The 69,595-nt window shown below is 47.1% G+C and overlaps 1 protein-coding gene across 1 annotated transcript; it reads left to right on the top strand.

Annotated features, from left to right (window-relative positions):
• The first annotated feature begins 10,797 nt into the window (after positions 1–10,797).
• SUPT7L (SPT7 like, STAGA complex subunit gamma) lies at positions 10,798–44,068 on the top strand. The gene is made up of 5 exons (XM_077282054.1): positions 10,798–10,942; positions 13,421–13,963; positions 24,750–25,074; positions 29,369–29,606; positions 43,633–44,068. The coding sequence occupies exons 2-5, from the start codon at positions 13,551–13,553 to the stop codon at positions 43,893–43,895; spliced, it is 1,239 nt and encodes a 412-aa protein (XP_077138169.1). The 5' UTR covers positions 10,798–10,942; positions 13,421–13,550; the 3' UTR covers positions 43,896–44,068.
• Positions 44,069–69,595: the final 25,527 nt, after the last annotated feature.

Here is a 69,595-nt window from a genome sequence, read left to right as displayed (position 1 = left end):
TACTGGAGTTTCCGTCTGGAAACACGAGAGTCCAAAATTTTCTCCACAACGTACTCCAACTCACCCTCAACCAACACCGGAGCAGGAGGCTCAACTGAAGGTACAACAGGTACCTCATACCTGCGCAATAACGACCGATGAAAAACGTTATGAATGGAAAAGGACGCAGGGAGGTCCAAACGGAAAGAAACAGGATTAAGAATCTCCAATATTCTATAAGGGCCGATGAACCGAGGTTTAAACTTAGGAGAAGAGACCCTCATAGGGACAAAACGAGAAGACAACCACACTAAATCTCCAACACAAAGCCGAGAACCAACACGACGATGACGGTTGGCAAAACGCTGAGTCTTCTCCTGGGACAACTTCAAATTGTCCATAACCTGCCCCCAGATGTGATGCAATCTCTCCACCACCGCATCCACTCCAGGACAATCCGAGGATTCCACCTGACCGGAGGAAAATCGAGGGTGAAACCCCGAATTACAGAAAAACGGGGACACCAAGGTGGAAGAACTGGCCCGATTATTGAGGGCGAACTCTGCCAATGGCAAAAAAGCAACCCAATCATCCTGGTCAGCAGAGACAAAACACCTCAGATATGTCTCAAGGGTCTGATTAGTCCGCTCGGTCTGGCCATTAGTCTGAGGGTGAAAAGCAGATGAAAAAGACAAATCTATGCCCATCCTAGCACAGAATGCCCGCCAAAATCTAGACACAAATTGGGTTCCTCTGTCAGAAACAATATTCTCAGGAATACCGTGCAATCGGACAACATTCTGAAAAAACAGAGGAACCAACTCAGAAGAAGAAGGCAACTTGGGCAGAGGAACCAAATGGACCATTTTAGAGAAACGGTCACAGACCACCCAGATGACAGACATCTTCTGGGAAACAGGCAGATCTGAAATAAAATCCATCGAGATGTGTGTCCAAGGCCTCTTAGGAATAGACAAGGGCAACAGCAGTCCGCTAGCCCGAGAACTACAAGACTTGGCCCGAGCACAAACGTCACATGACTGCACAAAGACTCGCACATCTCGTGACAGGGAAGGCCACCAGAAGGATCTTGCCACCAAATCCCTGGTACCAAAAATTCCGGGATGACCTGCCAATGCAGAAGAATGTACCTCAGAGATGACTCTGCTGGTCCAATCATCCGGAACAAACAGTCTATCAGGCGGACAACGATCCGGTCTATCCGCCTGAAACTCTTGCAAGGACCGCCGCAGATCAGGAGAAACGGCCGACAAAATTACTCCCTCCCTAAGGATACCTGTGGGTTCAGAATTACCAGGAGAGTCCGGGTCAAAACTCCTAGAAAGGGCATCTGCCTTAACATTCTTAGAACCCGGTAGATATGACACCACAAAATTAAAGCGAGAAAAAAATAAAGACCAGCGCGCCTGTCTAGGATTCAGGCGTCTGGCAGTCTCAAGATAAATCAAATTTTTGTGGTCAGTCAATACCACCACCTGATGCCTAGCCCCCTCGAGCCAATGGCGCCACTCCTCAAACGCCCACTTCATGGCCAAAAGCTCCCGATTCCCAACATCATAATTCCGCTCTGCGGGCGAAAATTTGCGAGAAAAGAAGGCACAAGGCCTAATGACGGAGCAGTCGGAACCTTTCTGCGACAACACTGCCCCAGCTCCGATCTCCGAAGCGTCAACCTCAACCTGAAAAGGCAGATTCACATCAGGCTGACGCAACACAGGGGCAGAGGCAAAACGGCGCTTAAGCTCCTGAAAGGCCTCTACAGCATGAGGGGACCAATTAGCAACATCAGCGCCTTGTCTGGTCAAATCAGTCAGTGGTTTAACGACATCCGAAAAACCAGCAATAAATCGGCGGTAAAAGTTGGCAAAGCCCAAAAATCTCTGAAGACCCTTAAGAGAGGAGGGCTGAGTCCAGTCACAAATAGCTTGCACCTTGACGGGATCCATCTCAATGGAAGAGGGAGAAAAAATATACCCCAAAAAGGAAATTTTCTGGACCCCAAAAACGCACTTAGACCCCTTCACACATAAAGAATTAGACCGCAGAACCTGAAAAACTCTCCTGACCTGCTGGACATGAGAGTCCCAGTCATCAGAAAAAATCAGAATATCATCCAGATATATTATCATAAATCTATCCAGAAAATCGCGGAAAATATCATGCATAAAAGACTGGAAAACTGAAGGGGCATTAGAAAGACCAAAAGGCATGACCAAATACTCAAAGTGGCCCTCGGGCGTATTAAATGCGGTCTTCCACTCATCCCCCTGCCTGATCCGCACCAAATTATACGCCCCACGAAGATCAATTTTAGAGAACCACTTAGCACCCTCTATACGAGCAAACAAATCAGTAAGCAATGGCAATGGGTATTGATACTTAACAGTGATCTTATTCAGAAGCCGATAATCAATACATGGTCTCAAAGAGCCGTCTTTTTTTGAGACAAAGAAAAACCCAGCTCCCAAGGGAGAAGAAGATGGACGAATATGTCCCTTTTCCAAAGACTCCTTTATATATTCCCGCATAGCAGCATGTTCCGGCACAGACAAATTAAACAAACGACCCTTTGGATATTTACAACCCGGTATCAAATCTATGGCACAATCGCACTCACGGTGCGGAGGTAACGACCCAAGCTTGGGTTCGTCAAAGACGTCTTGATAATCAGAGAGGAACTCAGGGACTTCAGAGGGAATGGACGACGAAATAGAAACCAAAGGTACGTCCCCATGAATACCCTTACATCCCCAGCTCAACACAGACATTGCTCTCCAGTCCAAGACTGGGTTGTGAGACTGCAACCATGGCAATCCCAGTACCAAATCGTCATGTAAATTATACAGCACCAGGAAACGAATAATCTCCTGGTGATCCGGATTGATACGCATGGTTACTTGTGTCCAGTATTGTGGTTTATTATTAGCCAATGGGGTGGAGTCAATCCCCTTCAGAGGAATAAGAGTCTCCAAAGGCTCTAAATCAAAACCACAACGATTGGCAAAGGACCAATCCATAAGACTCAGAGCGGCGCCAGAGTCAACATAGGCGTCCGTGGCAATGGATGACAAAGAACAAATCAGGGTTACAGACAAAATAAACTTAGACTGAATGGTGCCAATGGAAACAGACTTATCAAGCTTCTTTGTACGCCTAGAGCATGCTGATATAACATGAGTAGAATCCCCACAATAGAAACACAATCCATTCTTCCGTCTAAAATTCTGTCGCTCGCTCCTGGACAGAATTCTATCACACTGCATACTTTCTGGCGTCTTTTCCATAGACACCGCCAGATGGTGCACCGGTTTGCGCTCCCGCAGACGCCTATCAATCTGAATAGCCATTGTCATGGACTCATTCAGACCTGCAGGCAAAGGGAACCCCACCATAACATCCTTAACGGCATCAGAGAGACCTTCTCTGAAAGTTGCCGCCAAGGCGCACTCATTCCACTGAGTAAGCACAGACCATTTACGGAATTTTTGGCAGAAAACTTCAGCTTCGTCTTGCCCCTGAGATAGTGCCATCAAAGTTTTTTCTGCCTGAAGTTCCAAATGAGGTTCCTCATAAAGCAAGCCCAAGGCCAGAAAAAACGCATCCACATCGCGTAACGCAGGATCCCCTGCTGGCAATGAGAAGGCCCAATCTTGAGGGTCACCCCTGAGCAAGGAAATCACAATCCTAACCTGCTGAGCAGGGTCTCCAGCTGAACGAGACTTCAGGGACAAATAAAGCTTACAATTATTTCGGAAATTCTGGAAGCTAGCTCTATTCCCTGTGAAGAACTCCGGCAAAGGAATTCTCGGCTCAGATACCGGAGCATGTACCACAAAATCTTGTAAATTTTGTACTTTCGTGATGAGATTATTCAAACCCGCAGTTACACTCTGGAGATCCATTATTGTCAGGTGCACACAGAGCATACAGAGATTAGGAGGAAAGAGAGAGAAAAGACTGCAGCAAGGCAGACTGGAGGAAAAAAAAAAAAAAAAAATTCCAGCAGACTTCTTATAACTCTCCTTTCTCAACCTGGGTCTTTAACACTTTAGTGGCCGGTCAAACTGTCATGATCTCTGCAGGCAGAGATCATAGCAAGCCTATAGAGGGACAAGCTCTCGGAAGATGGAACTATACTGACCATGAACTAAGCCTGCCGCGCAACTAGAAATAGCCAGGTAGCATTTCCTATTTATCGCTAGATGCCCAGCTCTGGCCTAAGACCTAAATAGCTAGCAGAGGGAAATATAAGACCTGGCTCACCTCTAGAGAAATATTCCAAAGAAGACAGTAGCCCCCCACATATAATGACGGTGAGTTCAGATGAAACAACAAACGCAGCAGGAAAATAGTCTTAGCAAATTTGAGGTCCGCTTACTAGATAGCAGAAGACAGATAGTATACTTTCATGGTCAGCAGAAAAACACTAACAAAACACCATCCAGAGATTACCTTAAACTCTGGCATTAACTCATAACGCCAGAGTAGCAATCCCTGATCAACGAGAGCTTTCCAGACACAGTAACAAAACTTCAGCTGTGAACTGGAACAAATAGGCAAAACAAAACATGGACAAAAGTCCAACTTAACTAGTAGTTGTCTAGAAGCAGGAACAAGCACTGAGAGGCATCAGATAACATTGTTGACCGGCAAGAAACCACCAGAGAAATGAGCTTAAATAGCGACACCCACTACTGATGGAACCAGGTGAAACAGGAAAGAGGATGACAAGTCCAATTCCACAAGCGGCCACCGGGGGAGCCCAGAATCCAAATTCACAACAGTGTGCAGTATGTGGTGCAGCAGAGCTGTGTGTGCAGTGTGTGGTGCAGCAGAGCTCTGTGTGTAGTGTACAGTACAGCAGAGATGTGTGTAGTATGTAGTGCAGCAGAGCTGTGTGCAGTATGTGGTGCAGCAGAGCTGTGTGTGTGCAGTGTGTGGTGCAGTAGAGCTGTGTGTGCAGTATGTGGTGCAGCAGAGCTGTGCGTGCAGTATGTGGTGCAGCAGTGCTGTGTGTGTGCAGTGTGTGGTGCAGCAGAGCTGTGTGTGCAGTGTGTGGTGCAGCAGAGCTGTGTGTGTGCAGTGTGTGGTGCAGCAGAGCTATGTGTGTGCAGTGTGTGGTGCAGCAGAGCTGTGTGTGCAGTATGTGGTGCAACAGTGGTGTGTGTGCAGTGTGCGGTGCAGCAAAGCTGTGTGAGCAGTTTGCGGTGCAGCAGCGCTGTGTGTGCAATATGCGGTGCAGCAGAGCTGTGTGCGCAGTATGCGGTGCAACAGAGCTGTGTGTGCAATATGCGGTGCAGCAGAGCTGTGTGTGCAGTGTGTGGTGCAGCAGAGCTGTGTGTGTAGTATGTGGTGCAGACCTGTGTGTGTGTAGTGTGTGGTGCAGCAGAGGTGTGTGGTGCAGCAGAGCTGTGTGTGCAGTGTGTGGTGCAGCAGAGCTGTGTGTGCAGTGTGTGGTGCAGCAGAGCTGTGTGTGCAGTGTGTGGTGCAGCAGTGCTGTGTGTATAGTGTGTGGTGCAGCAGTGCTGTGTGCAGTGTGTGGTGCAGCAGAGCTGTGTGTGCAGTGCGTGGTGCAGCAGAGCTGTGTGCAGTGTGTGGTGCAGCAGAGCTGTGTGTGCAGTGTGTGGTGCAGCAGAGCTGTGTGTGCAGTGTGTGGTGCAGCAGAGCTGTGTGTGGTGCAGCAGTGCTGTGTGTAGTATGTGGTGCAGCAGAGCTGTGTGCAGTGTGTGGTGCAGCAGAGCTGTGTGTGCAGTGTGTGGTGCAGCAGAGCTGTGTGTGCAGTGTGTGGTGCAGCAGAGCTGTGTGTGCAGTATGTGGTGCAGCAGAGCTGTGTGTGCAGTGTGTGGTGCAGCAGAGCTGTGTGTGCAGTGTGTGGTGCAGCAGGCTGTGTGTGCAGTGTGTGGTGCAGCAGAGCTGTGTGTGCAGTATGTGGTGCAGCAGAGCTGTGTGTGCCGTATGCAGAGCTGTGTGTGCAGTGTGTGGTGCAGCAGAGCTGTGTGTGCAGTGTGTGGTGCAGCAGAGCTGTGTGTCCAGTGTGTGGTGCAGCAGAGCTGTGTGTCCAGTGTGTGGTGCAGCAGAGCTGTGTGTTCAGTGTGTGGTGCAGCAGAGCTGTGTGCAGTATGTGGTGCAGCAGAGCTGTGTGTGGTGCAGCAGAGCTGTGTGTGTAGTGTGTGGTGCAGCAGAGCTGTGTGAGTAGTGTGTGGTGCAGCAGAGCTGTGTGTGCAGTGTGTGGTGCAGTAGAGCTGTGTGGTGCAGTAGAGCTGTGTGTGTAGTGTGTGGTGCAGCAGAGCTGTGTGTGTAGTGTGTGGTGCAGCAGAGCTGTGTGTGTAGTGTGTGGTGCAGCAGAGCTGTGTGTGCAGTGTGTGGTGCAGCAGAGCTGTATGTGTAGTGTGTGGTGCAGCAGAGCTGTGCAGTGTGTGGTGCAGCAGAGCTGTGTGTGCAGTGTGTGGTGCAGCAGAGCTGTGTGTGCAGTGTGTGGTGCAGCAGAGCTGTGTGTGCAGTGTGTGGTGCAGCAGAGCTGTGTGTGCAGTGTGTGGTGCAGCAGAGCTGTATGTGCAGTGTGTGGTGCAGCAGAGCTGTGTTCAGTGCGTGGTGCAGCAGAGCTGTGTGCAGTGTGTGGTGCAGCAGAGCTGTGTGTGCAGTGTGTGGTGCAGCAGAGCTGTGTGTGCAGTGTGTGGTGCAGCAGAGCTGTGTGTTCAGTGTGTGGTGCAGCAGAGCTGTGTGTTCAGTGTGTGGTGCAGCAGAGCTGTGTGTTCAGTGTGTGGTGCAGCAGTGCTGTGTGCAGTGTGTGGTGCAGCAGAGCTGTGTGTTCAGTGTGTGGTGCAGCAGAGCTGTGTGTTCAGTGTGTGGTGCAGCAGAGCTGTGTGTGCAGTGTGTGGTGCAGCAGAGCTGTGTGTGCAGTGTGTGGTGCAGCAGAGCTGTGTGTGCAGTGTGTGGTGCAGCAGAGCTGTGTGTGCAGTGTGTGGTGCAGCAGAGCTGTGTGTGCAGTGTGTGGTGCAGCAGAGCTGTGTGTTCAGTGTGTGGTGCAGCAGAGCTGTGTGTGCAGTGTGTGGTGCAGCAGAGCTGTGTGTGCAGTGTGTGGTGCAGCAGAGCTGTGTGTGCAGTGTGTGGTGCAGCAGAGCTGTGTGTGGTGCAGCAGAGCTGTGTGTGGTGCAGCAGAGCTGTGTGTGCAGTGTGTGGTGCAGCAGAGCTGTGTGTGCAGTATGTGGTGCAGCAGAGCTGTGTGTGCAGTGTGTGGTGCAGCAGAGCTGTGTGTTCAGTGTGTGGTGCAGCAGAGCTGTGTGTGGTGCAGCAGAGCTGTGTGTGCAGTGTGTGGTGCAGCAGAGCTGTGTGTGCAGTATGTGGTGCAGCAGAGCTGTGTGTGCAGTGTGTGGTGCAGCAGAGCTGTGTGTGCAGTGTGTGGTGCAGCAGAGCTGTGTGTGCAGTGTGTGGTGCAGCAGAGCTGTGTGTGCAGTGTGTGGTGCAGCAGAGCTGTGTGTGCAGTGTGTGGTGCAGCAGAGCTGTGTGTGTAGTATGTGGTGCAGACCTGTGTGTGTGTAGTGTGTGGTGCAGCAGAGGTGTGTGGTGCAGCAGAGCTGTGTGTGCAGTGTGTGGTGCAGCAGAGCTGTGTGTGCAGTGTGTGGTGCAGCAGAGCTGTGTGTGCAGTGTGTGGTGCAGCAGTGCTGTGTGTATAGTGTGTGGTGCAGCAGTGCTGTGTGCAGTGTGTGGTGCAGCAGAGCTGTGTGTGCAGTGCGTGGTGCAGCAGAGCTGTGTGCAGTGTGTGGTGCAGCAGAGCTGTGTGTGCAGTGTGTGGTGCAGCAGAGCTGTGTGTGCAGTGTGTGGTGCAGCAGTGCTGTGTGTAGTATGTGGTGCAGCAGAGCTGTGTGCAGTGTGTGGTGCAGCAGAGCTGTGTGTGCAGTGTGTGGTGCAGCAGAGCTGTGTGTGCAGTGTGTGGTGCAGCAGAGCTGTGTGTGCAGTATGTGGTGCTGCAGAGCTGTGTGCAGTGTGTGGTGCAGCAGAGCTGTGTGTGCAGTATGTGGTGCAGCAGAGCTGTGTGTGCAGTGTGTGGTGCAGCAGAGCTGTGTGTGCAGTGTGTGGTGCAGCAGGCTGTGTGTGCAGTGTGTGGTGCAGCAGAGCTGTGTGTGCAGTATGTGGTGCAGCAGAGCTGTGTGTGCCGTATGCAGAGCTGTGTGTGCAGTGTGTGGTGCAGCAGAGCTGTGTGCAGTGTGTGGTGCAGCAGAGCTGTGTGTCCAGTGTGTGGTGCAGCAGAGCTGTGTGTCCAGTGTGTGGTGCAGCAGAGCTGTGTGTGCAGTGTGTGGTGCAGCAGAGCTGTGTGCAGTATGTGGTGCAGCAGAGCTGTGTGTGGTGCAGCAGAGCTGTGTGTGTAGTGTGTGGTGCAGCAGAGCTGTGTGTGTAGTGTGTGGTGCAGCAGAGCTGTGTGTGCAGTGTGTGGTGCAGTAGAGCTGTGTGGTGCAGTAGAGCTGTGTGTGTAGTGTGTGGTGCAGCAGAGCTGTGTGTGTAGTGTGTGGTGCAGCAGAGCTGTGTGTGTAGTGTGTGGTGCAGCAGAGCTGTGTGTGCAGTGTGTGGTGCAGCAGAGCTGTATGTAGTGTGTGGTGCAGCAGAGCTGTGTAGTGTGTGGTGCAGCAGAGCTGTGTGTGCAGTATGTGGTGCAGCAGAGCTGTGTGTGCAGTGTGTGGTGCAGCAGAGCTGTGTGTGCAGTGTGTGGTGCAGCAGAGCTGTGTGTGCAGTGTGTGGTGCAGCAGAGCTGTATGTGCAGTGTGTGGTGCAGCAGAGCTGTGTTCAGTGCGTGGTGCAGCAGAGCTGTGTGTGGTGCAGCAGAGCTGTGTGTGCAGTGTGTGGTGCAGCAGAGCTGTGTGTGCAGTGTGTGGTGCAGCAGAGCTGTGTGTTCAGTGTGTGGTGCAGCAGAGCTGTGTGATCAGTGTGTGGTGCAGCAGAGCTGTGTGTTCAGTGTGTGGTGCAGCAGAGCTGTGTGTTCAGTGTGTGGTGCAGCAGTGCTGTGTGCAGTGTGTGGTGCAGCAGAGCTGTGTGTTCAGTGTGTGGTGCAGCAGAGCTGTGTGTTCAGTGTGTGGTGCAGCAGAGCTGTGTGTTCAGTGTGTGGTGCAGCAGAGCTGTGTGTGCAGTGTGTGGTGCAGCAGAGCTGTGTGTGCAGTGTGTGGTGCAGCAGAGCTGTGTGTGCAGTGTGTGGTGCAGCAGAGCTGTGTGTTCAGTGTGTGGTGCAGCAGAGCTGTGTGTGGTGCAGCAGAGCTGTGTGTGCAGTGTGTGGTGCAGCAGAGCTGTGTGTGCAGTATGTGGTGCAGCAGAGCTGTGTGTGCAGTGTGTGGTGCAGCAGAGCTGTGTGTTCAGTGTGTGGTGCAGCAGAGCTGTGTGTGGTGCAGCAGAGCTGTGTGTGCAGTGTGTGGTGCAGCAGAGCTGTGTGTGCAGTATGTGGTGCAGCAGAGCTGTGTGTGCAGTGTGTGGTGCAGCAGAGCTGTGTGTGCAGTGTGTGGTGCAGCAGAGCTGTGTGTGCAGTGTGTGGTGCAGCAGAGCTGTGTGTGCAGTGTGTGGTGCAGCAGAGCTGTGTGTGCAGTGTGTGGTGCAGCAGAGCTGTGTGTTCAGTGTGTGGTGCAGCAGAGCTGTGTGTGCAGTGTGTGGTGCAGCAGAGCTGTGTGTGCAGTGTGTGGTGCAGCAGAGCTGTGTGCAGTGTGTGGTGCAGCAGAGCTGTGTGTGCAGTGTGTGGTGCAGCAGAGCTGTGTGTGCAGTGTGTGGTGCAGCAGAGCTGTGTGTGCAGTGTGTGGTGCAGCAGGGCTGTGTGTGCAGTGTGTGGTGCAGCAGAGCTGTTTGTGGTGCAGCAGAGCTGTGTGTGCAGTGTGTGGTGCAGCAGAGCTGTGTGTGCAGTGTGTGGTGCAGCAGAGCTGTTTGTGGTGCAGCAGAGCTGTGTGTGCAGTGTGTGGTGCAGCAGAGCAGTGTGTGGTGCAGCAGAGCTGTGTGTGCAGTGTGTGGTGCAGCAGAGCTGTGTGTGCAGTGTGTGGTGCAGCAGAGCTGTGTGTGCAGTATGTGGTGCAGCAGAGCTGTGTGTGCAGTGTGTGGTACAGTAGAGCTGTGTGTGCAGTGTGTGGTGCAGCAGAGCTGTGTGTGCAGTGTGTGGTGCAGCAGAGCTGTGTGTGCAGTGTGTGGTGCAGCAGAGCTGTGTGTGCAGTGTGTGGTGCAGCAGAGCTGTGTGTGGTGCAGCAGAGCTGTGTGTGCAGTGTGTGGTGCTGCAGAGCTGTGTGTGCAGTGTGTGGTGCAGCAGAGGTGTGTGTGCAGTGTGTGGTGCAGCAGAGCTGTGTGTGCAGTGTGTGGTGCAGCAGAGCTGTGTGTGCAGTGTGTGGTGCAGCAGAGCTGTGTGTGGTGCAGTAGAGCTGTGTGTGCAGTGTGTGGTGCAGCAGAGCTGTGTGTGCAGTGTGTGGTGCAGCAGAGCTGTGTGTGCAGTGTGTGGTGCAGCAGAGCTGTGTGTGCAGTGTGTGGTGCAGCAGAGCTGTGTGTGGTGCAGCAGAGCTGTGTGTGCAGTGTGTGGTGCTGCAGAGCTGTGTGTGCAGTGTGTGGTGCAGCAGAGGTGTGTGTGTGTTTAGTGCAGACCCTTTTTCTCTCGTGGGCTACGTTCACATTTGCGTTGTGCGCCGCAGTGTCGGCGCCGCAACGCACAACGCAAACAAAAACGCAGCAAAACGCTTGTTGAAACCTACTGTAGAGTCTGACGCAAAATCCATAACTCGTGACTGATCACATGATAATGACATCATGAAAGGTCCTTTTGCTATTTTTCCCGGTCTGACTCCTCCCACACACGTGACTGATCACATGGTGGTGACATCACGGCAGGTCCTTCAGCCTTGTAGAGCTTCTATCTTCCCGTAGTCCGTGCAGACTCCGCCCTTTCCTCTGACGTCACACACTACAAGTAACCCCTCCACGCCTGGAGCCGCTGGTGAGTAGCCGGGGCTGTGTAGTCTCTCCTTCCTGTGCTGCGATGCTTTGTTTAGTGAGGATTAGATTAGCGCTTTGTGCAAGAACTACAAGTGCCAGCAGAACATCGCCTGTAGTCAATATTCACACCTGGTGTAGAGAGACGCAGACACATGTCCCCACAGTACAGCTCCCCACACACAGTATGATGTCCCCACAGTACAGCCCCCCACACACAGTATGAAGTCCCCACAGTACAGCCCCCCCCCACACAGTATGAAGTCCCCACAGTACAGCCCCCACACACAGTATGAAGTCCCCACAGTACAGCCCCCCACACACAGTATGAAGTCCCCACAGTACAGCCCCCCACACACAGTATGAAGTCCCCACAGTACAGCCCCCACACACAGTATGAAGTCCCCACAGTACAGCCCCCCACACACAGTATGAAGTCCCCACAGTACAGCCCCCCACACACAGTATGAAGTCCCCACAGTACAGCCCCCCACACACAGTATGATGTCCCCACAGTACAGCCCCCCACACACAGTATGATGTCCCCACAGTACAGCCCCCCACACACAGTATGAAGTCCCCACAGTACATTCCCCCCACACACAGTATGATGTCCCCACAGTACAGCTCCCCACACACACAGTATGATGTCCCCACAGTACAGCCCCCCACACACAGTATGATGTCCCCACAGTACATTCCCCCCACACACAGTATGATGTCCCCACAGTACAGCTCCCCACACACAGTATGAAGTCCCCACAGTACAGCCCCCCACACACAGTATGAAGTCCCCACAGTACAGCCCCCCACACACAGTATGATGTCCCCACAGTACAGCCCCCCACACACAGTATGATGTCCCCACAGTACAGCCCCCCACACACAGTATGAAGTCCCCACAGTACATTCCCCCCACACACAGTATGATGTCCCCACAGTACAGCTCCCCACACACACAGTATGATGTCCCCACAGTACAGCCCCCCACACACAGTATGATGTCCCCACAGTACATTCCCCCCACACACAGTATGATGTCCCCACAGTACAGCTCCCCACACACAGTATGATGTCCCCACAGTACAATCCCCCCACACACAGTATGATGTCCCCACAGTACAGCCCCCCACACACAGTATGAAGTCCCCACAGTACAGCCCCCCCCACACAGTATGATGTCCCCACAGTACAGCTCCCCACACACAGTATGAAGTCCCCACAGTACAGCCCCCCACACACAGTATGAAGTCCCCACAGTACATTCCCCCCACACACAGTATGATGTCCCCACAGTACAGCCCCCCACACACAGTATGAAGTCCCCACAGTACATTCCCCCCACACACAGTATGATGTCCCCACAGTACAGCTCCCCACACACACAGTATGATGTCCCCACAGTACAGCCCCCCACACACAGTATGATGTCCCCACAGTACATTCCCCCCACACACAGTATGATGTCCCCACAGTACAGCTCCCCACACACAGTATGATGTCCCCACAGTACAATCCCCCCACACACTGTATGATGTCCCCACAGTACAGCCCCCCACACACAGTATGAAGTCCCCACAGTACAGCCCCCCACACACAGTATGATGTCCCCACAGTACAGCTCCCCACACACAGTATGATGTCCCCACAGTACAGCCCCCCACACACAGTATGAAGTCCCCACAGTACAGCCCCCCACACACATTATGATGTCCCCACAGTACAGCCCCCCACACACAGTATGATGTCCCCACAGTACAGCCCCCCACACACAGTATGAAGTCCCCACAGTACAGCCCCCCACACACATTATGATGTCCCCACAGTACATCCCCCCACACACAGTATGATGTCCCCCACACTACATTCCCCCCACACACAGTATGATGTCCCCCACAGTACATTCCCCCCACACACAGTATGATGTCCCCCACAGTACATTCCCCCCACACACAGTATGATGTCCCCCACAGTACAGCCCCCCACACACAGTATGATGTCCCCACAGTACATCCCCCCCCCACACACAGTATGATGTCCCCCACAGTACATTCCCCCACACACAGTATAATGCCCCCACAATACATCCCCCCCACACACAGTATAATGCCCCCACAATACATCCCCCCCACACACAGTATAATGCCCCCACAATACATCCCCCCCACACACTGTATGATGTCCCCACAGTACATCCCCCACACACAGTATAATGCCCCCACAATACATCCCCCACACACACAGTATGTCCCCACAGTACATTCCCCCACACACAGGTCACGATGCCCCCATGGTACGTATCCCCCAGCTCCCCACTAGCTGAAGTTAAAGTGAGAGTCTGCAGAGGGTAAACCGCACGGCATAAGTCCTATAATGACCAGGGACAGTATTATTCCTCTTCTGTGCACAGGACGGAATATTCTGACATTACAGCTTCACTTTACTTTATGATCTGATGTTTTATCACGTTGTCTCGTTGCAGACGGTGGGCACTCACAGATGGAGGCCGGTGGTCCGTCACTAGGACATGTCTCCCGCTAACCAGAGTGACAGTTTGCACTTTGTAGCTTCCGTCTTACTTTAGGTTTCTGAATATCAGACATTTTCTCAATATGATGCGATACTGGGGCGAGATCCCGGTGCCCGCCGGGCAGGCCAGCCGCAATTCCTTTGATCTCCTGCAGAGGGAGTTTCGCACTGTGGAGATGCAGGAGCCCCCGCTGCACCAGCCATCTGCCAATAGGCCCAGGGTGACCACCATGCTGGACATCCCCTCCGAGCCGTGCAGCCTCACCATACACACCATCCAGCTGATCCAGCACAACCGCAAGCTGCGCAGTCTCATTGCTGCCGGCCAGACTCCGAGCCAGCAACCGGTGGAAGGTATAAAGGTGGAGGAGAGCGAGCCCCTTCCTCAGCGGCCATCCTCTCCACCCCTCCCAGAAGATCTGCTGCCGCAGGATTGCAAGACGCCCAGACTGCCATTCCAGATCCGGCACAGCGACCCCGAGAGCGACTTCTACCGGTACGGCCCCTCTAGGAGTGTGTGCTTGTGTGCGGTAATAAGGAAGCGCATACTGGACGGTAACTGCCTCTGCTGTGGCCCCTCTAGGAGTGTGTGCTTGTGTGCGGTAATAAGGAAGCGCATGCTGGACGGTAACTGCCTCTGCTGTGGCCCCTCTAGGAGTGTGTGCTTGTGTACGGTAATAAGGAAGTGCATACTGGGCGGTAACTGCCTCTGCTGTGGCCCCTCTAGGAGTGTGTGCTTGTGTGCTGTAATAAGGAAGCGCATACTGGGCGGTAACTGCCTCTGCTGTGGCCCCTCTAGGAGTGTATGCTTGTGTGCGGTAATAAGGAAGCACATACTGGACGGTAACTGCCTCTGCTGTGGCCCCTCTAGGAGTGTGTGCTTGTGTGCGGTAATACGGAAGCACATGCTGGACGGTGACTGCCTCTGCTGTGGCCCCTCTAGGAGTGTGTGCTTGTGTGCTGTAATAAGGAAGCACATACTGGGCGGTAACTGCCTCTGCTGTGGCCCCTCTAGGAGTGTGTGCTTGTGTGCAGTAATAAGGAAGCGCATATTGGACGGTAACTGCCTCTGCTGTGGCCCCTCTAGGAGTGTGTGCTTGTGTGCGGTAATATACAAGTGCATACTGGTCGGTAACTGCCTCTGCTGTGGCCCCTCTAGGAGTGTGTGCTTGTGTGCGGTAATAAAGAAGTGCATATTGGACGGTAACTGCCTCTGCTGTGGCCCCTCTAGGAGTGTGTGCGGTAATAAAGAAGTGCATACTGGACGGTAACTGCCTCTGCTGTGGCCCCTCTAGGAGTGTGTGCTTGTGTGCGGTAATAAAGAAGTGCATACTGGACGGTAACTGCCTCTGCTGTGGCCCCTCTAGGAATGTGTGCTTGTGTGCGGTAATAAAGAAGTGCATACTGGACGGTAACTGCCTCTGCTGTGGCCCCTCTAGGAGTGTGTGCTTGTGTGCGGTAATAAGGAAGCGCATACTGGACGGTAACTGCCTCTGCTGTGGCCCCTCTAGGAATGTGTGCTTGTGTGCTGTAATAAGGAAGCGCATACTGGACGGTAACTGCCTCTGCTGTGGCCCCTCTAGGAGTGTGTGCTTGTGTGTGGTAATAAGGAAGTGCATACTGGGCGGTAACTGCCTCTGCTGTGGCCCCTCTAGGAGTGTGTGCTTGTGTGCGGTAATAAGGAAGCGCATACTGGACGGTAACTGCCTCTGCTGTGGCCCCTCTAGGAATGTGTGCTTGTGTGCGGTAATATGGAAGTGCATACTGGGCGGTAACTGCCTCTGCTGTGGCCCCTCTAGTAGTGTGTGCTTGTGTGTGGTAATAAGGAAGCGCATACCGGACGGTGACTGCCTCTGCTGTGGCCCCTCTAGAAGTGTGTGCTTGTGTTCGGTAATAAGGAAGCGCATACTGGACGGTAACTGCCTCTGCTGTGGCCCCTCTAGGAATGTGTGCTTGTGTGCTGTAATAAGGAAGCGCATACTGGGCGGTGACTGCCTCTGCTGTGGCCCCTCTAGGAGTGTGTGCTTGTGTGCGGTAATAAGGAAGTGCATGCTGGACGGTAACTGCCTCTGCTGTGGCCCCTCTAGGAATGTGTGCTTGTGTGCTGTAATAAGGAAGCGCATACTGGGCGGTGACTGCCTCTGCTGTGGCCCCTCTAGGAGTGTGTGCTTGTGTGCGGTAATAAGGAAGCGCATACTGGACGGTAACTGCCTCTGCTGTGGCCCCTCTAGGAGTGTGTGCTTGTGTGTGGTAATAAGGAAGCGCATACCGGACGGTGACTGCCTCTGCTGTGGCCCCTCTAGGAGTGTGTGCTTGTGTGCTGTAATAAGGAATCGCATACTGGACGGTAACTGCCTCTGCTGTGGCCCCTCTAGGAGTGTGTGCTTGTGTGCGGTAATAAGGAAGCGCATGCTGGACGGTAACTGCCTCTGCTGTGGCCCCTCTAGGAGTGTGTGCTTGTGTGCGGTAATAAGGAAGTGCATGCTGGACGGTAACTGCCTCTGCTGTGGCCCCTCTAGGAGTGTGTGCTTGTGTGCGGTAATAAGGAAGTGCATACTGGGCGGTAACTGCCTCTGCTGTGGCCCCTCTAGGAGTGTGTGCTTGTGTGCGGTAATAAGGAAGCGCATACCGGACGGTAACTGCCTCTGCTGTGGCCCCTCTAGGAGTGTGTGCTTGTGTGCGGTAATAAGGAAGCGCATACTGGACGGTAACTGCCTCTGTTGTGGCCCCTCTAGGAATGTGTGCTGTAATAAGGAAGCACATACTGGACGGTAACTGCCTCTGCTGTGGCCCCTCTAGGAGTGTGTGCTTGTGTGTGGTAATAAGGAAGTGCATACTGGGCGGTAACTGCCTCTGCTGTGGCCCCTCTAGGAGTGTGTGCTTGTGTGCGGTAATAAGGAAGCGCATACTGGACGGTAACTGCCTCTGCTGTGGCCCCTCTAGGAGTGTGTGCTTGTGTGCGGTAATATAGAAGTGCAAACTGGGCGGTAACTGCCTCTGCTGTGGCCCCTCTAGTAGTGTGTGCTTGTGTGTGGTAATAAGGAAGCGCATACCGGACGGTGACTGCCTCTGCTGTGGCCCCTCTAGTAGTGTGTGCTTGTGTGTGGTAATAAGGAAGTGCATACTGGACGGTAACTGCCTCTGCTGTGGCCCCTCTAGAAGTGTGTGCTTGTGTTCGGTAATAAGGAAGCGCATACTGGACGGTAACTGCCTCTGCTGTGGCCCCTCTAGGAGTGTGTGCTTGTGTGCTGTAATAAGGAAGTGCATGCTGGACGGTAACTGCCTCTGCTGTGGCCCCTCTAGGAATGTGTGCTTGTGTGCTGTAATAAGGAAGTGCATACTGGGCGGTAACTGCCTCTGCTGTGGCCCCTCTAGGAGTGTGTGCTTGTGTGTGGTAATAAGGAAGTGCATACTGGGCGGTAACTGCCTCTGCTGTGGCCCCTCTAGGAGTGTGTGCTTGTGTGCGGTAATAAGTAAGCGCATACTGGACGGTAACTGCCTCTGCTGTGGCCCCTCTAGGAGTGTGTGCTTGTGTGCTGTAATAAGGAATCGCATACTGGACGGTAACTGCCTCTGCTGTGGCCCCTCTAGGAGTGTGTGCTTGTGTGCGGTAATAAGGAAGCGCATGCTGGACGGTAACTGCCTCTGCTGTGGCCCCTCTAGGAGTGTGTGCTTGTGTGCGGTAATAAGGAAGTGCATACTGGACGGTAACTGCCTCTGCTGTGGCCCCTCTAGGAGTGTGTGCTTGTGTGCGGTAATAAGGAAGTGCATACTGGGCGGTAACTGCCTCTGCTGTGGCCCCTCTCGGAGTGTGTGCTTGTGTGCGGTAATAAGGAAGCGCATACCGGACGGTAACTGCCTCTGCTGTGGCCCCTCTAGGAGTGTGTGCTTGTGTGCGGTAATAAGGAAGCACATACTGGACGGTAACTGCCTCTGCTGTGGCCCCTCTAGGAGTGTGTGCTTGTGTGCGGTAATATAGAAGTGCATACTGGGCGGTAACTGCCTCTGCTGTGGCCCCTCTAGGAGTGTGTGCTTGTGTGCGGTAATAAGGAAGCGCATACTGGATGGTAACTGCCTCTGCTGTGGCCCCTCTAGGAATGTGTGCTTGTGTGCGGTAATATAGAAGTGCATACTGGGCGGTAACTGCCTCTGCTGTGGCCCCTCTAGGAGTGTGTGCTTGTGTGCTGTAATAAGGAAGTGCATGCTGGACGGTAACTGCCTCTGCTGTGGCCCCTCTAGGAGTGTGTGCTTGTGTGCGGTAATAAGGAAGCGCATACTGGACGGTAACTGCCTCTGCTGTGGCCCCTCTAGGAGTGTGTGCTTGTGTGCTGTAATAAGGAAGTGCATGCTGGACGGTAACTGCCTCTGCTGTGGCCCCTCTAGGAATGTGTGCTTGTGTGCTGTAATAAGGAAGTGCATGCTGGACGGTAACTGCCTCTGCTGTGGCCCCTCTAGGAGTGTGTGCTTGTGTGCGGTAATAAGGAAGCGCATACTGGACGGTAACTGCCTCTGCTGTGGCCCCTCTAGGAGTGTGTGCTTGTGTGTTGTAATAAGGAAGCACATACTGGGCGGTAACTGCCTCTGCTGTGGCCCCTCTAGGAGTGTGTGCTTGTGTGCGGTAATAAGGAAGCGCATACTGGACGGTAACTGCCTCTGCTGTGGCCCCTCTAGGAATGTGTGCTTGTGTGCGGTAATATAGAAGTGCATACTGGGCGGTAACTGCCTCTGCTGTGGCCCCTCTAGTAGTGTGTGCTTGTGTGTGGTAATAAGTAAGCGCATACCGGACGGTGACTGCCTCTGCTGTGGCCCCTCTAGAAGTGTGTGCTTGTGTGTGGTTGTCACGAATCACACCGTGACTGTCAAGATCCCTTAGCCGCTGCCCACAATATGTCACGGATTGGGGTGACTTTAGACCAGCAGACTGCTATCACATGTGCAGGGGGCTTATCCTAGTTATCCCCCCACTGCCACAATGTGATGAGAAGAACACACACAAGTTTATTTACCTCTTAGGTTACAGCAGGGGCTTATTTTAGGTATCCCACTGCTCTCCAATATACCATGAACTGCAGGGATTTGTGTATCCCGCTTACAGTTCCCCTTAACACTTGCAGCTCTCTGGCGCCCCCCTTACTCTCAGGTCAGATTAGGTACTGCACCTAGGGTAATTAGTCGCCAGAATGGCTGCCTGCTATGTACTGGCTATTGGGCAGACTGCAGTGACGCGATAACTACTCCCGCTCAGGCAGGAACAATAATTATCAAGCCGCAGTCGCTACAATCACCCAAGAGTCTGCACACGGTATCGCCGCCACCAGCTCCGATTAAACGGTCCGGAGCAACCCAAAACAGTAGCGTAATTCCCTTCAGAGACAGGGTACGGTTTAGGGCAGGAAGAACGAACTAGTATTAAAGATTATACCCCATAAATGATTTTTAGGCAGTGTTTATAAAAATATTTTACAAAGATGTTACAAATGAGACAATTGCAAATATGTACAAGGTAATTATGAAAATAAAAGGATTAAATGAAGAAAAGATAACACTCACATTTCTCAGATCATTGCATGGCAGGCAACCATACGTCCCAGCTCATTGGGCGTGCTCAGGTCTGTCCAGGAAGAACTCAAAATCTCCTCTCTTGGATGCCTGCCAGCACTTAAAACTTACAGTCTGTGACCTCACAGAAAGGGCTTGGTTTTCCAACTCCTCCTACCTCTTCGGTTTCACTAACTGGGCATTAAATATATCTGATGCCCGTAACTTCGCTCCAGAACCTGTCATAGTCATATCAAACCCAGCATTCATCTCAGATTACCGTGAGCTTTCTAAGGAGATCAAATATGTCCTATTTGGGATGTATATTCACCGAGTAATCCCTATTTCTTTACCTGATGGAGTTAAGAGCTGAGGCTTAGAGTGATGGGTAGGTCTACCGAGTGAGATTCCAAATATGTATTTTCGTGTCCATAACTTAAACGGTTTGCATAATATCTTACCAAAATGGAACAAAGGACTCCCATGCGTTCTAGAAGTTTCTCTATCAGTTCCTGCTAGTACAAATTTCCCTTGCAGCTATGCCAGTCGTAAATACCTTTCGTCAATAAAACTCCCCCACAAGGCAAGCTCTTCTACACAGTTAGAAACACAGGGAAGGAAAGAGAACCAGAGAGAGGGGGGTTTAGCCCCCGCATGCTAGCAAGAAAACTAACTTATGATATTTCATACCATATCGTGACAGTGGTAATAAGGAAGTGCATACTGGGCGGTAACTGCCTCTGCTGTGGCCCCTCTAGGAGTGTGTGGTTGTGTGCTGTAATAAGGAAGTGCATACTGGACGGTAACTGCCTCTGCTGTGACCCCTCTAGGAATGTGTGCTTGTGTGCTGTAATAAGGAAGCGCATACTGGACGGTAACTGCCTCTGCTGTGGCCCCTCTAGGAGTGTGTGCTTGTGTGCAGTAATAAGGAATCGCATACTGGACGGTAACTGCCTCTGCTGTGGCCCCTCTAGGAGTGTGTGCTTGTGTGCTGTAATAAGGAATCGCATACTGGACGGTAACTGCCTCTGCTGTGGCCCCTCTAGGAGTGTGTGCGGTAATAAAGAAGTGCATACTGGACGGTAACTGCCTCTGCTGTGGCCCCTCTAGGAATGTGTGCTTGTGTGCTGTAATAAGGAAGCGCATACTGGGCGGTGACTGCCTCTGCTGTGGCCCCTCTAGGAGTGTGTGCTTGTGTGCGGTAATAAGGAAGTGCATGCTGGACGGTAACTGCCTCTGCTGTGGCCCCTCTAGGAATGTGTGCTTGTGTGCTGTAATAAGGAAGCGCATACTGGGCGGTGACTGCCTCTGCTGTGGCCCCTCTAGGAGTGTGTGCTTGTGTGCGGTAATAAGGAAGCGCATACTGGACGGTAACTGCCTCTGCTGTGGCCCCTCTAGGAGTGTGTGCTTGTGTGTGGTAATAAGGAAGCGCATACCGGACGGTGACTGCCTCTGCTGTGGCCCCTCTAGGAGTGTGTGCTTGTGTGCTGTAATAAGGAATCGCATACTGGACGGTAACTGCCTCTGCTGTCGCCCCTCTAGGAGTGTGTGCTTGTGTGCGGTAATAAGGAAGCGCATGCTGGACGGTAACTGCCTCTGCTGTGGCCCCTCTAGGAGTGTGTGCTTGTGTGCGGTAATAAGGAAGCGCATGCTGGACGGTAACTGCCTCTGCTGTGGCCCCTCTAGGAGTGTGTGCTTGTGTGCGGTAATAAGGAAGTGTATACTGGGCGGTAACTGCCTCTGCTGTGGCCCCTCTAGGAGTGTGTGCTTGTGTGCGGTAATAAGGAAGCGCATACCGGACGGTAACTGCCTCTGCTGTGGCCCCTCTAGGAGTGTGTGCTTGTGTGCGGTAATAAGGAAGCGCATACTGGACGGTAACTGCCTCTGTTGTGGCCCCTCTAGGAATGTGTGCTTGTGTGCTGTAATAAGGAAGCACATACTGGACGGTAACTGCCTCTGCTGTGGCCCCTCTAGGAGTGTGTGCTTGTGTGTGGTAATAAGGAAGTGCATACTGGGCGGTAACTGCCTCTGCTGTGGCCCCTCTAGGAGTGTGTGCTTGTGTGCGGTAATAAGGAAGCGCATACTGGACGGTAACTGCCTCTGCTGTGGCCCCTCCAGGAATGTGTGCTTGTGTGCGGTAATATAGAAGTGCATACTGGGCGGTAACTGCCTCTGCTGTGGCCCCTCTAGTAGTGTGTGCTTGTGTGTGGTAATAAGGAAGCGCATACCGGACGGTGACTGCCTCTGCTGTGGCCCCTCTAGTAGTGTGTGCTTGTGTGTGGTAATAAGGAAGTGCATACTGGACGGTAACTGCCTCTGCTGTGGCCCCTCTAGAAGTGTGTGCTTGTGTTCGGTAATAAGGAAGCGCATACTGGACGGTAACTGCCTCTGCTGTGGCCCCTCTAGGAGTGTGTGCTTGTGTGCTGTAATAAGGAAGTGCATGCTGGACGGTAACTGCCTCTGCTGTGGCCCCTCTAGGAATGTGTGCTTGTGTGCTGTAATAAGGAAGTGCATACTGGGCGGTAACTGCCTCTGCTGTGGCCCCTCTAGGAGTGTGTGCTTGTGTGTGGTAATAAGGAAGTGCATACTGGGCGGTAACTGCCTCTGCTGTGGCCCCTCTAGGAGTGTGTGCTTGTGTGCGGTAATAAGGAAGTGTATACTGGGCGGTAACTGCCTCTGCTGTGGCCCCTCTAGGAGTGTGTGCTTGTGTGCGGTAATAAGGAAGCGCATACCGGACGGTAACTGCCTCTGCTGTGGCCCCTCTAGGAGTGTGTGCTTGTGTGCGGTAATAAGGAAGCGCATACTGGACGGTAACTGCCTCTGTTGTGGCCCCTCTAGGAATGTGTGCTTGTGTGCGGTAATAAGGAAGCACATACTGGACGGTAACTGCCTCTGCTGTGGCCCCTCTAGGAGTGTGTGCTTGTGTGTGGTAATAAGGAAGTGCATACTGGGCGGTAACTGCCTCTGCTGTGGCCCCTCTAGGAGTGTGTGCTTGTGTGCGGTAATAAGGAAGCGCATACTGGACGGTAACTGCCTCTGCTGTGGCCCCTCCAGGAATGTGTGCTTGTGTGCGGTAATATAGAAGTGCATACTGGGCGGTAACTGCCTCTGCTGTGGCCCCTCTAGTAGTGTGTGCTTGTGTGTGGTAATAAGGAAGCGCATACCGGACGGTGACTGCCTCTGCTGTGGCCCCTCTAGTAGTGTGTGCTTGTGTGTGGTAATAAGGAAGTGCATACTGGACGGTAACTGCCTCTGCTGTGGCCCCTCTAGAAGTGTGTGCTTGTGTTCGGTAATAAGGAAGCGCATACTGGACGGTAACTGCCTCTGCTGTGGCCCCTCTAGGAGTGTGTGCTTGTGTGCTGTAATAAGGAAGTGCATGCTGGACGGTAACTGCCTCTGCTGTGGCCCCTCTAGGAATGTGTGCTTGTGTGCTGTAATAAGGAAGTGCATACTGGGCGGTAACTGCCTCTGCTGTGGCCCCTCTAGGAGTGTGTGCTTGTGTGTGGTAATAAGGAAGTGCATACTGGGCGGTAACTGCCTCTGCTGTGGCCCCTCTAGGAGTGTGTGCTTGTGTGCTGTAATAAGGAATCGCATACTGGACGGTAACTGCCTCTGCTGTGGCCCCTCTAGGAGTGTGTGCTTGTGTGCGGTAATAAGGAAGTGCATACTGGACGGTAACTGCCTCTGCTGTGGCCCCTCTAGGAGTGTGTGCTTGTGTGCGGTAATAAGGAAGTGCATACTGGGCGGTAACTGCCTCTGCTGTGGCCCCTCTAGGAGTGTGTGCTTGTGTGCGGTAATAAGGAAGCGCATACCGGACGGTAACTGCCTCTGCTGTGGCCCCTCTAGGAGTGTGTGCTTGTGTGCGGTAATAAGGAAGCACATACTGGACGGTAACTGCCTCTGCTGTGGCCCCTCTAAAAGTGTGTGCTTGTGTGCGGTAATAAGGAAGCGCATACTGGACGGTAACTGCCTCTGCTGTGGCCCCTCTAGGAGTGTGTGCTTGTGTGCGGTAATAAGGAAGTGCATACTGGGCGGTAACTGCCTCTGCTGTGGCCCCTCTAGGAGTGTGTGCTTGTGTGGGTAATAAGGAAGCGCATACCGGACGGTAACTGCCTCTGCTGTGGCCCCTCTAGGAGTGTGTGCTTGTGTGGGTAATAAGGAAGCGCATACCGGACGGTAACTGCCTCTGCTGTGGCCCCTATAGGAGTGTGTGCTTGTGTGCGGTAATAAGGAAGCACATACTGGACGGTAACTGCCTCTGCTGTGGCCCCTCTAGGAGTGTGTGCTTGTGTGCGGTAATAAGGAAGCACATACTGGACAGTAACTGCCTCTGCTGTGGCCCCTCTAGGAGTGTGTGCTTGTGTGCGGTAATAAGGAAGCGCATACTGGACGGTAACTGCCTCTGCTGTGGCCCCTCTAGAAGTGTGTGCTTGTGTGCGGTAATAAAGAAGCGCATACTGGACGGTAACTGCCTCTGCTGTGGCCCCTCTAGAAGTGTGTGCTTGTGTGCGGTAATAAAGAAGTGCATACTGGACGGTAACTGCCTCTGCTGTGGCCCCTCTAGGAGTGTGTGCTTGTGTGCGGTAATAAGTAAGCGCATACTGGACGGTAACTGCCTCTGCTGTGGCCCCTCTAGGAGTGTGTGCTTGTGTGCGGTAATAAAGAAGTGCATACTGGGCGGTAACTGCCTCTGCTGTGGCCCCTCTAGAAGTGTGTGCTTGTGTGCGGTAATAAAGAAGTGCATACTGGGCGGTAACTGCCTCTGCTGTGGCCCCTATAGGAGTGTGTGCTTGTGTGCGGTAATAAGTAAGCGCATACTGGACGGTAACTGCCTCTGCTGTGGCCCCTCTAGAAGTGTGTGCTTGTGTGCGGTAATAAAGAAGCGCATACTGGACGGTAACTGCCTCTGCTGTGGCCCCTCTAGAAGTGTGTGCTTGTGTGCGGTAATAAGGAAGCGCATACTGGACGGTAACTGCCTCTGCTGTGGCCCCTCTAGGAGTGTGTGCTTGTGTGCGGTAATAAGGAAGCGCATACTGGACGGTAACTGCCTCTGCTGTGGCCCCTCTAGGAGTGTGTGCTTGTGTGCGGTAATAAGGAAGTGCATACTGGGCGGTAACTGCCTCTGCTGTGGCCCCTGTAGCTGTAGGGTGGGATGTTGCCAACCTGTGCTGTGCACTCTCTACCTGCCCTCCATGTGTAGTGCGGGGGTCTGTCACTCACCTGCCTGGTGGGCCCATCGGATGAACTTGCCTTCTGTACAGACTCTGCCTGTAAATTACCCAGCTGCAGGCACCGGGGGGCGCTATATACATAGTGAAAGAGGGAAGGGGTCAATGTAAATGTCAGGAGCAGTTTTGAAGCTTTGTTATACTTTTTTTTGTATTTCTGCTGTTGGTGAATGGGGAAAAAAATGATGTAGGTCTAACACTGCTCACAGCTGAGGGTTTGTTACCTTTTTATCCAGGGGTGACCATGCTCTGTGAGATGCGCAGATCTCTCATTACAGGAGGTCAGCCGCCACTTCATACAGTTTAGCTCACAGAGGATTGTCTAGCAGAAACTCTAGAGGTAGATGCGGCCCCCCATCCCAGGCGCCTGAGGAGGCCGATGTCCTTTCGACCGGTCCTGCATTAAGGTGCAGGAGCTTCAGGTTATGTCTCTGCTGTCTAGGCTGTGACCATTGTAGCAAACCCTCAGCTGTGAGAAACACGTTGTAATTCTATTTCTCTTATTCTTGATGTCAGTGGGAAAGGAGAGCCGGTGACAGAACTGAGCTACCACTCGTGCCGCCAGCTCGCGTACCAGTCTGTGGCCACCATCTTCGCCCACGCCGGCTTCGATTCCGCTAACGAAAGCGTCTTGGAGACCCTGACGGACGTCGCCCACGAGTACTTCCTGAAATTCACCAAGATGCTGAGGTTCAATGTGGACCGGGAGGCCAAGCTGGGCCAGACGCCCTTCTCGGACGTGATGGAGCAGACTTTTCACGAGATGGGGATCGGCAGCGTCCTGTCTCTGCAGAAGTTCTGGCAGCATCGGATTAAGGATTATCACACGTACATGCTTCAGGTGAGCGCAGGCTTCATAGAACCGCTGCGGACATTAGAGGAGAACCGTTCTAATTCATGGTTCTGGGTTATGATTGGGAAACAGCAGGTGACATCGGGAAGAAAAGTCACAGCCTGTTAACCGTCATCTTTTATCCAGTGACCACAGGGACTTTTCTTCGTGTTATCATCTCTTACCAATCACAAACTGTAGCGACCACTGTTCCTTGTGCAGTGTTCAGTGATTGTTGGATGGTGGGGGTGCGATACAGGAACTTTTCTTCATAGCATCACCCCTCAAAACAGACAGTCCATATCTGAAAAAAAAACGGGCTACATGTCCACAAGTAATAATTCAAATATAGAATTACTTTACTGTATATAAACCCATTATCTACCAATGTCCTTTTTTTGGGACGCCTAATCTTTAGCTCCTAGCAACTAAGATTTTATAATTAGGTCCAATTTTTTGTGTTGTGTTTGTAAAATGAATGTTTTCAAAATAGGAAATCATGTCATTGTCATTTTTAATTGAATATTGGGAAGCCCTTTTCTGAAAAATCCGTACTTGAAAAAATTTTGCAAATTCAGTTTCTGATTCATTAGGACCCAAATCATTAAAAATCTGTCATAAAAAAAGAAGAAAAAAAATGAAAATTGCTAATTTGTCAAGTAATGGGTTAACAGTCTCAGCTTGTTCGTGTCACTACCTGTATAGCCTTCAGTTGATTCCCGGGAACACGAGCGCTTCATGCTATAACACTTTTCCAATTGCAGCTTGTATCTGTCATTCATTGGAACTTTTCTTCTTATCACCTTTAAGGGTTATTCTCGCCTGTCGCATTACGGGTGGGGGATTCCGAGTGGTAGAACAAACTCATTGTTGAGTGATGGTTTTGGTTCAGTAGCTTTGTCTCACTGCCGAGTACTGCTTGCTACTGTGACTCGTTAATGGTCTGTCACTACTTGTCCTGAAGTCTGTCGTCACCATTTTTATATAGAGGTAACAAGTGCATGGCTCCGGACAGTGTGAGCAGTGATTAGAAGAACAGGTTTGGTAACTGCCAATGGTGGCGGCCAAGGGATGACTGTGATTTTGCAAGACTGCTAACAGGTCAGGAGCGGAGAGGGACTAAGAAGTAGGTGAGCAGCTAATTGTTCTATGGAAAAGTCTGGAGAGAGGTGGCTGGTATCTCAGGAGTTAACTCCTTATTCTGGAATGTAACTACTATGCACACTTGGTCAGGCTTAGGTGATCCGTCTATTGGGAGAGAAGCTGTAGACTATGTAAGATAAAAGCTCTCAAAGCAAGAGAATAAAAGCCGATAGAAAACATAAAATTAAGTTGGCTTTTTCTAACTAAAGCAACTTAATAACATGAGAATACCCCTTTAACAGCATGAATCCATCGCTGTCATTTTACCTGTCCAGCCTTCAGTTGACCCCCAGGGTATACACTGTGTTCCAAATTATTATGCAAATAATATTTCCTCCTATTTTCTCTAAATTACCTATCTGAATTGCAGTCATTGTTATTTTCCAGTCATCTACTATTCTAGTATAATTGCAATGTTTTGGAAAAAACTGCCTATGAAAACAGGATCTTTTTAAAAAAAATAAACACTGAAAATGCATGTTCCAAATTATTATGCACAGCAGAGTTTTCAACCTCTTTTTTTTTTTATTTTGAACAAAAATATGGTGAATTGTGAAGTTCTAAGCATTATCAGCTTATTACAGAATGAAATCAAACAGTTTTCAAGTGAAAACTTTATTCTAGGTGATGTTACATTTGCACGTAGGACCCCTTGTTTGAAAGAAGCTTCTGAACTCTCTCGTCCATTGAATTTGTCAGTTTTTGGATGGTTTCTGCTCCAATTGTTTTGCATGTGGACAGAATCCCCTCCCAGAGCTGTTGCTTAGATGTGAACTGCCTCCCGCCATCATAGACACTCCTTTTGATGATGCTCCAGAGGTTCTCAATGGGGTTGAGGTCAGGGGAAGATGGTGGCCACACCATAAGTTTGTCCTCTTTTATGCCCATAGCAGCCAGAGATGCAGATGTGTTTTTTGCAGCATGAGACGGTGCATTATCATGCATGAAAATGATCTTGCTGCGGAAAGCACGGTTCTTCCTCTTGAACCATGGCAGGAAGTGTTGTTTTAGAAACTCCACGTAGATTATGGAGTTCATCTTTACCCCTTCAGGGATCATAAAGGGGCCGACAATCTCTCTCCCCATGATTCCAGCCCAAAACATTACTCCACCTCCTCCTTGTTGGCGCCTTAGCCGTGTTTTCATGGGGTGTCCATCAACCAGCCATCCTCCACTCCATCCATCTGGACCATCGAGCGTTGCACGGCACTCATCGGTGCACAAAACAGTTTGGAGGTCAGTCTTCATGTATCGTTTGGCCCACTGGAGCCGTTTCTGCTTGTGTGCAGTGGATAGAGGTGGTCGACAGGATGGCTTACGCACAGCTGCAAACCTCTGAAGGACCCTGCATCTTGTTGTTCTGGGGACGTTGGAGGCACCAGCAGCTTCAAAAACTTGTCTGCTGCTATGACAAGGCATTTTTGCAGCTGCTCTTTTAACCTTACGCAATTGCTTGTTGGAAAGAGTCCTCAATTTTTCCTTATCAGCACGCACACGTGTGTGCTGGGAATCAGCTACATACTTCTTGATTGTGCGATGATCACGATGAAGTGTCTTGGCAATGTTGATTGTAGTCATGCCTTGACCTAAATACTCCACAATTTGTTGCTTCTCAGCAGCCAACACATCGTTTTTCTTTCCCATTTTGGCCAAAAATGTAGGCTGCTTAATAATGTGGAACAGCCTTCTTAAGTAGTCTTGCCTTTATTTGGACACACCGGCCAAACTAATGTGCACAGGTATCTGCAATTGCATCAGTGATATAAAGAGCCCTGACACACATCACCATCAATGAGTTTACATGACAAACAAAAAAATTCTAACCTTATCACTCCTAAACTCTTTGTGCAGAATCATTTGGAACACAGTGTAGGAGAACTACATGTTAAATATCTTTTTTTCCAATCAGAGCCTGATCGCCGGTGCTTTCGTTAAGGATGCAGGAACTTTTTTTCTTGTTATCACCTCTGTTGTGACAATCTCAGCCTGGTATTGTTACTCTATGTCTACAGTCTTCTTTGACCCAGTGTAGAACGATACCAGAACCATTTTATAACTTTTTTTCCAAACCGTGCCTGTAACTGCCATTTACAGGAACTTTTCTTCATGTTATCATCTGTTAATCTGAGCCCAGCGCTCTAATTCTACCTGTACAGATTTCAGTAATCACAGGGGCAGATTATGAGATTTTCTTGTTATAAACTTTTTTTCCAGTCAGAGCCTGTAACCGTCCTCCCTCCTCCTGTGATTTTGGCGAGGGTGCAGGAACCTTTCTTCTTGTTATCACCTCCCTTAACAACCTAAGGCCATTTTTGTTACTCTTCCGGGGCGGCTTTCATTAATCCCAGGGATAAATTATGAAACCTCATGTTCTAAACCTTTTATACAATCGGAGGCTGTAACTCTCATTCCTCCTCCCGTGATCCTGGTATGGAATGCAGGAACTTTTCTCCATGTTATCACCCCTGCCGCCAATCATTACCTGTTACTTTCACTATGCGAATAGAATATGATTCTCTTACATTATATTTTAGGGTTTAGGCTCAACATTATCCTGGAAGCGAAAAGGGTTAAAATGGACAGTTTTAGGATTACTCAATTATCTGAAAGGGAACAACTTCCTTAACACTATGCAACATGGTGACGTGTTATATGACACTTGAAATCGACACAGAGTCATACATTTTTCCAAATGTGCTGGATTTTCTGTTGCTGGTCACAAGTCACACACAACTCACTTGCGATAAGCTTCAATGCAACTCATGGCTGGCCTCGATCTCTGCAGTTACACCCGGGTGCTGGCTGTTTAGCTCAGCTGGCGCCCACACAGAATGGCGCAGGCTCAGCTCCTTGCAGTAATGTAATGCTTGATTTCTCCTGCGGTGGCGCTGTAGGTAAACTGAACATTTATTGCTAGATTTCCCCATAGATCACAGTTGATCACAGAGGAATCTTGTGATCCAACTTCCCCTTCTCCATTGACATCCGCCGTTAACTTGCAAAAATGATGTGTAATTGTAACTCTGCTGCACATAGAAGTATAAATGCATCCGTCCGCCGCAGCAGCCTGTGCTACAGGGATTATACAGGAGATTATCTGCTCACCCGTGACGGTGAAGGCAGAGATTGACTGGAAGGTTAAACCTCTGTCTGTTCACAGGTCAGTAAGCAGCTGGCTAAAGAGTACGAGAAGATAGTTCACCCAGAGCGGGTATCCGAAGACGCAAAGCCGGTGAAGATCAAAGAGGAGCCAGTCACTGATATAACTTTCCCCATCAACGAGGAGCTGGAAGGAGACCTGGCTCCTGGGGACCAATCACTACCAGTCGGGGTGTTAGGAGCCCAAAGCGAGAGGTTTTCTTCTAACATGGAAGTAGATTCTTCACCCCAACCTTCAGGTAAGAAGGAGACCGTCCTACAGCAGCGGATACTGATATCATGTCTATTCAGTCCTCAATTCACATTATAGCAACTATAATACTGCCCCTATGTACAAGAATATAACTACTATAATACTGCTCCTATGTATAAGAATATAACTACTATAATACTGCTCCTATGTACAAGAATATAACTACTATAATACTGCTCCTATGTACAAGAATATAACTACTATAATACTGCTCCTCTGTACAAGAATATAACTACTATAATACTGCTCCTATGTACAAGAATATAACTACTATAATACTGCTCCCTATGTACAAGAATATAACTACTATAATACTGCCCCTATGTACAAGAATATAACTACTATAATACTGCCCCTATGTACAGGAATATAACTACTATAATACTGCTCCTATGTACAAGAATATAACTACTATAATACTGCTCCTATGTACAAGAATATAACTACTATAATACTGCTCCTATGTACAAGAATATAACTACTATAATACTGCCCCTATGTACAAGAATATAACTACTATAATACTGCCCCTATGTACAAGAATATAACTACTATAATACTGCTCCTATGTACAAGAATATAACTACTATAATACTGCTCCTATGTACAAGAATATAACTACTATAATACTGCTCCTATGTACAAGAATATAACTACTATAATACTGCTCCTATGTACAAGAATATAACTACTATAATACTGCTCCTATGTACAAGAATATAACTACTATAATACTGCCCCTATGTACAAGAATATAACTACTATAATACTGCTCCCTATGTACAAGAATATAACTACTATAATACTGCCCCTATGTACAAGAATATAACTACTATAATACTGCCCTCTATGTACAAGAATATAACTACTATAATACTGCTCCTATGTACAAGAATATAACTACTATAATACTGCTCCTATATACAAGAATATAACTACTATAATGCTGCCCCCTATGTACAAGAATATAACTACTATAATACTGCTCCATATGTACAAGAATATAACTACTATAATACTGTTCCTATGTACAAGAATATAACTACTATAATACTTCCCCCTATGTACAAGAATATAACTACTATAATACTGCTCCTATGTACAAGAATATAACTACTATAATACTGCTCCTATGTACAAGAATATAACTACTATAATACTGCTCCTATGTACAAGAATATAACTACTATAATACTGCCCCCTATGTACAAGAATATAACTACTATAATACTGCCCCTATGTACAAGAATATAACTGCTATAATACTGCTCCTATGTACAAGAATATAACTACTATAATACTGCTCCTCTGTACAAGAATATAACTACTATAATACTGCCCCCTATGTACAAGAATATAACTACTATAATACTGCTCCTATGTACAAGAATATAACTGCTATAATACTGCTCCTATGTACAAGAATATAACTACTATAATACTGCTCCTCTGTACAAGAATATAACTACTATAATACTGCCCCCTATGTACAAGAATATAACTACTATAATACTGCTCCTATGTACAAGAATATAACTACTATAATACTGCTCCTATGTACAAGAATATAACTACTATAATACTGCTCCTATGTACAAGAATATAACTACTATAATACTGCCCCCTATGTACAAGAATATAACTACTATAATACTGCTCCTATGTACAAGAATATAACTACTATAATACTGCTCCTATGTACAAGAATATAACTACTATAATACTGCCCCCTATGTACAAGAATATAACTACTATAATACTGCTCCTATGTACAAGAATATAACTACTATAATACTGCTCCTATGTACAAGAATATAACTACTATAATACTGCCCCCTATGTACAAGAATATAACTACTATAATACTGCCCCTATGTACAAGAATATAACTACTATAATACTGCCCCTATGTACAAGAATATAACTACTATAATACTGTTCCTATGTACAAGAATATAACTACTATAATACTGCCCCTATGTACAAGAATATAACTACTATAATACTGCCCCCTATGTACAAGAATATAACTACTATAATACTGCTCCATATGTACAAGAATATAACTACTATAATACTGCTCCTATGTACAAGAATATAGCTACTATAATACTGCTCCTATGTACAAGAATATAACTACTATAATACTGCCCCCTATGTCCTATAGTATAACTACTATAATACTGCTCCTATGTACAAGAATATAACTACTATAATACTGCTCCTATGTACAAGAATATAACTACTATAATACTGCTCCTATGTACAAGAATATATCTACTATAATACTGCTCCTATGTACAAGAATATAACTACTATAATACTGCCCCTATGTACAAGAATATAACTACTATAATACTGCTCCTATGTACAAGAATATAACTACTATAATACTGCTCCTATGTACAAGAATATAACTACTATAATACTGCTCCTATGTACAAGAATATAACTACTATAATACTGCCCCTATGTACAAGAATAGACAGGAAACCCCACTGCAGCCTGAGACTCTTGTATTCTCAGTCTCTTAGGTCTGCAGTCATTTTGCAGAGTAAATGGAGAGTAAATTTCACAACTTTTGCTTATAAAACTTTCTTTCCTTTTTTGATGAGACGTCAGTTGTTCTATAATTGGAAACCTTATACTTCTACTTTTTATGTTTTGCTTAAAAAAGATTTAAAATAAAACCTAAAACAGGCTAAAAATATAAAAGACGTCAGCTTCTCCGTCCATTTCTCCCGCTGAGTTTCTTCTCTGAGTCGTGGATCATTATTATGTCCTTGTGGGTTCCGGATGGGTTTATCCTTACTATAGGTGAAACTGCGATGAAGGCTCCATAATGTTACGTGTTTTACGATGTTTTCCTGATTGATGTGCTGTTTAAAATCTTGTTTTTTTAGTTGAATTCAGTAATAAAGTGCAAAGCAAAAGTAATCTTGCAAATGGAAAAAAAAATAAATAAATAAATCCTTCATACAGAAAAAAAAAATTGTAATAAAATATATTTCTCCTTCGCCATATTGGGGGGACACAGGACCATGGGTGTTTTTTTTTTTTTATGCCATGGCGCCCAATGTGAAGAGTTGAGTTGCATCATACACATACATACATACATGTATGTATTTGAAACTAGATTTTTTTTTTTATTATTTAATAATCAAGTTGGATTTCATAGTTTATATTTTAGTAGTGTCTTTAAAGAACTACATTGCAGAAATAGGGATTTTTGTGTACTCACCGTAAAATCCTTTTCTCCGAGCCACTCATTGGGGGACACAGGACCATGGGTGTTATGCTGCTGCCACTAGGAGGCTGACACTAAGTTGAGACAAAAAGAGTCAGCTCCTCCCCTGCAGTATACACCCTCCTGCTGGCTCTCAGCTCCTCCCCTGCAGTATACACCCTCATGCTGGCTCTCAGCTCCTCCCTTGCAGTATACACCCTCATGCTGGCTTCCAGAGACCCAGTTCAAGCTTAGTGTCCGTAGGAGGCACACTGGATTTAACTTTTTACTGGACGAAGGGGCGACGGAACCTTTCAAGGCTCCGGTCTCCCCGAACCAACAACAGGCGAGCACAGAGTATCCCTCTCCGTATCCTCTCCTGCGACGTGGGATGCCACTGCCTGAGCTGACTTTTGGGGCGACGGGCCCCTTTAAGGGCACCGATCTCCCCCCTACTTTACAGACGAGCACTGGAGTGTCACCTCCACGTATCCTCTTCTGCAGCCAGGCCTATTGCCGGACATCTTGCCCTGCCCACCAGGTCTCACCCTCGGCTGTTCAGAGGCACTTTCCACTGTGGCGTCCGTGCAGCCCCCACTGCATCACCACGGAAAAAACTGATGATGGAAGGAGGTGGACGGTTCCCTCTCCACCCTCCTTTTAAGGGGATGGTGGATGAAGGCTCCCCTAACCCTGCACCGTCCTATCTACCCCGAGTGCTACATCGTCTTCCCCTCCAATATGGGGTAAGTGCAGATAAGGGGTCGTGTTTTCTGGCGTTTTGGGAGGGCTCCATAGCGGTAAGGGCTCCGCGGCATCTTTGCCGAAGCCGAAAATTTAGTCCCCGGCTTCGGCCTAGTGTAGGCCGCATCCCGATAGGCCCCGCCCATGCTCGTGTCATTGTTGCGGCTCCGCCCCCGGTCCTGGCACTTCTCGCTCCTTGCGAGACTACCTCCAAACTCTCGGCAGCCATCTTCCCACTGCACAGCAGCGCCGGCCGGCTTCTTTCCACATGCCAGCAGCTCTGGGGGTTTTTCCCACTCAGCGCCACCCATCGGATTGCGGGGCACAGGACCTGGGTAAGGAGACGGCACTATGTGCTTCCCTGCAGCGTTACCCCTCAGCTTCCACTAGCAGCCTTTTTTTCTTTGGGGTACAACATGTCGCAGTCAAGGGTTAAAAGGACCACTAAGGTACAAATACCACCTTTTTCTCTGCGTGTACCACCTGTCAGGCTCCCCTCCCTCGGCCTCAAAGCTCCCCTCTTTGCCCTGCCTGTGATGCCCAATGTGCCCAGGAGCCCTCCGCCGCTACCGACCCCAGTGTATCTAGCCCCCCTGAGTGGGCCGTGTCACTGTCACAATCCATGGCTTCGCTAGCCAAAGCGATTGAATCCCTTCATGAACCCTCTGGGGAGCGGGGCGCTCGTTTTCCTGGGTTAAGAGACCCCTCTATAACAGGGGAATTATCGGCCAGCAGGGGCCGCTCTCACCTGAAAGAGGTTCGGACATCCAAAAAACGGATCCGCACTACCTCTCCTGAGCATTCACCACGCCATTCAGCCTCAGATAGCTCCACTTCTCGCTCACCCTCTCCAGGGGCTCGAAGCAGTCACGACTCTGAGTATGAGTCTGAGGCGTCCTTGGACCCGTATTCTCCAGAGTTTCGATCAACTGTTGATTCCCTCATTGAGGCTGTCAATCATGCGCTAAAGGTTGATGATGACCCTAATTCAGCTCCGGATCACGCAGTTTCCTTTACGAGAACCAAGCGATCCCATAAGGTGTTCGCCTCTGATCCAGATTTCCTAGATATAGTCCGGCAACACAGGGAGCGACCGGATAAATGCTTTACGGGTAAAAAGTCCCTGGAATCGAAGTATCCCTTTTCCGCAGATCTTGTCAAAGATTGGACGGAACCACCTCGGGTAGATCCTCCGGTATCGTGTTTGGCTACCAAAATGCTTTTTATCCGTACCTGATGGGGCTTCAATTAAAAATCCCACAGAATGCCAGTTAGATTCCCTGGCTCGCTCAGTGTATGAAGCCTCAGGTTCCTCCCTATCTCCTTCCTTCTCTGCGGCATGGGTCGCCAAAGCAATGGTTTTCTGGGCAGATGCTCTTGCAAAATCCATTCAGGACCAGGCCATTCCGTCTGAGGCGGTGGATCTCGCCAAACAAATTGCTATGGCTGGAGATTATGTGATGTACGCGTCATTAGACGCAGCGGACTGTGCAGCAACTGCGGCTTCAAACGCCATCACCATCAGGAGAGCTATTTGGCTTAGAGAGTGGCGCGCGGATTCCTCCTCAAAAAAGTCTCTGATTTCCCTTCCCTTTCAGAGCGGTCGTCTGTTTGGAGAAAAATTAGACCAGCTTATTTCCGATGCTACAGGAGGGAAAAGCAAGTTCCTCCCTCAACACAGGCCAAAAGCTGCCTTTCAGCACCAGCAACCTTTTAGTTTTCAGCCCTTTCGCAGTAGCCCTTTCTGGTCCTCCTCCACAGCCTCGTCCAGATCAGAATGATCTCCACGCACAGACAGAGACTCTCGGTCTTCTTACAGGCCGAATCAGTCCTGGCGAGGAAAGCCTAGACAACCCAGACCCAGAGGGTCCAGGCCCTCCAGATTTCCTTCACAATGACTCAGGGAGTATTCCAGTCGACACCTCCAAAGTAGGCGGACGCCTGCTTCTTTTTCAACACGTCTGGCTTTCCGTCATTCACGACGAATGGGTCAGAGACCTGGTTACAAAATAGAATTCTCCGCCTCCCCTCCAGCACGGTTTTTTTCCCTCTCGTCCAAAAGTTCGGGAGCTCAATCTCACGCACTTCACCGCACCATCGAATCCCTCCGCCAAAACGGGGTCATTGTTCCGGTTCCAGAACATGAGAGATTCAGAGGTTTTTACTCAAACCTCTTCGTTGTGCCAAAAAAAGACGGGACGGTGCGCCATATTTTGGACCTGAAGCTCCTAAACAAGTATGTAAAGGTACAGCACTTCAGGATGGAATCCCTCCGGTCAGTCATCTCCTCAATGGAGAGAGGGGAGTTCCTAGCATCAATAGACATCAAAGATGCTTATCTTCATATCCCAATCTTCCCGCCACATCAAAGGTTCCTCCGTTTTGCCATCCAAGAAGACCACTTTCAATTCACGGCCTTACCCTTCAGCCTTGCCACTGCGCCCAGGGTATTCACAAAGGTCATGGTGGCTGTCATGGCCATTCTTCAATCCCGAGGGGTGGTCGTGTTGCCATACTTAGACGACCTCCTGATCAAAGGTCTGTCTTTTCATGCCTGCGAAGCAAGCGTCCGCATTACCTTGGATTCCCTTTTGCGCCTTGGCTGGTTAATCAACTTGGACAAGTCCTCCCCCGTTCCAGCCCGACGGATCTCTTTCCTAGGCATGATCCTGGACACGTCCAAGGGGGCTGGTTTTCCTTCCTTGGTCCAAGACCCAAGCGCTTCAGCAGGGAGCCCGGACGTTCTGTCGCCCTTCTCCGCAGTCCATTCGGTTTGCCATGAAGATCCTGGGGAAAATGGTGGCCGCAGTGGAAGCGGTTCCCTTCGCTCAACTGCATCTCCGCCCCTTACAACAGGCCCTGCTGGACAATTGGGACAGGAGTCCCTTAACTCTCGACCGGCCATGTCCTCTGCCCTCGCGGATCAGGCAAGCGCTCAAATGGTGGACTTTGGAATCATCTCTCAACCAGGGGAGGTCTTTTCTCCCAATCCACTGGCTGGTGGTAACTACCGACGCCAGTCTCCTCGGTTGGGGAGCGGTGTTTCGCCAACACACTGCCCAGGGGCGTTGGACGATTCAGGAGTCGAGACTACCCATAAACATCTTGGGAGATTCGAGCTATCAGATTTGCCCTGAGACATTTTCACTTCTGCTCGCGGGTCACCCAATTCGAATTCAATCAGACAACGTCACAGTGGTGGCATACCTAAACCTTCAGGGGGGTACCCGCAGCAGGGCGACAATGCAGGAAGTCTCCCACATTCTCTGTTGGGCTGAGACCAACCACGCCACCATTTCTGCAGTGCACATTTCTGGCGTCGAGAACTGGGCGGCGGACTTTCTCAGCCATCAGGGTCACACCTCGGGGTAGTGGGAACTCCATCCAGAGGTTTTTCAACAAATCTGCCTTCGCTGGGGAACTCCGGACGTGGACCTGATGGCGTCCAGACTGAACGCCAAAGTTCCCAACTTCATAGCACATTCTCGGGATCCCCGGGCCATCGGGGTGGACGCACTGATATCCCCATGGCATCGGTTCCAATTCCCGTACGTGTTCCCTCTGCTTCCTTTGCTGCTAAAAGAAATCCAGAAAATCAAGACGGAGGGGGTTCCTGTGATCCTTATCGCCCCGGATTGGCCACGTCGCGCATGGTACGCAGAGCTCCTTCAACTCTTATCCGACGTCCCCTGGTGGTTACCAGACCGCCCAGATCTGCTTCGCCAAGGGCCGATCTACCACCAGAGCTCAGGGGCCCTATGTTTAACGGCTTGGCTGTTGAAACCTGGATCCTAACTCAAGCTGGTCTCCCCCAGCAGGTCATTGCCACCATGATAAGCGCTCGCCAGGCGTCTTCCGCTCGCATTTATCACCACACCTGGAAAGCCTTTTTCTCATGGTGCAGGCTCCGTGGTCGTTATCCTCTTGTTTTCTCAATTCCCTCCATTCTGGAAATTCTCCAGTCCGGCTTGGATTCCGGCTTGGCGCTCAGTTCCCTCAAGGGTCAGATCTCAGCGTTATCTGTGTTGTTCCAACGTAAGATTGCTGCTAACTTGCAAGTCAGGACCTTTGTTCAAGGGGTCTCCCACGTGGTACCCCCCTACAGAATGCCGCTAGAGACCTGGGATCTCAATTTGGTCCTGAGCGTTCTACCGGAATCTCCATTTGAACCTCTGCAGGATGTCTCGCTGACTGTTCTCTCCTGGAAGGTTGCCTTCCTTGTGGCAGTAACATCTATCAGGCGAGTCTCAGAGTTGGCCGCACTATCCTGCCGGGCGCCTTTCCTCTCCTTTCACCAGGACAAAGTAGTCCTGCGCCCATCTCTGGCTTTTCCCCCTAAGGTGGTTTCTTCCTTCCACCTTAATGAAGATATCATTCTTCCCTCCTTCTGCCCACAGCCAAGACATAGGGTCGAAAAGGCCCTTAACACCTTGGATGTGGTACGGGCCCTCAGGAGGTACATTTCTAGGACTACTCCCTTCCGCAAATCGGACTCCCTCTTTGTTCTCCCGGAGGGCCACAGAAAGGGTTTAGCCACGTCTAAGGCCACGATAGCCAGATGGATCCGATCAGCTATTCAAGAATCTTGTCGGGTCAGGGGCAGACCTATCCCGGCGGGGATTAGGGCATACTCTACTCGGTCGATGGGTGCTTCCTGGGCCATTCGGCACCAGGCAACAGCGGAGCAGGTTTGCAAGGCTGCAACATGATCTAGCCTGCATACTTTCACAAAGCACTACAATGTCCACACTCAATCTTCTGCAGATGCGGCCCTTGGCAGACGTATTCCGCAGGCGACCGTTGTGCATTTATAGTCAGATGGTACACGGAGTTATTTGGTTGTATTGTTTCCCACCCAGGGACTGCTTTGGGACGTTCCATGTTTCTGTCTCCCCCAATGTGGCGAAGGAGAAATAGGGATTTTTGTGTACTCACCGTAAAATCCTTTTCTCCGAGCCACTCATTGGGGGACACAGCACCCACCCTGTTTGCCTTACGGTTCGTTACTCTTTTGGTTCTTGACTTTCTCTGACATGTTATACTCTAATGTTATGTAATATATTGTTATTAATCGCCTACTGTTTTTGCATTGAACTGGGTCTCTGGAAGCCAGCATGAGGGTGTATACTGCAGGGGAGGAGCTAACTCTTTTTGTTTCAACTTAGTGTCAGCCTCCTAGTGGCAGCAGCATAACACCCATGGTCCTGTGTCCCCCAATGAGTGGCTCGGAGAAAAGGATTTTACGGTGAGTACACAAAAATCCCTATTTCTGCAATGTAGTTCTATAAAGTCACTACTAAAATATAAACTATGAAATCCAACTTGATTATTAAATAATAAAAAAAAAATGTAGCTTCAAAATATATATGTATGTATGTATATGATGCAACTCAACTCTTCACATTGGGCGCCATGGTATTAAAAAAAAAAAAAAAAAAAAAAGTAAAACATTAAATTACATTTTTATAACTATTCTGTAAAGTTGAAAAAAATAAATGTAAAGTTAAACCCACTGAAATTTTCAGTCTCTTCCCCTCCATATAAAAAAAGTAAAAAGTAAATCAGATAACTGTATAGTGACCCAAAACTGTACTGTAAAAAACTGTAGCTTTTATTAATTAAAAAAAATTTTTTAACCCCTTCGCGCCATGCGCCGTACTAGTACTGCGCTGCCGGCACTGCATTTGTGCCAGCAGCAGTACTAGTACGGCGCATCGATCACCGCGGTCTCGCGCTGAGCGCCGCGGTGATCGGGTGCGGGTGTCCGCTGTATATGACAGCAGACACCCCGCAGCAATGCCCACGATCGGCGCTATCTCACATGACTCTGTGGGCCAAAATATGGATAAATTATAGCTCTCAAAATGTGGTGATGCAAAAACTATTTTTTGCAATAAAAAGCGTCTTTTAGTGTGTGATGGCTGCCAACCATAAAAATCCGCCAAAAAAACGCTATAAAAGTAAATCAAACCCCCCTTCATCACCCCCTTAGTTAGGGAAAAATAATAAAATTTTAAAAAATGTGTGTATTTCCATTTTCCCATTAGGATTAGGGTTAGGGCTAGGGTTAGGGCTAGAGTTAGGGTTAGGGTTGGGGATAGGGCTAGGGTTAGGGCTGGGGTTAAGGTCGGGGTTAGGGCTAGGGTTAGGGCTGGGGTTAGGGTTTCAGTTAGAATTGGGGGGTTTCCACTGTTCAGGCACATCAGGGGCTCTCCAAACGCGACATGGCGTCCGATCTCAGTTCCAGCCAATTCTGCTTTGAAAAACTAAAACAGTGCTCCTTCCCTTCCGAGTTCTCCTGTGCGCCCAAACAGTGGTCCCCCCCAACATATAGGGTATCAGCGTTCTCAGGACAAGTTGGACAACAACTTTTGTGGTCCAATTTCTCCTGATACCCTTGGGAAAATAAAAACGTGGGGGCTAAAATATCATTTTCGTGGAAAAAAAATATTTTTTATTTTCACGGCTCTGCGTTATAAACTGTAGTGAAACATTTGTTGGTTCAAAGTTCTCACAACACATCTAGATAAGTTCCTTGGGGGGTCTAGTTTCCAATATGGGGTCACTTGTGGGGGGTTTCTACTGTTTAGGTACATCAGGGACTCTGCAAATGCAACATGACGCCTGCAGACCAATCCATCTAAGTCTGCATTTCAAACGGCGCTCCTTCCCTTCCGAGCTCTGCCGTGCGCCCAAACAGTGGTTTCCTCCCATATATGGGGTATCAGCGTACTCAGGACAAATTGGACAATAACTTTTGTGGTCCAATTTCTCCTGTTACCCTTGGGAGAAAAAAAAAAATTGCGGGCTAAAGCTACGTTCACATTTGCGTTTTGCGCCGCAGCGTCGGCGCCGCAACGCACAACGCAAACAAAAACGCAGCAAAACGCATGCACAACGCTGCGTTTTGCGCCGCATGCGTCCTTTTTTTCATTGATTTTGGACGCAGCAAAAATGCAACTTGCTGCGTCCTCTGCGCCCAGACGCGTGCGCCGCAGGGACGCATGCGGCGCAAAACGCAAGTGCGACGCATGTCCATGCGCCCCCATGTTAAATATAGGGGCGCATGACGCATGCGGCGACGCTGCGGCGCCCGACGCTGCGGCGCCGACCGCAAATGTGAACGTAGCCTAAAACATCATTTTGTGGAAAGAAAAAAATGATTTTTTAATTTTCACAGCGCTACATTCTAAACTTTAGTGAAACAATTGGGGGTTAAAAGTGCTCACCACACATCTAGATAAGTTCCTTAGGGGGTCTTCTTTCCAAAATGGGCTCACTTGTGGGGGGTTTCTACTGTTTAGGCACATCAGGGGCTCTCCAAACGCGACATGGGTTCCGATCTCAATTCCAGCCAATTTTGCATTGAAAAGTCAAACGGCGCTCCTTCCCTTCCGAGCTCTACCATGCGCTCAAACAGTGGTTTATCCCCATATATGAAGTATCAGCGTACTCAGGACAAATTGCACAACAACTTTTGGGGTCCAATTTCTCCTGTTACCCTTGGTAAGATAAAACAAATTGGATCTGAAGTAAAACTTTTGTGAAAAAAAAGTAAAATGTTCAATTTTTTTTAAACATTCCAAAAATTCCTGTGAAGCACCTGACGGGTTAATAAAATTTTTGAATGTGGTTTTGAGTACCTTGAGGGGTGCAGTTTTTAGAATGGTGTCACTTTTGGGTATTTTCTGTCATTTAGACCCCTCAAAGTCACTTCAAGTGTGAGGTGGTCCGTAAAAAAAATGGTTTTGCAAATTTTGTTGCAAAAATGAGAAATCGCTGGTCAACTTTTAACCCTTATAACTCCCTAACAGAAAAAAAATAATGTTTCCAAAATTGTGCTGATGTAAAGCAGACATGTGGGAAATGTTATTTATTAACTATATTATGTGATATAACTCTCTAATTTAAGGGCATAAAAACGAATTTCTGTTTTTTTCACAAATAAATGCAAGTCATATCGAAGAAGTTTTACCACTATCATAAAGTACAATATGTCACGAGAAAACAATCTCAGAATCACCAGGATCCGTTGAAGCGTTTCAGAGTTATGACCTCATAAAGTGACAGTGGTCAGAATTGTAAAAATTGGCCCTGTCACTTAGGTGAAAACAGGCTTCGGGGTGAAGGGGTTAAAACATAAAAATGTAAAAAAAAAATATTAAATACAATTTGGTTTTGTTGCCATATTTTGAAATCCACAACTTTTTTCCTTTGTAGAAAACAGGTAGTGATACATATATACAGTGTGTGTGTGTATGTATATGTGTGTGTGTGTATGTATGTATATATATATATATATATATATATATATATATATTTATTTCTCTGTAGTTGTTCTCCATTACAGAATGAAATTACCAGATCATAGATCATTATAGCTGAAGAAAACGGAGCCCAGTCAACACAAAGGCAGAACAGAATTTTTTCCCCCTCTTATCTTGCCACATGAAAAGTTTTAATCCAGTGCATCGGAAATGTAATGGTCTACATTAAAAATGTCCCATTGTTGTGTGTCCACAGCTGTTATGTTAACCTATGTGTATCCATGGTAACAGAGAATAAACAATCCCTGTGTAGTCTTAAAGGGGTATTCCCATACTGTCCGAATGTAAAGTAGGTATAATAATAATAATAATAATAATAATAATAATAATAATATTAGCTAATGCCTCCAATTAGAAATATGGTATAGTTCTTCCGATTAGCTATGTCACTTTTCCCAAGCAGGGCATAGCAGTAGCTTGGGTATCCATGGTTACAACCACTAACGGCTAACTGTAACTGTATGAGTGGTTGTAACCATTGATACCTAAGCTAATGCAATGCCCTGCATGGGGAATGAGAGACTACTAATTGGTAGAACTATACTACATTTCTAATTGGTGGTATTAGCATTATTATTATATGATATTATTATTATCTGTAGCTCAAAACCAGGATATTTAATCTTCATCCTTCAAAACAGTCTTTTTTTTTTAGTTGGGTTTACCTCAACCATTCCCTTTTTTTTAAGTGACGGATCTGACGACACTGGGTTTATTTGTAGTCTGTTACCATGGGGACACATAAGGCTGCATGTTACTGCAAAACCTTTTCAATGCAGACTGTTTGCAAACGGTGGAAAAAAAAAGCCTTTAAATGTGAAGTGAGAACGTGAAATAATATCTTGTATTATTTTTTTAATCTGCCACAATCGACATTTAAGGTTTTTTATCTGTAGTTGACCTCCTTTTTCTTCTTCCTTTTTCTCTCTTCTCTCGCGGACTATTAGCGCTATTACATGTGAAGTGCGGCGGCCGGACGAGCCCCATCAGCGCGATGCTATTAGGCTGAAATGAGGCTTCGGCAAAATTACTATCCAAACCCTCTCATTTCCCGCTAAAGTGGATCGTCGCTGAAATCTATTTGCTTTTCAATCAGCTTGCAGAATTTTTCCTATTTTTGTTATTTTATTTTTTTTTCTTGTTTGGTTTTCCGAAATATTTGCAATTTGCTGATGAACAAGCAAATGTCTCTCCCGATACAAGTCGTCTCTCCCGATACATTTGATTTTATAAGTTTGCGTCTCTTGCCGTCATTGGGAAATTTAAAAAAAAAAAACCCCCAGTGCAGAAAGGTCGCGAATGTCCGGTCACTGTGGAAAGCCGCTGCCGTCAGGGAGCGAAAGGCTTTTTTTTTAAAAATGGCAGTGATGGTGATGAGCTCTTCCCAGGCTACCTTACTACTTCTGCTCCCGCCGTCCTCATGTTCTTCCCGTGTATTTAACCTATGTCCATGGCACAAACTTGTCTCCTCGTCTCGACGTCCCTCGCTCCGTGTATTACTTGTAGGTCTTCCTGCCATGTCTCATAAATGATGCAGGTAGAGCATGTCCTCCATGTATGTGTCCTGGCCGGGCCCGGTTAATGCAACGTCATTTACACCGCTCCCCTCCACATCAGCCGGTGAGGCCGGAGCCGCCCTTGTATGTGGTCTGTCCTCATAAATCCATTTTCTTTCAGTGCTGTTGTATAATGGACACTTGTGTTGTGTTTTTCAGGGTCAGACGTTAACACCTCCCCTCTATGGAGCTTGACGCAGGTGAAGATGGAGCCTCAAGACAACGAGGAAGGGGCCGTACACGGGCACAGCGTTCTGGGAAATGATGTGTTTGAGGAGCCCATGTCGGGGATGAGTGATTCTGCCATCCCCGGGAGCCCGAATGGATCCGAGGGCAGCTACGGGTCCCAATCTCCGGACAGTCTCATGGGCTCCTCCCCGGTGTTCAACCAGCGGCCGAAGAAAAAGATAAGGAAAATGTAATTGGAGCAGGAACAGACCAGGAGAAACCTGCACATCTGGAACATATGTCCTTCCCTGGTGATCAGTGGGCACCTGTAGCTCTGTATTGTGGATTGTGGGAAAGTATTAGGAACAAAATAAATGATAGTACGGGGGGATTATTAGGGCGACAATAAATAACAGACGTTCTTTACAAAAATACAAACTCTTCTTTGCCGTGTTCAGTCTCTTCCCTCCCCATTGCAGGTGCCATTTGCTGATTCTTCCCTCCCCGATGCAGACGCCGTGTGCGGACTCTTCCCTTCTCATTGCAGACGTCATGTGGGGACTCTTCCCTTCCCCAGTGCAGGCGCCGCGAGCGGACTCTTCCCTTCCCCGTGCAGGCATCGTGTGCGGACTCTTCCCTTCCCAATGCAGGCATCGTGTGCAGACTCTTCCCTTCTCATTGCAGACGTCGTGTGCAGACTCTTCCCTTCCCCTTGCAGGCGTCGTGTGCGGACTCTTCCCTTCTCATTGCAGACATCATGTGGGGACTCTTCCCTTCCCCGTGCAGGCATCGTGTGCGGACTCTTCCCTTCCCAAAGCAGGCGTCGTGTGCAGACTCTTCCCTTCCTTTTGCAGGCGTCGTGTGCAGACTCTTCCCTTCCCAATGCAGGCGTCGTGTGGGAACTCTTCCCTTCCCACTGCAGGCATCGTGTGCGGACTCTTCCCTTCTCATTGCAGGCGTCGTGTGCGGACTCTTCCCTTCTCATTGCAGACATCATGTGGGGACTCTTCCCTTCCCCGTGCAGGCATCGTGTGCGGACTCTTCCCTTCCCAATGCAGGCGTCGTGTGCAGACTCTTCCCTTCCCAATGCAGGCGTCGTGTGGGAACTCTTCCCTTCCCACTGCAGGCATCGTGTGCGGACTCTTCCCTTCTCATTGCAGGCGTCGTGTGCGAACTCTTCCCTTCTCACTGCAGGCATCGTGAGCGGACTCTTCCCTTCCCAATGCAGACGTCGTGTGCGGACTCTTCCCTTCCCAATGCAGGCATCGTGTGCGGACTCTTCCCTTCCCATTGCAGGCATCGTGTGCGGACTCTTCCCTTCTCATTGCAGGCGTCGTGTGCGGACTCTTCCCTTCCCACTGCAGGCGTCGTGTGCGGACTCTTCCCTTCCCAATGCAGGCATCGTGTGCAGACTCTTCCCTTCCCAATGCAGGCGTCGTGTGGGAACTCTTCCCTTCCCACTGCAGGCATCGTGTGCGGACTCTTCCCTTCTCATTGCAGGCGTCGTGTGCGAACTCTTCCCTTCTCACTGCAGGCATCGTGTGCGGACTCTTCCCTTCCCAATGCAGGCGTCGTGTGCGGACTCTTCCCTTCCCACTGCAGGCGTCGTGTGCGGACTCTTCCCTTCCCAATGCAGGCATCGTGTGCAGGCTCTTCCCTTCCCCGGTGCAGGCGTCGTGTGCGGGCTCTTCACTTCCCAATGAAGCCAGCATATGTGGGCTCTTCCCTTCCCATTGCAGGCGCTGTGTGTGTTCTTCCCTCCCTAGAGCAGGCGCCATGTTCCATTTCTTCGCTCCCACCGCAGCAGCTGTGCGTGGGCTCTTTCCTCCTCAGCACAGGACCTCCCTGCTGTGGACAAAGAGCACCATGTGCTGGTGGTTTCGAGTGGAACTGCTGCCGTGAAGTGGGCATTTGAGGAGTGGCGACATTGGCTTGAGGGAGCCAAGCATCGCGTGGTGGTCTTGACTGATCATAAAAATTTGATTTACCTCGAGTCTGCTAAGCGGTTGAATCCTAGACAAGCTCGGTGGTCTCTGTTTTTCTCCCGTTTTGATTTTGTGGTCTCGTATATTCCGGGATCTAAGAATGTGAAGGCTGATGCCCTTTCTAGGAGTTTTTTGCCTGATTCTCCGGGAGTTCTTGAGCCGGCTGGGATTCTCAAGGAGGGGGTGATTCTTTCTGCCATCTCCCCTGATTTGCGGCGGGTACTTCAGGAGTTTCAGGCTGATAAACCTGACCGCTGTCCAGTGGGGAAACTGTTTGTTCCTGATAGATGGACTAGCAGGGTAATTTATGAGGTTCATTGTTCGGTGTTGGCTGGTCACCCTGGGATTATCGGGACCAGAGATTTGGTGGCTAGGTCCTTTTGGTGGCCTTCCTTGTCGCGGGATGTGCGTTCGTTTGTGCAGTCCTGTGGGACCTGTGCTCGGGCTAAGCCTTGCTGTTCCCGTGCCAGTGGGTTGCTTTTGCCTTTGCCTATTCCTGAGAGGCCCTGGACGCATATTTCCATAGATTTTATTTCTGATCTTCCTGTTTCTCAGAAGATGTCTGTCATCTGGATGGTTTGTGACCGGTTTTCTAAGATGGTCCATTTGGTACCGTTGCCTAAGTTGCCTTCCTCCTCTGATTTGGTTCCATTATTTTTTCAGCATGTGGTTCGTTTGCATGGTATTCCGGAGAATATTGTGTCTGACAGAGGTTCCCAGTTCGTTTCTAGGTTTTGGCGGTCCTTTTGTGCTAGAATGGGCATTGATTTGTCTTTTTCTTCAGCATTCCATCCTCAGACAAATGGCCAAACAGAGCGAACCAATCAGACCTTGGAAACCTATTTGAGATGCTTCGTGTCTGCTGATCAGGATGATTGGGTGACCTTTTTGCCGTTGGCCGAGTTTGCCCTTAATAATCGGGCTAGTTCTGCTACCTTGGTTTCGCCTTTCTTTTGTAACTTTGGTTTTCATCCTCGTTTTTCTTCAGGGCAGCTTGAGCCTTCTGACTGTCCTGGTGTGGATTCTGTGGTGGACAGGTTGCAGCAAATTTGGACTCATGTGGTGGACAATTTGACGTTGTCTCAGGAAAAGGCTCAATGTTTTGCTAACCGTCGTCGGTGTGTTGGTCCCCGGCTTCGTGTGGGGGATTTGGTCTGGTTGTCTTCTCGTCATGTTCCTATGAAGGATTCTTCCCCTAAGTTCAAGCCTCGCTTTATTGGGCCTTATAAGATTTCTGAAATTATCAATCCGGTGTCTTTTCGTTTGGCCCTTCCAGCTTCTTTTTCCATTCATAATGTGTTCCATAGATCCTTGTTGCGGAGATATGTGGTACCTATGGTTCCCTCCGTTGATCCTCCTGCTCCGGTGTTGGTTGAGGGGTTCGGTGACCCCTCCTCAAGGGGGGGGGGGGGGGGGTACTGTTGTGAATTCCATTCTGGAGCTCCCTCCTGTGGTTGCTAATGGTATTTTTGGGAGTTCTGCCCTTGGGCTCCCTCTGGTGGTTTCGAGTGGAACTGCTGCTCCGTTAGGTAGCTGTAGCAGCTGCCATCACTGATCGCCTTGCCTGGGTTTGTTATTTAAACCTGCTCTGGGCTTTAGTTCATGCCAGCTGTCAATGTCTTAGGTTGGATTTGGTTCTCTCCTTGGATTTCTCATATGGCCTGTCCTTGTCAGCAAAATATAAGTTCTGCTAGTTCTTGTTTGAACATTTGCTTTGGACATTATTGCTTTGCAAATATGTCTCTTTTTGTCCAGCTTGTCACTATGTCATATTCAGGCTAGCTGGAAGCTCTGGGAAGCAGATTTGCCCCTCCACACCGTGAGTCGGTGTGGAGTTCATTTTTGTAAACTCTGCGTGGATTTTTGTAGTTTTTAATACTGACCGCACAGTATCCTTTTCTCTCTGTCTATCAAGTTTAGTATTGGCCTCCTTTGCTGAAAACTGATTTCATTTCTGTGTATGTCATTTCCCTCTCCACTCACAGTCAATATTCGTGGGGGGCTATCTTTCCTTTTGGGGTTTTCTCTGAGGCAAGATAGCTTTCTATTTCCTTCTTTAGGGGTAGTTAATTGTTAGGCTGTGAAGAGGTGTCTAGGGAGAGTCAGGAACATCCCACGGCTATTACTAGTGTTGTTGTTAGGATTAGGGATTGCGGTCAGTAGAGATACCACCTTCTCAGAGCTCGTCCCATGTTGCGTTTTAGCCACCAGGTCATATCAGTGTGGCCTCTTAACCACCAGGTCATAACAGTACATACATTGCATTACTGATCCTGAGTTACCTCCTGTATTATACTCCAGAGCTGCGCTCACTGTTGTGAATTTGCTTTTTGCTCCCTCTAGTGGTTACTAGTTTTTTGACTCTGGTTTTTCTGTCATTCCTTTTATCCGCACCTGGGTCGTTAGTTAGGGGTGTTGCTATATAAGCTCCCTGGACCTTCAGTTCAATGCCTGGCAACGTAGTTATCAGAGCTAGTCTGCTGTGCTCTTGTCTACTGATCCTGGTTCCAGTTATATCAGCTAAGTCTGCCTTTTGCTTTTTGCTATTTGTTTTGGTTTTGTATTTTTGTCCAGCTTGTTCCAAATCTATATCCTGACCTTTGCTGGAAGCTCTAGGGGGCTGGTGTTCTCCCCCCGGACCGTTAGACGGTTCGGGGGTTCTTGAATTTCCAGTGTGGATTTTGATAGGGTTTTTGTTGACCATATAAGTTACCTTTCTTTATTCTGCTATCAGTAAGCGGGCCTCTCTGTGCTAAACCTGGTTCATTTCTGTGTTTGTCATTTCCTCTTACCTCATCGTCATTATTTGTGGGGGGCTTCTATCCAGCTTTGGGGTCCCCTTCTCTGGAGGCAAGAAAGGTCTTTGTTTTCCTCTACTAGGGGTAGCTAGATTCTCCGGCTGGCGCGTGTCATCTAGAATCAACGTAGGAATGATCCCCGGCTACTTCTAGTGTTGGCGTTAGGAGTAGATATATGGTCAACCCAGTTACCACTGCCCTATGAGCTGGATTTTTGTATTCTGCAGACTTCCACGTTCCTCTGAGACCCTCGCCATTGGGGTCATAACAGTTTGCCAGGCCCGTATTAAATGTTTAATGCATTGCAGAAGAGGGATTATAAGAAAGAAGATTCTGAGTTTTTTTGTTTTTTTTCTTCTTCCCCTTTACCTCAGAGTGGCTATGCTTGCTGCAGACATGAATGTCCAGACCTTGATTACAAGTGTGGACCAGCTGGCTACTCGTGTGCAGGGCATACAAGACTATGTTATCAGAAATCCTAGGTCAGAACCTAAAATACCGATTCCTGAACTGTTTTCCGGAGACAGGTTTAAGTTTAGGAATTTCGTGAATAATTGTAAATTGTTTTTGTCCCTGAGACCCTGTTCATCTGGAGATTCTGCTCAGCAAGTAAAAATTGTTATTTCGTTCTTACGGGGCGACCCTCAGGATTGGGCTTTTTCGCTGGCGCCAGGAGATCCGGCATTGGCTGATATTAATGCGTTTTTTCTGGCGCTCGGTTTACTTTATGAGGAACCCAATCTTGAGATTCAGGCAGAAAAGGCCTTGCTGGCTATGTCTCAGGGGCAGGACGAGGCTGAAGTGTATTGCCAAAAATTTCGGAAATGGTCCGTGCTGACACATTGGAACGAGTGTGCACTGGCCGCTAATTTTAGAAATGGCCTTTCTGAAGCCATTAAGAATGTTATGGTGGGTTTTCCCATTCCCACAGGTCTGAATGATACTATGGCACTGGCTATTCAAATTGACCGGCGGTTGCGGGAGCGCAAAACCGCAAATTCCCTCATGGTGTTGTCTGAACAGACACCTAATTCGGTGCAATGTGATAGAAAAACCGCAAATTCCCTCATGGTGTTGTCTGAACAGACACCTGATTTAATGCAATGTGATAGAATCCTGACTAGAAATGAGCGGAAAATTCATAGACGCCAGAATGGCTTGTGCTACTACTGTGGTGATTCTACACATGTTATCTCAGCATGCTCTAAACGTATAGCTAAGGTTGTTAGTCCTGTCACCGTTGGTAATTTGCAACCTAAATTTATTCTGTCTGTAACTTTGATTTGCTCACTGTCGTCTTTTCCTGTCATGGCGTTTGTAGATTCAGGTGCTGCCCTGAGTCTTATGGATCTGTCATTTGCTAAGCACTGTGGTTTTACTCTTGAACCATTAGAAAATCCTATTCCTCTTAGGGGTATTGATGCTACACCATTGGCAGCAAATAAACCGCAGTATTGGACACAGGTTACCATGTGCATGACTCCTGAACACCGCGAGGTGATACGTTTCCTGGTTTTACATAAAATGCATGATTTGGTTGTTTTAGGGCTGCCATGGTTACAGACCCATAATCCAGTCCTGGACTGGAAGGCTATGTCAGTCTCAAGTTGGGGCTGTCGTGGTATTCATGGGGATTCCCTGCCTGTGTCTATTGCTTCTTCTACGCCTTCGGAAGTTCCGGAGTATTTGTCTGATTATCAGGATGTCTTCAGTGAGTCTGAGTCCAGTGCACTGCCTCCTCATAGGGACTGTGACTGTGCTATAGATTTGATCCCGGGCAGTAAATTTCCTAAGGGAAGACTGTTTAATCTGTCGGTACCTGAACATACCGCTATGCGTTCATATATCAAGGAGTCTCTAGAGAAAGGACATATTCGTCCGTCTTCTTCCCCTCTTGGTGCGGGATTCTTTTTTGTGGCAAAATAGGACGGATCTTTGAGACCTTGTATTGATTATCGGCTTTTAAATAAGATCACTGTCAAATTTCAGTATCCTTTACCGCTGTTGTCTGACTTGTTTGCCCGGATTAAGGGTGCCAAGTGGTTCACCAAGATAGACCTTCGTGGTGCGTACAACCTTGTGCGCATTAAGCAAGGTGATGAATGGAAAACCGCATTCAATACGCCCGAAGGTCATTTTGAGTACTTAGTGATGCCTTTTGGGCTCTCCAATGCGCCTTCAGTTTTTCAGTCCTTTATGCATGACATTTTCCGGAAGTATCTGGATAAATTTTTGATTGTTTATCTGGATGATATTTTGGTTTTTTCTGATAATTGGGATTCGCATGTGGAGCAGGTCAGGTTGGTCTTTAAAATTTTGCGTGAAAATTCTTTGTTTGTCAAGGGCTCAAAGTGTCTCTTTGGTGTACAGAAGGTTCCCTTTTTGGGGTTCATTTTTTCCCCTTCTGCTGTGGAGATGGACCCAGTCAAGGTCCGAGCTATTCTTGATTGGACTCAGCCCTCGTCAGTTAAGAGTCTTCAGAAGTTCTTGGGCTTCGCTAACTTCTACCGTCGTTTTATCGCTAATTTTTCTAGCATTGTGAAACCTTTGACGGATATGACCAAGAAGGGCTCCGATGTAGCTAACTGGGCTCCTGCTGCCGTGGAGGCTTTCCAGGAGTTGAAACGCCGGTTTACTTCGGCGCCTGTTTTGTGCCAGCCTGACGTCTCACTTCCCTTTCAGGTTGAGGTGGATGCTTCAGAGATTGGGGCAGGGGCCGTTTTGTCGCAGAGAGGCCCTGGTTGCTCTGTTATGAAACCTTGTGCCTTTTTCTCTAGGAAGTTTTCGCCTGCCGAGCGAAATTATGATGTGGGCAATCGGGAGTTGTTGGCCATGAAATGGGCATTTGAGGAGTGGCGTCATTGGCTCGAGGGTGCTAAGCATCGTGTGGTGGTCTTGACTGATCACAAAAATCTGATGTATCTCGAGTCTGCTAAACGCCTTAATCCGAGACAGGCCCGCTGGTCATTGTTTTTCTCCCGCTTTGATTTTGTTGTCTCGTATTTACCAGGTTCAAAGAATGTGAAGGCCGATGCTCTTTCTAGGAGCTTTGTGCCTGATGCTCCTGGAGTCACTGATCCTGTTGGTATTCTTAAAGATGGAGTTATCTTGTCAGCTATTTCTCCGGATCTGCGACGTGTGTTGCAGAGATTTCAGGCTGATAGGCCTGAGTCTTGTCCACCTGACAGACTGTTTGTCCCGGATAAGTGGACCAGCAGAGTCATTTCCGAGGTTCATTCCTCGGTGTTGGCAGGTCACCCGGGAATTTTTGGCACCAGAGATCTGGTGGCCAGGTCCTTTTGGTGGCCTTCCTTGTCAAGGGATGTGCGGTCATTTGTGCAGTCCTGTGGGACTTGTGCTCGAGCTAAGCCTTGCTGTTCTCGTGCCAGCGGTTTGCTCTTGCCCTTGCCTGTCCCGAAGAGACCTTGGACACATATCTCCATGGATTTCATTTCTGATCTTCCGCTATCTCAGGGCATGTCCGTTATCTGGGTGATATGTGATCGCTTCTCCAAGATGGTCCATTTGGTTCCTTTGCCTAAGCTGCCTTCCTCTTCCGATCTGGTTCCTGTGTTTTTCCAGAACGTGGTTCGTTTGCACGGCATCCCTGAGAATATTGTGTCAGACAGAGGATCCCAGTTCGTTTCCAGGTTCTGGCGATCCTTTTGTAGTAGGATGGGCATTGATTTGTCGTTTTCGTCTGCTTTCCATCCTCAGACTAATGGACAGACGGAGCGAACCAATCAGACTTTGGAGGCTTATTTGAGGTGTTTTGTCTCTGCTGATCAGGACGATTGGGTGACATTCTTGCCGTTGGCTGAGTTTGCCCTTAATAATCGGGCTAGTTCCGCCACCTTGGTTTCGCCTTTTTTCTGCAACTCTGGTTTCCATCCTCGCTTTTCTTCGGGTCATGTGGAGCCTTCTGACTGTCCTGGGGTGGATTCTGTGGTGGATAGGTTGCAGCAGATCTGGAATCATGTGGTGGACAACTTGAAGTTGTCACAGGAGAAGGCTCAGCGCTTTGCCAACCGCCGTCGCGGTGTGGGTCCCCGACTACGCGTTGGGGATTTGGTATGGCTTTCTTCCCGCTTTGTTCCTATGAAGGTCTCCTCTCCCAAATTTAAACCTCGTTTTATTGGGCCTTACAAGATATTGGAAATCCTTAATCCTGTATCTTTTCGTCTGGATCTTCCTGTGTCGTTTGCTATTCACAATGTATTTCATAGGTCCTTGTTGCGGCGGTACATTGTGCCTGTAGTTCCTTCTGCTGAGCCTCCTGCTCCGGTGTTGGTTGAGGGCGAGTTGGAGTACGTGGTGGAGAAGATCTTGGATTCTCGCCTCTCCAGGCGGAGGCTTCAGTACCTGGTCAAGTGGAAGGGCTATGGTCAGGAGGATAATTCCTGGGTGGTCGCCTCTGATGTTCATGCGGCCGATTTAGTTCGTGCCTTTCATGCCGCTCATCCTGATCGCCCTGGTGGTCGTGGTGAGGGTTCGGTGACCCCTCACTAAGGGGGGGGTACTGTTGTGAATTTGCTTTTTGCTCCCTCTAGTGGTTACTAGTTTTTTGACTCTGGTTTTTCTGTCATTCCTTTTATCCGCACCTGGGTCGTTAGTTAGGGGTGTTGCTATATAAGCTCCCTGGACCTTCAGTTCAATGCCTGGCAACGTAGTTATCAGAGCTAGTCTGCTGTGCTCTTGTCTACTGATCCTGGTTCCAGTTACATCAGCTAAGTCTGCCTTTTGCTTTTTGCTATTTGTTTTGGTTTTGTATTTTTGTCCAGCTTGTTCCAAATCTATATCCTGACCTTTGCTGGAAGCTCTAGGGGGCTGGTGTTCTCCCCCCGGACCGTTAGACGGTTCGGGGGTTCTTGAATTTCCAGTGTGGATTTTGATAGGGTTTTTGTTGACCATATAAGTTACCTTTCTTTATTCTGCTATCAGTAAGCGGGCCTCTCTGTGCTAAACCTGGTTCATTTCTGTGTTTGTCATTTCCTCTTACCTCACCGTCATTATTTGTGGGGGGCTTCTATCCAGCTTTGGGGTCCCCTTCTCTGGAGGCAAGAAAGGTCTTTGTTTTCCTCTACTAGGGGTAGCTAGATTCTCCGGCTGGCGCGTGTCATCTAGAATCAACGTAGGAATGATCCCCGGCTACTTCTAGTGTTGGCGTTAGGAGTAGATATATGGTCAACCCAGTTACCACTGCCCTATGAGCTGGATTTTTGTATTCTGCAGACTTCCACGTTCCTCTGAGACCCTCGCCATTGGGGTCATAACAGCTCACTATTCTGCTGGTGCAGTCACTGTGTACATACATTACTGATCCTGAGTTACATCCTGTATTATACTCCAGAGCTGCACTCACTATTCTTCTGGTGCAGTCACTGTGTACTTACATTACTGATCCTGAGTTACATCTTGTATTATACTCCAGAGCTGCGCTCACTATTCTGCTGGTGCAGTCACTGTGTACATACATTACATTACTGATCCTGAGTTACATCTTGTATTATACTCCTGAGCTGCGCTCACTATTCTGCTGGTGCAGTCACTGTGTACATACATTACATTACTGATACTGAGTTGCATCCTGTATTATACCCCAGAGCTGCACTCACTATTCTGCTGGTGCAGTCACTGTGTACATACATTACATTACTGATCCTGAGTTACATCCTGTATTATACTCCAGAGCTGCACTCACTATTCTGCTGGTGCAGTCACTGTGTACATACATTACATTACAGATCCTGAGTTACATCCTGTATTATACTCCAGAGCTGCACTCACTATTCTGATGGTGCAGTCACTGTGTACATACATTACATTACTGATCCTGAGTTACCTCCTGTATTATACTCCAGAGCTGCACTCACTATTCTGCTGGTGCAGTCACTGTGTACATACATTACATTACTGATCCTCAGTTACCTCCTGTATTATACCCCAGAGCTGCACTCACTATTCTGCTGGTGCAGTCACTGTGTACATACATTACATTACTGATCCTGAGTTACATCCTGTATTATACTCCAGAGCTGCACTCACTATTCTGCTGGTGCAGTCACTGTGTACATACATTACATTACAGATCCTGAGTTACATCCTGTATTATACTCCAGAGCTGCACTCACTATTCTGATGGTGCAGTCACTGTGTACATACATTACATTACTGATCCTGAGTTACCTCCTGTATTATACTCCAGAGCTGCACTCACTATTCTGCTGGTGCAGTCACTGTGTACATACATTACATTACTGATCCTCAGTTACCTCCTGTATTATACCCCAGAGCTGCACTCACTATTCTGCTGGTGCAGTCACTGTGTACATACATTACATTACTGATCCTGAGTTACATCCTGTATTATACTCCAGAGCTGCACTCACTATTCTGCTGGTGCAGTCACTGTGTACATACATTACATTACTGATCCTGAGTTACATCCTGTATTATACTCCAGAGCCGCACTCACTATTCTGCTGGTGCAGTCACTGTGTACATACATTACTGATCCTGAGTTACATCCTGTATTATACCCCAGAGCTGCACTCACTATTCTGCTGGTGCAGTCACTGTGTATATACATTACATTACTGATCCTGAGTTACATCCTGTATTATACCCCAGAGCTGCACTCACTATTCTGCTGGTGCAGTCACTGTGTACATACATTACATTACTGATCCTGAGTTACATCCTGTATTATACTCCAGAGCTGCACTCACTATTCTGCTGGTGCAGTCACTGTGTACATACATTACATTACTGATCCTGAGTTACCTCCTGTATTATACCTCAGAGCTGCACTCACTATTCTGCTGGTGCAGTCACTGTGTACATACATTACATTACTGATCCTGAGTTACATCCTGTATTATACCCCAGAGCTGCACTCACTATTCTGCTGGTGCAGTCACTGTGTACATACATTACATTACTGATCCTGAGTTATTTTCCCCAGTATAAACATTCATCACAATATCCCCTTACTTATTTATCCTTTAATAGAGGCCCCTTTAATGCAGATATCAGGCCAGATCTCCCTGTACAATCCCCTGGACCAAGCGGAGCCATTTCCTCTCACTTTTGCACTTTACCCTCTTTCTACATTGAGGATTGTGGCTGAGCCCCCAGGCACACTGAGCCATCATCAGCTTCCATGAGAAATGCAAAAGTTTACAGCTTTGTCGGGTTTTGCAGGTTTCATGTGTTTCCCTAAAGACATAGGTGCATTCACAGAAACATAGGTGTAAATTTCATAACCGCACCTTGGAGAACTTGTTGGCGCTCTTGTCATTTTCTAGTTTGATTTTTGTAAAGAAGACGTGGATGACTGCAGCACTGCAGTACCGTGAAAATCCACGGGGAGGGAGTATTTATCCATCGTTTTCTTGTTGCTATGAAGAAAAAACTAAAATCAGCAGTAATTTCTGTGCAATACAATGTCATTTTCAGTTGGTATTTCCAATTGAAGATTAGAATCACCTCCATTTGTTTCTATGGAAACACTGAAAAGTAACAAAGGAAACTCTATTATTTTATTACTATTCACCCCAGAAAAATGTAAACTATTGACTTCCTTTTTTTGTCACTCGTTGACCCTTTGTAGAAATTCTGCATTACCACAGTCAGGACCACCAGCAATCAATACTATTATTCTAATAGGACCCTGACAAGTCATGGAAGACATTGAAGAGAACTAAAATGTAATTAGCTCCATTATACAAAATAGATATCTGCTATAATACTGCCCCCTATGTACAAGAATATAACTACTATAATACTGCCCCTATGTACAAGAATATAACTACTATAATACTGCCCCTATGTACAAGAATATAACTACTATAATACTGCTCCTATGTACAAGAATATAACTACTATAATACTGCCCCTATGTACAAGAATATAACTACTATAATACTGCTCCTATGTACAAGAATATAACTACCATAATACTGCCCCTATGTACAAGAATATAACTACTATAATACTGCCCCTATGTACAAGAATATAACTACTATAATACTGCTCCTATGTACAAGAATATAACTACTATAATACTGCCCCTATGTACAAGAATATAACTACTATAATACTGCCCCTATGTACAAGAATATAACTACTATAATACTGCCCCTATGTACAAGAATATAACTACTATAATACTGCTCCTATGTACAAGAATATAACTACCATAATACTGCCCCTATGTACAAGAATATAACTACTATAATACTGCTCCTATGTACAAGAATATAACTACTATAATACAGCCCCTATGTACAAGAATATAACTACTATAATACTGCTCCTATGTATAAGAATATAACTACTATAATACTGCCCCTATGTACAAGAATATAACTACTATAATACTGCTCCTATGTACAAGAATATAACTACTATAATACTGCCCCTATGTACAAGAATATAACTACTATAATACTGCCCCTATGAACAAGAATATAACTACTATAATACTGCTCCTATGTACAAGAATATAACTACTATAATACTGCTTCTATGTACAATAATATAACTACTATAATACTGCTCCTATGTACAAGAATATAACTACTATAATACTGCTCCTATGTACAAGAATATAACTACTATAATACTGCTCCTATGTACAAGAATATAACTACTATAATACTGCCCCCTATGTACAAGAATATAACTACTATAATACTGCTCCTATGTACAAGAATATAACTACTATAATACTGCTCCTATGTACAAGAATATAACTACTATAATACTGCTCCTATGTACTAGAATATAACTACTATAATACTGCTCCTATGTACAAGAATATAATTACTATAATACTGCTCCTATGTTCAAGAGTATAACTACTGTAATAAATAGTAAAAACTATTGTGATGTCTTGCTTCTGTTTTCTAGTACATTATGAATGAAGAAAAAAGTGTAATTATAATTTACATTATTATTATTATTCATTTAAAGTATATAGCACCATTAATTCCATGGTGCTGTACATGAGAAAGGGGTTACATACAGAGTTATAGATATCGTTTACAGTAAACAAATTTACAGTGACAGACTGGTACAGAGGGGAGAGGACCCTGTCCTTGCGGACTTACATTCTATGGGATAGTGGGGAAGAGACAGAAGGTCAGAGGTGCTGCAGCTCTGGCGGTGGGGAGGCGGTGGCTCTGGCGATGGCGAGGCGGCAGAATGGTTATTGCAGGCTGTAGGCTTTCTTGAAGAGATGGGTTTTCAGGTTCCGTCTGAAGGATCCGAGGGTGGTGGATAGTCGGACGTGTTGAGGCATGGAATTCCAGTGGATGGGGGGATATTCGGGAGAATTCTTGGAGGCGGTTGTGTGAGGACCGAATAAGTGTGGAGAAGAGTAGGAGGTCTTGCGAGGACCGGAGCTTACATGAGGGAAGATATTGGGAGATTATTTCAGAGATATAGGGAGGGGACAGGTTGTGGATGGCTTTATAGATCAGTGTTTGAACTGGATTCGTTGGGGAATCGGGAGCCAGTGGCAGGATTTGCAGAGGGGAGAAGCAGGGGAGTAGCGAGGAGAGAGGTGGATTAGCCGGGCAGCAGAGTTGAGGACAGACTGGAGAGGTGCAAGAGAGTTAGTGGGGAGGCCACAAAGGAGGTTGTTGCAGTAGTCGAGGCGGGAGATGATGAGGGCATGCACAAGAGTTTTGGTAGATTGTGGGCTGAGGAAGGTACAGATGCTGGCAATATTTTTGAGTTGGAGGCGACAGGAGGTGGCAAGAGTTTGGACTTGCGGTTTGAAGGACAGGGCAGAGTCGAGAGTTACCCCGTGGCAGCGGATTTCAGGTGCGGGAGAGAGCGTGATGCCGTTTACCATAATAGATAGGTCAGGTAGGGGGGATACATGAGATGGGGGAAAGATGATGAGTCCAGTTTTGTCTACATTGAGTTTTAGGAAGTGAGAGGTGAAGAAGGAGGATATGGCTGACAGACACTCCGGGATTCTGGACAGCAGAGAGGTGACATCTGGGCCAGAGAGGTAGATCTGAGTGTCATCCGCATACAGGTGGTACTGGAAGCCATGGGACTTTGAGTTGTCCTAGGCCAAGGGTATAGATGGAAAAAAGTAGGGGCCCTTTACATGGAGCAGGACAGATTCCAGCTGCTTCATATAACTGATCAATCACAACGAGTCTGGCATTGCTGTTGGCACCGCTGCTATTTGTCTCTCCCCCATCAGTTGAATCTCTGTATTATTCACAGCTATTCTCATCTTCTACTCTGCTGAAGTTGTACATCACATTACTGTCCTAAGTATTTGGCCAATGTTTTAGGTATCTGTTTATATCTCTATTGCTAAACTCCTCCCACTATTTTAAATCACCCAAAATGGCTGCTGCATTCTCTGCCCTGGCTTTTGTACTGGTGATGACAATGTCTCTTGTTTAGTTGCTCTATACTATGTGATGTGATAGCTACAAGCCAGTATAGGGAAGCCTAAGCCGTTGTGCCTAGAGTCTTGTGAGGCTTTTGTGGCTGATGCAATCTTCTGCAATGTGTAAAAGGAACTGAGGGATGATTGACGCTAATAAAATCACAGATTCTTCTAGTTCACCGAGATCTGCGAATTTCATAAAATTCAAATCGAAGTTGATTTGCATCGAATACATTTGATCATCTACCGGTATATTTTTTGTAGGTAGAGCTAAGTCTGTAAACCTAATCTACAGCCCTAATAACCTAAGAACAGTCTATTGTCTGAATACGTCACCAGAAGTGGACTGCATTGTTCACGAGAGAGATTTTTTTTCCATATCCAAAGTTCTGGTCTCCATTGTTTTAAATGGGATTCTGGTTCAAGGTCGGGTATCAGAAACCGAACCTCCACAGGTCCGCTCATTCCTGAATGAGTTGATATGAGGCAAAACTAGTTTACTTTTATTTCTCTTACAAAATTCTGATTACCCTGAATCCAATTTTTTTTGTGTTGCGCTTCGCTCGAATGAAGTAAAATGGCAGCCTATTGGCTGGATTGATTTTAGCAAAACCAAAATAAATTAACTGCAGTATAAGTTAGTATGCATGCAATGTGTAGGGGCATGTTCACACTGGCCACTAAACAGGCAAAGTCTAAGATAGAAACAAAATGAGGAAATACTCTGCAGTAAATAAATAAATAGCAACAGTGAATAAAAGTAATTAGTTAACATTGTCAAAATGTCAGTCATCCCAATACGTCAGTTGCCCTATGCTACAAGGTGACCTTGCCCTACACTGCTTCTTGGCCAGTGTGAACATGCGCCTGCACGATGCATAAGGATGTGGCCGTACTTTTCTTAGAGCTAGACATTATGTAGATATAAATCCCCACGGCTGGGTGTCCATTAGTCGGGGTCTCAATCCTGCTCGGCCCTTATTCACATTTACATCATTTGACTTATGGTACAGTTTTAATACTAGAGGTTAGGACCATCCTGAGTAGGGTCACCTTGACGCGGTGGGATGGCTTTTACTTTTTTTTTAATCAAAACAATGTTATCTAAGTCCCGCATGTTATTTTCATGCACTATTGCTGTTTATTTACTGCAGAGTATTTGCGCATTTTGTTTTCATCTTATGTTTTGCTTGGATTGATTTTAGGGTTATGAAGGTGTTAAAAAAAAAAAAGATAAAAAACATGATACTCGCCTCCAGGTACGGACTGGGGCTGAAATTCAGTCCTGGCATTTGAAATCACACAGGCCCATGTTGTCCCCATCCCCATGAACCAGATGGGATATATTACTAATATTACCCTGGATGGAGGAAAGGAAGATTTTCTACAAGACCAATATTTTTAATGATACCTGTGGCTGCTGGGGTAAGTGACGGAGTCAGCGACTTTGTGCTCCATCACAACTCTTAACAGTATGGGTGTCTTGAGAACGCCAATTCTGTTAACAACATAGCAGACAAGGCAGCCCATGACCAGGGAGGCCCTTCTGGCATTTGCCAGATGGCCAGTCCGGCCCTGCTCCTCTCGCTCCATACATGTCCTGGCACCACAACATCCTGACCAGTTCTCCGCTTTTTCCCTCCGGTTCCCTTCTGTCTTCCGTCTTCTACACTTTTCAGTTCTGGCACTGACCGGTCCTTGAATGATGTTGTAATGTCACCGGAGGCCTAGTGAGCACCGTAGGCGTCAAAGAGTAAAGAAGTCTGGAGAGAAGACCGCTGCTGAAGAGAGAAGGTGAGCCAGCACAGAACCGGTCGAGGTACCCGAAGAGGTGACGGGCGAGGTGAAGTTACATCTTTCTTAGTTTTTAACCTCGCCATTAAACGCTGGTGTCTGGAAAGATAAATTACTTTTTCCAACAATTTAATTCATATCAAACAAATTTAACGCTAAACAATTTTCCTGCCGAAATGCGAGTAAATCTGGAAATCAACATTGCGCAACATTTTTCCTCTCTACTTCTGATGCTTTAGCGATTTAGCGATCACGGACACCTGCCTGATATAACGTTGGACTTGGCGCTTTAGTTCTGCAGCAGGGTATGAAGTGTGGCCCCCTAGATGTTCCCACTATGGGGCCTCAGGCGCTAATGTGATGGATGCAGATACGGAGCAGATTAGACTCTACTCTTTTCGAGCTTCATAAATGAGGAGCCGCGTGGTTTTCTCCACCGTTATTACTTTCTTCTGCTGTTTCCTTACAAGTCCTCGGGGTTATTGATTAGATTTTTATGAAATTTGGAGAAGTTCCCGCAGACTAGAAAGCTCATTACATCTGCCCCACCTCTGAATGGGATTTAATTAATGGCTGACAATAGTTGGTGGAGGTAGATTAGTTTTAAAAATAGAAGGTGACTTTGTGGTGTCATCGTTCTGAGCTGAAGTCTGCGTTACAGAGCGGGATGTGATACGTGTGAGTCAGCGCTCCACTGTCTCATATAGGGAGAGCGGTGGCTGCTGTATGACCGCAGACAATCAATGATCAAATGATGCGCGGATGCTGCAGCCCGGAGCTCACCTCCCGTCTATAGAGAATGGTCTAACATTCTATATTCCAGGGGTCATGGAAATATAACACCCAGTAGTGAGTGTGAACTCACTAACAGTGTCAAAACAGTTGTTGTTCCGCTTGCTCTCTAGCAAAAGTTCTCATTGCAGAGTTATTCCCAACTCTGTATATTGATATTTTCAGATAGAGCTTGGAAAAAAAGCACTTTTGCAATTTACTGTTCATTAAAATTTGCAGCAGTTCTTGAGATATTAACACTTTTCTTTAGTTTACAGCTGGTTGCCTTGGTGACCGACCACCGCTGCTGTCTAGCTTGTAAGCCGTGCGTTGAAGCTGGGCAGAATTTGTGGCTATGCAGTGCACTACTGCAAACCTGGCCAGCTTAACAACAGTGTATATCAGTTCAATAGGAAGAAGATTGTAAGCCCTGTACGGGTTCTCCTCTCTACTATCTAGAAACAGTGGTCGGTCTCCAAGGCAATGATCTCTAAACAAAAGAATAGTGTTAACATCTCAAGAATTGTTTAAAGTTGTAATAAGCATTATATTGAAAACTTGCTCATATTTGCAAGCACTATCAGACAAAAATCTATTATGAAGATGGGAAATAATCATTTAATGTAGTATTTACATAAAAGAAAAAAAAAACAAAAGGGTCAAAAAATAGGAACAGGTCTGCAATTTTTTGTCCACTCATGTATCCAAAATGTTAGTTTAGGAGATTCTCTACACTGTAGATGCGTAACATTTCAGGGAAGAACAACTACCGCTGCTTGTTACTGTACGCAGCAGAAGTTGTTAAAAAGTTACACCCAACTCTGACATCACGTCCTGCCCTTCAGCCAATTGGCTGAGGCCAGGGCCAGATTAAAGGGAGGGCAAACCTAGTGTTTCTCAGAGTCTCAACCACTAAACTTTAAGTAGGGACCTCCGTGTCCAGAACCTCCCGATGGTCCATCCCAACAGTACGTAGCAGAGTGAGCAACTCTTCCTGTTTTGGAGTCGGCGGGCAGCCAGTTACAACAACTCATTATTAGCAGACACCAAAGCTACAATGCAAGGAACAGTCAGGTCAAGACTCAGCATCCTACAAAGCGTCCAGCCTTGAGTTGGAGTCTCCTAAAATGAACATTTGGTGAGTTATTCACTTTAAAAAAGCCAAAAATATCATATGTATATATCTCTGTAGATGTGTGAAAATAAAAGCCGGCCATATACACTGCTCAAAAAAATAAAGGGAACACTTAAACAACAGAATATAACTCCAAGTAAACCAAACTTCTGTGAAATCACACTGTCCACTTAGGAAGTAACACTGCTGACAATCAATATCACCTGCTGTTGTGCAAATGGAATAAACAACAGATGGAAATTATTGGCAATTATCAAGACCCCCTCAATAAAGGAGTGGTTCTGCAGGTGGGGACCACAGACCACATCTCAGTACCAATGCTTTCTGGCTGATGTTTTGGTCACTTTTGAATGTTGGTTGTGCTTTCACACTCATGGTAGCATGAGACGGACTCTACAACCCACACAAGTGGCTCAGATAGTGCAGCTCATCCAGGATGGCACATCAATGCGAGCTGTGGCAAGAAGGTTTGCTGTGTCTGTCAGTGTAGTGTCCAAGGCTGGAGGCGCTACCAGGATATAGGCCAGTACACCAGGAGATGTGGAGGGGGCCGTAGGAGGGCAACAACCCAGCAGCAGGACCGCTACCTCAGCCTTTGTGCAAGGAGGAACAGGGGGAGCACTGCCAGAGCTCTGCAAAATGACCTCCAGCAGGCCACAAATGTGCATGTGTCTGCACAAATGGTTAGAAACCATCTCCATGAGGATGGTGTGATGGCCCGACTTCCACAGATGGGGGTTGCCATAGTCTGGAGATGCCGTGGAGAGCGATCTGCTGCCTGCAACATCCTTCAGCATGACCGGTTTGGCAGTGGGTCAGTAATGGTGTGGGGTGGCATTTCTTTGGAGAGCCGCACAGCCCTCCATGTGCTCACCAGAGGTAGCCTGACTGCCATTAGGTACCGAGATTGGATCCTCAGATCCCTTGTGAGACCATATGCTGGTGCGGTTGGCCCTGAGTTCCTCCTAATGCAGGAAAATGCCAGACCTCATGGGCTGGAGTGTGTCAGCAGTTCCTGCATGATAAAGGCATTGAAGCTATGGACTGGCCCGCCCGTTCCCCAGACCTGAATCTGATTGAACACATCTGGGACATCATGTCTCGCTCCATCCACCAAGGTTACGTTGCACCACAGACTGTCCAGGAGTTGGCGAATGCTTTAGTCCAGGTCTGGAAGGAGATCCCTCAGGAGACCATCCGCCGCCTCATTAGGAGCATGCTCAGTAGGGAGGTCATACAGGCACGTGGAGGCCATACACACTACTGAGCATCATTTCCTTGTCATGAGACATTTCCACTGAAGTTGGTTCAGCCTGTAATTTGATTTTCCACTTTGATTTTGAGCATCATTCCAAATCCAGACCTCCATGGGATATTTACTTTGATTTACATTGATAATTGTTACGTTTTATTGTTCTGAACACATTCCACTATGCAATGAATACAAATTTGCAACTGGAATATTTCATTCAGAGATATCTAGGATGTGGAATTTTACCGTTCCCTTTATTTTTTGGAGCAGTGTATATTAGATGGCTGTCAGCTGAACAATACTTCGGCCAATCATTCGTTCAACAACCCATCTCGAACATCTCTTCCAAACACAGGAGAGCCATAAAACTACAGGCATCTCTGCCGGCAACTTATCTCCGGGAGGTCAAAGCGATTGGCATGCTGAAAACAGACATGTCTGATCGATATCTTCATCGACAATAAGTTAAAATGCCCAAATACATAAAAGAGCCAGATAAACCCATCAATATTGGTGCAGCTGTCCAACATTAGTCTAATGTGTATGGGGGGTTTAGTCCCTTGTGTCTAGTCAACTAAGATGATAGTCTATCCTACAGTGTACCTAGTTCTGTGATATCAGATTGTACCTGAGTGGCACAAACTATATTTATAGCAGAGATGGAGATAAAGTATCGAAACTATATGACCATTTATAGTAGAATTAGTTATATTCTTGTTCATAGGGGCAGTATTATAGTAGTTATACTTTTGTACATAGGAGCAGTATTATAGTAGTTATATTCTTGTACATAGGAGCAGTATTATAGTAGTTATATTCTTGTACATAGGAGCAGTATTATAGTAATTATATTCTTGTACATAGAAGCAGTATTATAGTAGTTATATTCTTGTACATAGGGGCAGTATTATAGTAGTTATATTCTTGTACATAGGGGCAGTATTACAGTAGTTATATTCTTGTACATAGGGGCAGTATTATAGTAGTTATATTCTTGTACATAGGGGGCAGTATTATAGTAGTTATATTCTTGTACATAGGGGCAGTATTATAGTAGTTATATTCTTGTACATAGGAGCAGTATTATAGTAGTTATATTCTTGGACATAGGAGCAGTATTATAGTAGTTATATTCTTGTACTTGGGGCAGTATTATAGTAGTTATATTCTTGTACATAGGGGGCAGTATTACAGTAGTTATATTCTTGTACATAGGGGCAGTATTATAGTAGTTATATTCTTGTACATAGGGGGCAGTATTACAGTAGTTATATTCTTGTACATAGGGGCAGTATTATAGTAGTTATATTCTTGTACATAGGGGGAAGTATTATAGTAGTTATATTCTTGTACATAGGGGCAGTATTATAGTAGTTATATTCTTGGACATAGGAGCAGTATTATAGTAGTTATATTCTTGTACTTGGGGCAGTATTATAGTAGTTATATTCTTGTACATAGGGGCAGTATTATAGTAGTTATATTCTTGTACATAGGAGCAGTATTATAGTAGTTATCTTCCTGTACATAGGACCAGTATTATAGTAGTTATATTCTTGTACATAGGAGCAGTATTATAGTAGTTATATTCTTGTACATAGGAGCAGTATTATAGTAATTATATTCTTGTACATAGAAGCAGTATTATAGTAGTTATATTCTTGTACATAGGAGCAGTATTATAGTAATTATATTCTTGTACATAGAAGCAGTATTATAGTAGTTATATTCTTGTACATAGGGGCAGTATTATAGTAGTTATATTCTTGTACATAGGAGCAGTATTATAGTAGTTATATTCTTGGACATAGGAGCAGTATTATAGTAGTTATATTCTTGTACTTGGGGCAGTATTATAGTAGTTATATTCTTGTACATAGGGGCAGTATTATAGTAGTTATATTCTTGTACATAGGAGCAGTATTATAGTAGTTATCTTCCTGTACATAGGACCAGTATTATAGTCGTTATATTCTTGTACATAGGAGCAGTATTATAGTAGTTATATTCTTGTACATAGGAGCAGTATTATAGTAATTATATTCTTGTACATAGAAGCAGTATTATAGTAGTTATATTCTTGTACATAGGAGCAGTATTATAGTAATTATATTCTTGTACATAGAAGCAGTATTATAGTAGTTATATTCTTGTACATAGGAGCAGTATTATAGTAGTTATATTCTTGGACATAGGAGCAGTATTATAGTAGTTATATTCTTGTACATAGGGGCAGTATTATAGTAGTTATATTCTTGTACATAGGGGGCAGTATTATAGTAGTTATATTCTTGTACATAGGAGCAGTATTATAGTAGTTATATTCTTGTACATAGGGGCAGTATTATAGTAGTTATATTCTTGTACATAGGGGGCAGTATTATAGTAGTTATATTCTTGTACATAGGAGCAGTATTATAGCAGTTATATTCTTGTACATAGGGGCAGTATTATAGTAGTTATATTCTTGTATATAGGGGCAGTATTATAGTAGTTATATTCTTGTACATAGGGGCAGTATTATAGTAATTATATTCTTGTACATAGGGGCAGTATTATAGTAGTTATATTCTTGTACATAGGGGCAGTATTATAGTAGTTATATTCTTCTACATAGGAGCAGAATTATAGTAGTTATATTCTTGTACATAGGAGCAGTATTATAGTAGTTATATTCTTGTACATAGGAGCAGTATTATAGTAGTTATATTCTTGTACATAGGAGCAGTATTATAGTGGTTATATTCTTGTACATAGGAGCAGTATTATAGTAGTTATATTCTTGTACATAGGTGCAGTATTATAGTAGTTATATTCTTGTACATAGGAGCAGTATTATAGTAGTTATATTCTTGTACATAGGTGCAGTATTATAGTAGTTATATTCTTGTACATAGGAGCAGTATTATAGTAGTTATATTCTTGTACATAGGAGCAGTATTATAGTAGTTATATTCTTGTACATAGGAGCAGTATTATAGTAGTTATATTCTTGTACATAGGAGCAGTATTATAGTAGTTATATTCTTGTACATAGGTGCAGTATTATAGTAGTTATATTCTTGTACATAGGAGCAGTATTATAGTAGTTATATTCTTGTACATAGGGGCAGTATTATAGTAGTTATATTCTTCTACATAGGAGCAGAATTATAGTAGTTATATTCTTGTACATAGGGGCAGTATTATAGTCGTTATATTCTTGTACATAGGAGCAGTATTATAGTAGTTATATTCTTGTACATAGGAGCAGTATTATAGTAGTTATATTCTTGTACATAGGAGCAGTATTATAGTAGTTATATTCTTGTACATAGGGGCAGTATTATAGTAGTTATATTCTTGTACATAGGGGCAGTATTATAGTAGTTATATTCTTGTACATAGGGGCAGTATTATAGTATATTCTTGTACATAGGAGCAGTATTATAGTAGTTATATTCTTGTACATAGGGGCAGTATTATAGTAGTTATATTCTTGTACATAGGGGCAGTATTATAGTAGTTATATTCTTGTACATAGGAGCAGTATTATAGTAGTTATATTCTTGTACATAGGGGCAGTATTATAGTAGTTATATTCTTGTACATAGGAGCAGTATTACAGTAGTTATATTACTATATATAGGGAGCACTTGTAAAGTAAATCTGTGGGAAAGAATAGGGCTTTATCTACAATATGATTGTCTAAGGGTCACGTCCATCTGTCTGTCTTTCTGTCTTTCTTTCTGTCACGGATATTCATTGGTCGCGGCCTCTGTCTGTCATAGAATCCAAGTCGCTGATTGGTCTCGCCAGCTGCCTGTTATGGCTGCCGCGACCAATCAGCGACGGCTACAGTCCGATTAGTCCCTCCCTACTCCCCTGCAGTCAGTGCTCGGCGCCCGCTCCATACTCCCCGCAGTCATTGCTCACACAGGGTTAATGCCAGCGGTAACGGACCGCGTTATGCCGCGGGTAACTCACTCCGTTACCGCCGCTATTAACCCTGTGTGACCAAGTTTTTACTATTGATGCTCCCTATGCAGCGTCAATAGTAAAAAAAATCTAATGTTAAAAATAATAAAAAAATCATTATATACTCACCTTCCTCCGGCAGGTTTCGGTGGCAAGGATGGTTTGCGCGAAGGACCTGCCATGACGTAACGGTCATGTGACCGCGATGTCATCACAGGCCCTGCGCGAGAAGGACCTGCCATGACGTCACGGTCATGTGACCGTTACATCATGGCAGGTTCTTCTCGCGCAGGCGCGAAGAAGCTGCGGTACCATGGGACAGGCAGGGACAGCGTCAGGAGCAGGTGAGTATTTCATATTCACCTGTCCGCGTTCCATCCGCCGGGCGCCGCTCCGTCTTCCCGTCCTCTTGCAGTGACTGTGCAGGTCAGAGGGCGCGATAACGTATTAGTGTGCGAGCAGCGACGAGAGGTGAGTATGTCTTTTTTTTTTTATTGCAGCAGCAGCATTACATGTGGCACAATGCTGTATGGAGCGTCTATGGGGCCATAAAGAACTGCATGGAGCATTATATGGGGCATCTATGGGGCCATAACTGCATGGAGCATTATATGGGCCATCTATGGGGCCATAACTGCATGGAGCATTATATGGGGCAACTATGGGGCCATAACTGCATGGAGCATTATATGGGGCATCTATGGGGCCATAACTGCATGGAGCATTATATGGGGCATCTATGGGGCCATAACTGTATGGAGCATTATATGGGGCATGTATGGGGCCATAACTGCATGAAGCATTATATGGGGCATGTATGGGGCCATTACTGCATGGAGCATTATATGGGGCATGTATGGGGCCATAACTGCATGGAGCATTATATGGGGCATCTATGGGGCCATAACTGCATGGAGCATTATATGGGGCATCTATGGGGCCATAACTGCATGGAGCATTATATGGGCCATCTATGCGGCCATAACTGCATGGAGCATTATATGGGCCATCTATGGGGCCATAACTGCATGGAGCATTATATGGGCCATCTATGGGGCCATAACTGCATGGAGCATTATATGGGGCAACTATGGGGCCATAACTGCATGGAGCATTATATGGGACATGGACATCTATGGGGCCATAACTGCATGGAGCATTATATGGGGCATTATATGGGGCCATAACTGCATGAAGCATTATATGGGGCATCTATGGGGTCATAACTGCATGGAGCATTATATGGGGCATCTATGGGGCCATAACTGCATGGAACATTATATGGGGCATCTATGGGGCCATAACTGCATGGAGCATTATATGGGGCATCTATGGGGCCATAACTGCATGGAGCATTATATGGGGCATCTATGGGGCCATAACTGCATGGAGCATTATATGGGACATGGGCATCTATGGGGCCATAACTGCATGGAGCATTATATGGGGCATTATATGGGGCCATAACTGCATGGAGCATTATATGGGGCAACTATGGGGCCATAACTGCATGGGGCATTATATGGGGCATTATATGGGGCCATAACTGCATGAAGCATTATATGGGGCATCTATGGGGCCATAACTGCATGGAGCATTATATGGGGCATATATGGGGCCATAACTGCATGCAGCATTATATGGGGCATTATATGGGGCCATAACTGCATGAAGCATTGTATGGGGCATCTATGGGGCCATAACTGCATGGAGCATTGTATGGGGCATCTATGGGGCCATAACTGCATGGAGCATTATATGGGACATCTATGGGGCCATAACTGCATGGAGCATTATATGGGGCATATATGGGGCCATAACTGCATGGAGCATTATATGGGG

The sequence above is a fragment of the Ranitomeya variabilis genome, chromosome 2, assembly GCF_051348905.1.
Source record: "Ranitomeya variabilis isolate aRanVar5 chromosome 2, aRanVar5.hap1, whole genome shotgun sequence".
Classification (NCBI taxonomy): Eukaryota; Metazoa; Chordata; class Amphibia; order Anura; family Dendrobatidae; genus Ranitomeya; species Ranitomeya variabilis.
This window is presented reverse-complemented; position numbering and strand designations above follow the sequence as displayed.

Bases quoted from the DNA above. Each gene is read 5' to 3' on its own strand.
- SUPT7L (XM_077282054.1), top strand. From the start codon at position 13,551: ATGATGCGATACTGGGGCGAGATCCCGGTGCCCGCCGGGCAGGCCAGC. The intron at 13,964-24,749 runs GTACGGCCCCTC...TCTTGATGTCAG, and splicing joins CCCGAGAGCGACTTCTACCG to TGGGAAAGGAGAGCCGGTGA. The intron at 29,607-43,632 runs GTAAGAAGGAGA...TGTGTTTTTCAG, and splicing joins TTCTTCACCCCAACCTTCAG to GGTCAGACGTTAACACCTCC.